Source organism: Uloborus diversus, chromosome 4 (assembly GCF_026930045.1).
Source record: "Uloborus diversus isolate 005 chromosome 4, Udiv.v.3.1, whole genome shotgun sequence".
Lineage (NCBI taxonomy): Eukaryota > Metazoa > Arthropoda > Arachnida > Araneae > Uloboridae > Uloborus > Uloborus diversus.
The window spans coordinates 179,322,449-179,394,537 of record NC_072734.1 but is presented as its reverse complement, the minus strand read 5'-3'; the positions used below and the strand labels follow the sequence as shown (position 1 = coordinate 179,394,537).

Here is a 72,089-nt window from a genome sequence, read left to right as displayed (position 1 = left end):
AGCATTACTTTCAACTACCCCAATTTTATTTCTGATTTGGGTTGTTGCATCTTTTGGTATAATACATAAGAAAAACTCTTCAAGTATTTCACAGTTTCATACTTTTGAAACGTTGCTTTAAGGAAATATATTGACTTTTTACAGCAGAAAAACATTTTACGTAAATCCGCCTTTTCTGAAGAAAGGCTGGAAACTTTTGTGAGAATGCAATTTCGCATTTGTATTTTAATGTAGTTTTATTACATTTGAGCTCTCTGAAAATTTTGACAGACTTTAACACTAAAAAGGGATGGAGGGGGAGGGGAAGCACTATATTTGTAGTTAAGACACATTGTTGGAAACAGTTTTAGTAGGGGAATGTGGGGCAATGTGAAATGGTTAAGATGACTGAGTTTTTTCAAAATGAATAAATCAGAAATTTGTTTTAAAAATTACAGTACATAAAGAAAGAACATTGTATCTATATATCCACTATAATATTAAAATCTGTTCGCATCCGTCTGTCTGTCTGTCTGAAGATCTATCTTCTCTAGAACCACTGCGAATCGGGAGTCAAATGAGATACCGATCAATTTGGAATTTTCCTAAGAAAACAATAGGACCAATCTCGTAATTGTGCGACTTTAATTAGCAGATATATTAATTAAACCGTTAATTAACATAACGTTATTCAGGAATTTTTATTTCTTTCCTGTTGCCATTTTGCATATGCGCGAGCAAGTAAAATTCTAATAATTGTTTTAAAAGAGATTTTTTAGCTGCTGTCCAAATCTTAAAACAACGTTTCCATCTAGAATTTCATTTTAAATTAGTTTAAAATTGGTTGCCCTATTCAGACATTGCCTTTATTTTATCGTCTGTCCTTTTTTTATTTTTTACATTCAACGTTCTTAACTCTTTTCAGCATATGAAAGTTGTTTCTTTAGCTATGATTATTGATTGTAATGTAAGTTTATTATTCACCGACCTCATATTTTGGTACATTTAGGATGTGCGACTAATTATGTTTATTTTGTTGGACTTTTTCCCGTCACATGGGTGAGTTTTCGAATGGTAATAACTCTCTTTTTCCTTCCTGTTTCTATTTTTGAAATACAGTTTGTATCGTTAAAAGAACATGTTAAATTACGATTGTTTGAATTTCTTTAAGTGAAACAGAGTTGAACAAAAATATTGTTTTTAAGGATTTTAACTAAAGCTTAATTCGAATCTGATGACTTGGTATTAAATTAATGCTAATTGGTATTTATTAAGTCTTGGTGCTTTAGTTTCACGTAAGCAACCAAAAAGTATGTGTCATTTTATGTAAAAAGCTGATCGTAATTGTACATACAAATGTTTCAGATATAGTCTATCAGATTTAATTCAGTTTAAAGTGAGCACAGATTATAATTGATAATGCATGTATTTTTATCTTTTGTGCTAATTGAAAATACGCATAACTTGCATTATTGATAACTATGATTAACTTTAAAGAGATTTTTGCCAAAAATATGCTCTACTGGTGTTTTGCAAACCTTGCATTACGCGTATTTATTTACTCCTTAGCGCTTTAGAAACTGATGTCAGAGTAATGCAAAAACATCAATTGGACATCTCTTTCGTTTTTTACGTAGCCCGTGCAACGCCGGGCATGCAGCTAGTATGTAAGAAAAACTTAAAGTTTTGTACAGTTTCATACTTTTGAAACGTTGCTTTAAGGAAATATATTGACTTTTTGCATCGGAAAAAACATTTTACGTAAATCCTCCTGTTTCCTGAAGAAATACTAAAAACTTTTGTGAGAATGCAATTTCGCATTTGTATTTTAATGCAGTTTTATTACATTTGAGCTCTCTAAAATTTTGAGAGACTTTAACACTAAAAAGAGATGGAGGGGGATGGGAAACACCATCTTTGTAGTAAAGACACATCGTTGGAAACAGTTTTAGTAGGGGAATGTGGGGCAATGTGAAATGGTTAAAATGACTGAGTTTTTTCAAAATGAATAATTCAGAAATTTGTTTTGAAAATTACAGTACATAAAGAAAGAACATTGTATTTTACAATAAAACTTGCGTTGAAACAGCACTTTTTATTTTTGGCAGTAAATTTGAGTCTTCAAAAAAAAAAAAAAAAGTGGATTTTTTTTTATGGGGCAAAGTGAAAAATAAAATATTTTTCTATTGAAATATTTTCTATTCGATTATAAAACATATTTTTGATCAAAAGAATTAGTAAGTAAAAGGTTGAGTGAATAATTGGAAAGATAATGAAACAAAAAACGAATAATTAAATGAATAAATCAATTAATATATGAAGAAAAACAAATGATCGAGTAAAAGAAATGAATAAATAGGTGAATCACTAAAAGAAGGAATGTAAATGAATTAATTAATAAATGAAAGCGTAAGTGATTTATATTCATGATTAAGTGAGTAAATGAAATAACTATTTCACTTTGTCCCATCCACTTTGCCCCGTATGTGCTAGACGAATTGTGCAATTTATTTAAAATACAAAAAAGCTTAATATTAACTAAATCAATACTGAATTGAATATTACAAGGTCTCAATAAATATTTAAAATGTTAATAACAAGAACTTTATCATTTTATTGCGACAAAAATAGTTTCTGATTTATAACAAAATATTACAATATGACTATCAATTTTTTAAAAATTGCCTCTATTACCAAATGTTTTAATCTTCGGCGATGTTTTTTTCCTGACTGGAATAGACTACACATGGTACTACATAGTTAAAATAATACCAAATTGGTAAAGCTAAAAGCGGATTAAATATTTCACCATTTCACTTTGCCCCGCTATTTCACTTGCCCCATGTTTCCCTATTTCTCTAACTTTATACGTTTTGTAAGGAAATGGGAGGACCACATTTGGACGTTCACAATTCCACAAAATATTGTTGATTAAAGAGACACGTTGAGTTACTCACATGGTGGGCAGTCATCCGCTGGGATACACTCTGCGTTGTCGTCCCGTTTAAAGCCTTCTGGGCAGTCGCAACCTTCATTGCAACTGGTGAATGTGCAGTTAGTGCAGCCTCTGAATATACTGCAAGTGTTGCATGGATCTAAGCATATTACTGCCTGCTCCTTCTTTTCACATGTAGCTAAGAAAATAGACAGAATTAGTGGTAACAATGACCAGCCTCAGTAGGGTGGTTCAAAAATACATGTAAAAAAGAAAAAAAAAAAAAAAGAAAGTTTCTCTTAGACACTGTAAAAACGATTCAGAAACGTTCCCGGAAAACAATAGGCAGCTGATGTGTCCAGCGCCGTGTCCAAAGGGAGGGTTTTAGGGGTTAAACCCCTGCCTTGGGGGAAAAAATAAGCAAAATGAAGAAAATGTATATTTGACTTAAATTTACTTTAATGAGAAAGTTTGCGTTCAGCGTTTTTATTTTATTTTAATTTTCTCTCTGAAGTTTTTTGCGATTTACAACTGCTAAAGCCTTACAAACTGATGTAATATTTCGGAAAAAGTATGGCGGACGAACCGCTGAATGATCTACGAATGCAGAGAAAGATTATTGCTTATTGTAAGGAGCTTATGGTGAATTTTGCATATGTTACATCTATGAAGATGCATTAGTGATTGTGTTTGGCTATGTAATTTGCATCTGCAAAGAGCTTTTTCTTGTTTAGTTTATTAAGCATTATTTCAGAACATAATAACCTGATATACATTCTACATTATAAAAGAATTTGTGAAGAGTTTTTAATACTCATTGCAATATACTACATAGTAAACAGATTTAATTAAAAAGAAGCAAGCAAAGTTTGATTAAAGCGAATCTGTGAAACGAAGGAATACTTTGGTAACTTGTACAGCTAGAGGTATCCTTCAAGAATACAGCAATCCTTACATATGAATAAACGCCATACTGGGATCGGCAATTTGTCGTAAAACTAAAAGCTGTAATGGGGTTGAATTCTCCCCCCCCCCTACTGGTAAGATTAAAACCCCTCCCTTTATGAAAATCTGGACACGGGCCTGGATGTGCCCAATTTCTTCCAGTAACATATCTTGGAAAAATCAGGAACTTTTCCAATAAAAGTCAGTAACCTTTCTGAAATTAACCTTGAAAATTTCTGAAGAAGTGCGAAATCTCCCCTGTTAAAGCCACTCATGTCTCTAGAACCTTCTAGAAAAAATATGTAGGTTTAGTGTTATTGATTAGAACCTTCCTGATTTACTAAGAAGATTCCATAAGAATCAGAGTGAACACGGCCAAAGCTATGCAAGAAGGAACCTAGCATATCTCTTGCCTGCAATTCCTGCCTTGCAAAGCTGTAGCTATTCATTGACTTTTTTGCTCTCAGTGGCAGCTTAGTCAATCTGGACAGGCCGTAAGCAACCTTAGGGCCGATACAATTAATAAACACATTCTTTCAATCTTTAAACTGGTTGCTAAAAGTATTTTCCACAACAGTGAAAAGTCTGCACGCGTACAACTTGTAGAAATTCAGGAAACTTTTTTGTGAAGATACTTGTTTTTACGGGGAAATAGGTGAAAACGTGTGAAATCCCGAGATGCTCCACGGAAATAACCAGTAACGTTTCGGAATTTTTTTACAGTGGATAACGGGACACCTCTCAATTATTTTTTAGACTTGTGATGGTAATATACTGAAAGAATTTTAGCTTCCTATTTCAACTGAAAGAGGGTGCTCAATCAACTCCCCCAAACTTCATAAGTATGGGGAAGGGTGGTGGGGAATTTATGAACTGAAAAACAATGCTACATATAATAATACACACGAGTAATATGCATATGTACATTGCAATAAAACAATTATTTACAAAAAAAAAAAAAAAAAACAGCTGGAAAATGAAATGTTTCTAAATTTCTGTGATATTTTCTATGCTACGGCTTATGTTAAATGAAGGGTCGTTGAGCACTCTCTTAAAATTTGAGTAAGACTTTTACAGCATAATACTATTAGTAAATCTAAAAAAATAGGGGGTGTCCTGGACTCTAGATGAAAAAAAAGTTTTTTTGAACCACCCTAAGCCTTACTTAAAAATCGATTTTATATTTTATTTTTAAGCATTGACGAGTCAGATAAGTTTGAGAAATTATTTATTGTCAGCATCGATTTGGTCACTGAAAGTCACTCTTTCTGCCCATTGTGACACTAGGAAAGGAACGGACAGAGACTAATATTCAGGCTCGTTTCTCATTGATCAATTACGGAAGATTGCCGAAGCATGAGTTCTAGTCTTGAGCAAAGAATAGTAAGAGGGGACATCATCCAGCTACTTAAGTTTATTGAAATAAGTTTGATAAATTAATTATTTTTCGCATTAATAAGTGTATTAATCACTGAAAGAGACCAGGTCCACTTTGTGTATCAGGAAAATAATGAACAGAGACCACTTTAGACTTGTTTTGCATTGACCAATCGCAGAAGATTCCCGGAACATGAAATATAGTCTTGAGCAATGAATATCAAGAGTGGACATGATCCACTTATTTTAGTTTACTAAAACGGAGGACGTTTAAGGGCTGCATTTCTGCACAGATGGCAAAACCAGAGGTCATTGTTGTATGCTTTCCAAATCCCAAGCTAAGCTTGAAATCAGGAAAAATTAATGCTATAAGAGGGTTGTTGGAATTTGGAACATAGTTTACCATAAGCAGAGAGAGAGAGAGCTGTTACTTGCAATGGAGTGAATAGTTTTAAGAGGACTCTTGATCTTCATTGGCGATTGACAAGCTGACTAGGACCAGCCTAACTGGGCTCATAACCTGTTGCTGGTTGTCACTTTTGTATTTGTATCTGTATTGGGTTGTGCAAAAGCTCAAGATGTAAATCTAAGTTGGAGCGTTAATGATAATAATTTGTAAGAAAATGTTCGCATTCATAAAATTTATTAATCGTATAGTAGACTGGAATAAATTATAACAGATGGTGTTATTTACATAAAAATGTTTTGAATTTATTTGGAACTAGTTTTTTTCTGATGTTTTAGGCGTTTTTTAACCCCTCTATTTCTTGAAATATTTTTTACACCTTTTTCATCATACGAATGTAAAAAAGAATGTAATAAAACGGAAACAGGGGGGGGGGAGAGAATTTGCCAAAAAACTAATCAATGCTACACATTATAACTGTGTAAAATTTATATATATTACCCAAACTTTTAATATTGAGATATTAAAAAAAAATCATCACTTATTGGTTACTAAAAGATATCTAAATAAAAAATGCGAAATACCAAACAAATTTGATAAGCAGCTAAGTGGGACATCCTTTCTTTTAACTGAGCACTATTTTGGTTTACGCATTTTAAAACAAAGATATTTATTATAGGGTTCAAAAATGCTTTTAAAAATGTAAAGTTAAAGAAGATTTTAGATTTGAATAGAACAAAATAAATCGGTTTTGGAAAGAAATTATGATTTTTGAATACAATCAAAGTAGATATTAATAGGAATGATATTTCGGAACAGTGCTCCTGTGCGCTTCGGCCCCAATACATCCCTGGTCTTATGGAAAGCCCTGTATACCACACTACATACAGGGCTTTAGTCTCATAAAGCTACTTACGCGTCGGGCAGTCTTCTGGTTCCAAACATTCATCTGATTCTTCGTCTTTAACTAGGCCTTCTTTGCAGAAGCAGCCTGACACACAGTCTTTATCTTTCTTTGTCATCAATCTGGCTACGTTGTAGCAAGTGTTTCTTACTTTGGGCATGCATACCCAATACTCTTCGTCATCGTTACAGGAAGCTAAAAGAGTAAAAGTAGAAGTTAAAGTCATGCGGAATCATGTATTTACTCGAATCTGAGGAAATTCCACTCAGTCAGAAGAAAGTCAGCACTAATACTGGTTTAGTAAATGCTGGTGGCATTTGTAATTAGCAATATTTTTTACGACTACCTTATTAAAAGAAATGTCAAAATTTACTCAGCATTAATTTTAAAGTTTTTGTTACACACGTTTCTCAACCTTTTTTGAGCCACGAACCGGCAAGAGAATTTGAAAAAAATCGCAGAAGTGGTGATGATTTTTCTTCTTCTTTCTTTTCTTTTCTTTTTTTTCTGTTTCTGTTTATTTAAAAAAAAACTTTCAGTTTGCAGACTCTGGAAAACATACCATTTTTTTTACAGATCGTTGAGATTTTCTTCTAATTTTTCCCTTTTTCGTTCTTTTTTTTTTTTTTTTTGGAAAAAGAAAAAAAAAAAAAAAAACTTTTGACTCCAGGACTGTCGAAACTTGCGAAAAATTTTGTGAACTGCTGAGGATACATTTCTTTTTAATAATAATAATAATAATATGAATAAATAAATATGTAAACAAAATTTTACTTGATTTTAAAGAACTGTTACAAAAAATATTTAAATGTTAAGAATATGGTTAGTTAGAATTATAATTACTATTTTATTCCTTTACTTTGGTAGAGGATTTTCCAGAGTTCTTTCATAGATCTATTAGCAATTCGTATGGAAATTTTTTTTTATTAAATTATGTAATTCTTAAATAAACGGCGAAAAAAAGAAACAAAAAAAAAAAAAACTTTTCGCCTACACGCTGTACCTTTTAGTTAATACTTTAGGATTCCAAAATTTTTGCGGGCCACAATTGTAGCGACATAGATGATATTTTCGCAAGTGTTAACTACATGTTCTTAAAATTGCTCACAAGCAAGTACTCACATATAGTACACTTGATACGATAACAACAAGTACTCATAGGATGAAAAATTTATAATCGTGGGGAATAGCATAACGAGCACACATAAAACTGCACAAAATTTTTTGGAAAATGTATACTGGTGGTAAATGTAAGCCATTATCAAATTTAAAAAAATTGAACTATCTCTCTTGTTAAAATTAATTTACATAACGGGGTAGTACTGGTATTACTAGCCCTAAAATAACAATGTAATTATAATCAAACGCAATTATTCTCGAAACGTGGTGCGCTCATCTTTGATATTCCGCAGAGTTATCAAGATACGGAAATCAATGTGTTAAAAGAGATTATCCCCAAAACTGATTGTGTATGCCAAAATCCTCTCAAAAGTGAATTTTACTTTTTTTGCTCATTTTTTACTTTTTCAACCCCCCCCCCCTAAAAACCCGCTGTTTATCTCAGCAGTCTTCTGTATTTTTCAGATGATTTATTTCTCGAAAGATAACAAGGTCTTTCAAGCTTTTACAAGTACAAACGCATAGAATTTAAATATATTTAAGCTTGGCATTTCAGTAATCCTCGTACATTTTCTGACACCGCATCATTGCGTATGTAGATTAATATTTCTGTAGACAGAATCCGACGTCATAAGTTGCGTTCAAAGAAATATGCTAGCGATTTGATCTATTATAGAAAAGATAACAGCATTGAAGCAAATTGACTTAGTCCTATTCATGCAGCATTCATTACAAAAAAATTACGATTCAGAAGCTGAACCATTAGAAATGTAAACAGGGGCTCAAACACATGCCTCAACCGAATGTTATGTATTTCAAAATAATCGCTGATAAACATCTAAGAATAATCAAACGTTTTTATATAATAAAATGTTACTTTTCGTTTGGTAAAGTGTTCAGAAATATTTGTATGTTGAGTCTCAACAGAAACACCCAAAGGCCAGTGCTAGAGAAAGTGCTATGAAAGATAGAAAGCATAAATTACAGAATCTGTAATGAATCTTTATATGCTAGCTTGTTCATACACAAAAATTAAAATGCAGTATGAACAAACGTATAATAAGTTAGCATTAAAAAGATTACTATGAGAAAAATTCATTTGCAACATTCTAAGACAAAGAACATAAGAAATACAGTAGAAATGACATAAAGAAAATCAGTAAAAGTGTGTGTTAACTTGTGTAATCAAGTTGAGGATGGTTGATCTAATAAGCGAGTTTTGAAAATAAATTTATAATTATTATTTTCATATGATTGCACATTTATTGAGAGACTAGCTTTAAAATTAAAACTGATCACATGAAACCTTATAATAATCATGTGTTTTAACGAAAGCAATGAACAATTTTTTTGCTATTTGAAGTTGGAAGTCAATGTTATAAGCACTGAAAAGATAAAAATATACTTATTTCTTGAGTTATAATAAATGTTTAAAAATGACATTGAGATAGTTATAAATGATTCCAAAAGAAAAATATTGAATGTAAGGCAGATAAATCATACAAACATAATATTTTGCAAAGATTATCATGTATTGTAGGTCAATTTGTTTTTACACGTATAATACAACAGTAAAAACGTATAATGCAATGTAACACATATGTTACAAATATAAGCATTAATATATTACAAATATATTTAATGCTTATACCATACTTAACTAAGTGATGTTCCAGATTTCAAGAACGCCAAGTTCAATAAAACCAGATTTAACTTACATTAAAATGCAAAAGGTTTAAAATAGGTTTGTTAATTTTATCTGTCCCAATTAATAGAGGATCCAAATTTATTGAGAGAAGTGGTGGAAGAGGTAAATAATCTACTCAAAAGTGAGACACAGGACGCGAGGCATTTGCTCTTCATGCGCAGACTAGTAGTTTGATAAAAAAAACGATCTTTATAGAGAATGTGGCTAAGGTATTTTAAGTGACTATTACATCACTGAACTTGACAACTTAATGAAGAAATAACCCACTGAGTTTCAAATGACAACTCAAAAATTCATAAAAGGATTATTTAAAATGTTGCTCACTGATGGTGCAATATCCATTGTGGTTACCAATCCTATAGCAATGAAGAAATTGGCAGTAAAATATATAGTTAGTTCGTGATGGATTTCAAGATATTTATCATTGAGATGATATGCATAATCTACCTCATTTTTTTCACGATTTGTTGCGATGAATTTCGAGCTACCTGATGTTTTTCTACACAATATACTCGTGGCCTCAATAACTCCGAATCTATTGCATTAGCAATTTATAAAAACAAAGCATGTGATCAATTACGAAGATAAAAATGCACTTAGCTGCACAAAAAGTCAAGTTTGGTTTCAGAGTTCTAAAGGTAAAGGACTGAATTATGTAAGATATCCATCAAAATGTGGTTGCAAAAGCAATTCAATTCGAAACAGTCAGCACTATTAGAAAACAGTTCAAAATAAAACTTAAACTAATATCTTCACATGTCAATAGAGCAGACATTTTTTGATGCTATACTTTATAATAAAGGTTTGTAGAAGAAAAAAAAAAGGCACTTAATTGAACAATTTTCCATAATCTAGCCACTTAACTAACCGGCAACAGTATACGAGTATGCTATCTATCTTAAAAGGGGGAAAAAAAGGCAGCGACAATATCATGAGAGAGAGAGAGAGAGAGATTGCGAAGGAAAATGTGCGCAACAGAAAAGGAAAGCATTGAGGAAAAGCTAGCAAAAGGATCCTGTAGTAAAAAAAGTAAATAAAAAAAAAAAAAAATACAACTTGTAATTTTTGAGATTCTTACTGGTAATATGACGGTGTTAAGTTTGATACGCTGATTATCTACAATATTTACTCATATTCAACGTGTACAATCATATCTTTGAAAACGGATTAGCAGGTTTGTATGAAATGTAAAACTTAAAAACCTTGATCAGTTATTATACTACTCCTACTTCAATTCACCACGATTGCTCTATCTTTTTTAGCAACAAAAGAAAGGTTTCCAGCGTAGCAACTAAAATAATGCAAGCAGTGACCATTAGGAAGCTTGTTGAACGTATTTCACAGAATTAATCATCTATTAACTGTTGACTAATCCTTATTTTATGCGCGATTACTTTCGGGATTTAAAAAAAAAGGTTGAATTAAATAACGAAATATTATATTTAAGGTTATAATATAACTTAAAGTGTTTAAGTACATAAAATCTGTTTTTGGCATTTTACATTTAATAATTGATTAGAACTGCGAAGTAAAATGTTTGCAGGTTCACTTAGAGATATTTTCAGAGTTAAGTTTTTCAAGTACATTTCAAATTCTGTCATAGAAACTTCACCAACTCACAGAAAATGTCATTTGGATCTTCAGTGCATTGCTCCTTTGGAATGCATTTTCCGTTTTCATCAACCACAAGTCCCTCGTTACAGAAGCAACCTGGCTCACAAAAGCAAGGGCAAGGGAAATCGCTGTTGAAGTTGAAGCAAGTGTGTCGACAGTGAGGAACGCATTTGTAGTAACTTTCGTTTTGCAGACACGTCACTCCTGAATTCAATTTAGTTTCATTAAGAATATTTTTAGGATAAAAGTTTCACTTTTGACCAAAAGCTGGGAGCCATTAAGCTCTTTTTAAATTCGCAAATTTGAATTAATTTTCATATAATAGTTATTTTGATCAAGGAATTGATTTCAAAGTGATTTCCAGAATTTTTTTCAGATACTAATATCATTGTTAAAGAGCATTCGATAAAAATTCCATAAAAGTTCATCTTCTGTTGTATGAATGAAAGAATAATTGTTGGGGTAAAATAAGCGAACGCATCTACTCTTATTGTGCTATTCTTACCATTGCAGAAATAGAAAAACTTCATTGAAATTCGTATTTGCTTGCTAAGACATTACAATACTTTTCAGCAAGAAAGTTTGACAAACTCTCTTTTTAGCTCTTTTCTCTATACGAGTGAAATTTTTTGATAAACTAGTAACTATTAAAGTCTCAACTGATAATTATATGCTGCTAATTAAATGTAAAATCTAGAAATACGGAAGACATTGTTCATTGTAATAGGATATTTGATATATGTTTTCAATGTTACTGCTAATTTTTTTAGGTTCGTCTTTGAAATGACTGAGACTAAATGAGAAAGCATTGCGAAAAATGTAGTTAAGCGATAACTGCCAGAGGATACCTAACTTTACCATACTTTTGAGAGATATTTTAAATATTGATAAATGCCCACAAGTTCAGAAATGAGGAATACGTACTGACACATTTTATACACGATTGTAGTAAAGAACTTTTTTAGATAGCCTTTGTTTTTAAATTTCCAAAAAAATCAAGCAATTGTTCCTTTGTTTAAGATGTTTAGGAATAGAGTTAATTATTTAAAAAATCTTTTCAGAGGCATTTCATTTAATTTTTAATGAAGTTATTTTATTAATGGGGCTGTTTCTTTTCTTTTTTCCTTTTTCTGAAACATATTTATTTAATTTTACCACAGAGACGTTCTTAATTTTACATTAATAAAATCTATTTATCATTATATTTAATCAAACATGTATTTTGCAGTACATAAATACGACTGAATTTCTGGCATATGCATTAACAAAAGCATTTTATCTGCCGTTTTTTCACCCAAAGTAAAAGCTGAAAACAAATGCTGTTTAGTTTCGTTCCTAATGAAAATATAGTTATGATTTTTAAAGATCCTCAACTGTTGTTTTGACCTTCACTGTTGTTGCACGGAAAAGTGTGTTCATCAGTTATGGGGCGTTCAATTCGTAATCAAAGCATCATGTTGAAAACATAATATAAAGGAATTCTGTATGAAAGTAAATCTCTTACTTATTTACCATTTGAAGTACTTTAAAGTTAATTTATATATAAATCTAAAACTTATCAAAAGCATGAATATTAATACAGCATTCTCGCCTTTTACCCAAAACCATTTCGTAATTTTCATATATTACTTTAGACACCTTATCCCTTATTTTGTTACGGGCATGTATTTTTTTTCTCTCAAATTTTTACTCTCAGTAAAATTTTTTGATGTAATAAACTTCTAACACAAAGTAAGAAATTAAACTCAGTTATTTACGAACGAAAAATAATAAAAAGAAAGAAAATGTATAACATGTGAGTGGACCATGTTCGGTTATTCCTTGATAGAAAAATTGAATTTTTGCTGTTTTCGTCAATACCAGTTACGACAGAGTAGAAATATTTTGAATATTTTTAGTTTTTGCCTTCAAACTGGAAAATAATTATGGTTATGTACGAATAATAAAAGTAATAAAGCTATATAAAACCCTGAAAATTGTGAAAGTGCTTTTCAGGAAAACAAAAAGCAGTTGCCTTTTCAGGAAACATTGAAAAAACCATTTCCATACCAGAAACAAAACTCTCACAGTGGAATAAAATCAGAAAAAGTTCAAAATAAAATACAAAACTTAATAAAGTTTAAAAACCACTTATTATTTCATAAATGGTTAATTTTGTATTGTAGGACCTTAAATAAGTGGATCTTGAAACCAGTTAGCAACGCATCGTGGGAAAATAATGGTTAACCTTCCCATAATGTTCCTCCTTAGATGCTGTTCGCATAATATTAAGGGACACGTAATAAAAAAGCGTTGGTAAGTTACGAATGAAATCTTCTTTATTTAAAGCAAGTAGAGATCAACTCAAAATTATGATACATTTTAAGCTCGGTAAGTTTAGGTACTGAAGCTCAGTGGCTTAATAGCTTCGCGCTCCCACGCCGCAGGCCCGGGTTCTATTCCCGGGTAGGACATGGTCGGTTCAGCCGTTCATCTCTTCAGTGGATCCATAAAATGAATACCAAGCGTGCTCGGGAACTACACCCTGGGGGTTCCGCGTTCGGCTGACCACCTAATCGGAACATCTGCCTAGCACCCCAGAGCTCTTGAGGACTTAGATAGGCACAGTAGGCCTTGGTCTCCATTGACTGTCGTACCACTGGGTTTGGTTTGGTTTAAACTTAGGTACTGATGAAACTTTTGTAATAGCAAAATTTACAAAGCGTTTGCATTAACTAATTGATGCCTACAATTCCAACTATTGGTTTTAAACCTCGTAAGTTACATTTCGTAAAATGGCTTCACTCTAAAACTGTTGCAAATAATGGAAGGCCTTCTCTCATAACTCGTCGTTTCTAATATTCAATTATATCTCAGTAAAATATTCTTATTTCGATAGTGGGAAATTCGCAAAATTTATTCTTGCTCTGAAACATTTTATGGGCTGTAAGTTAAAAAAAAAAAAATCTGTTGATCGTTTACTATTTCCCTGACTAAAAATTAATGTAAAAATGTGGTTACTTATAACAATTTAGATGAAAGATTTAAGACATAAAAATAAAATGAGATAGTTTTGTACACAAAAGAAATAACAGAGTTAAAATGTAATAATAATGTTTTAAAACGCAGTAATAAAATTAACAAAACGTAATAATAATATGTGGACGAAACTTTGCAAAGATTTAAAGTATAACGACTTTTAACCAAAATCGTGATAGTTGTAACAAACTTCATTTCATACCGTACGTATCTAACGCCGCTTAAATATTAGCCTTTATAATAAAATACAACATTGGTTTTAAAATAAAGCCGCGTATTACGCTGCAGATACGAATATAAAGAGATTCACGCTCCCAGCTGATCGTCAAACAAATATCAAACTACAAAGCATTGAGGTTAAAATGATAATCTAGAGAACTTCCGAAAATAAAACTCATACCAAACATAAAAATAAAAATTTAAGCACACCTAACAATTTTAAGGAAAGATATATTTACAAAAAATGCAACATCTATAATGAAAAATTTGTCATTGAACGTTGTTAGTTAAAAGATAATCAAGTAGAAAACTCTTCTCTTAAACAAGAGAAATTTCATATATTTCAAATTTATCAATCCTATTGTATTATAATGTTATCAATTATTTTAGATTTTTTAAAAATAGTTTTTAGCTTTATATATAAAATGGTTTGAATTACACTAATCCCATTTATACTAAACAAAAAATCAATTATATGACTATTTTTTTTAATCAAAAATTTTATTTTTCAGAAATTAATAGTGATTTTTCAATAGTTTTTCTTGTAAATAGTTCCAGCATAAGTTTCAAGAATGTAAAACTGTGTGTTTATAATGTTATTTTTTAAGAAATTGATGAACAATTTATATTTTGAAAGTTCAATTGGCTTAGACATAAAAGTATGAAAGTTTAGATAAATATTTGAAAATAATAATAATAATAATAATAATAATGCAATCCTTTCTAAAGGTAATGATTCAAACTGAAGTTAACCAACGATGAACTTGTTTAAAGTACTTTTTGTTTAGCAGTGCGAAAATTTGAAAAAGAAAAAAAAAGAAAGAAGAAATTGGCATCAAATTTTAAAACGCTTTGAAAGAGTAAAAAATATTTCAATGAAACAGTTTTTAATTAAAAAACAAATGAGTAAAAAAAATCAGAAAAATGTTTTAGAATTTAATAAACTGAATATGAGATTAATGATTGTGTCTAATATTATCTTATAATATCGTACTGAGAAACAATCGAATCATAATTGAGAAAAAATAAAAATATAATTAGATATGAAAAAGTCGAACCATTTCCTAACTACATAGAAAAGAAAAAAAAGTGTGCTGTAAGAAAGTCATACAAAAAGCTGAACAAGTTGTTGAATTTGTAAGCTTTGCGTGTATACATTACTCGCAATATTTTCAATTAAATATATGGTAACAATAATTTCTTCCGTAGCTTTCTTTTAAAAAGCTAAAACTATAATAGCTGTATGAGTTAAATGAACAACTACATTTAAAATGAGATTGAGCATAGTAATATGAAAGTACAGACAGGAGATTATAGAATGTTGCAAAATACATTTTTCTCATTAATCATCAATTTAATTGCTAACTTATGAAAAAAGCACTGACCTTCTGGTGGGGTTATTGTTGTATAATCATTAGTGCAGTTTTCAGTCGACGCCATGGTAAAAGGAAATTCATCTGGAATACTTTCGGACGTTGTATAAGTTTCCGAAGATTTAAACATATCCTTGTCTTCATGTGTCTGTGCATTAGTTAATGTGCTGCTCTCTTGTGAGTTTTCAAATGTTTTATTTTCTTCAGCTGTAACTTCATGTACGTCACTGCTGCTGATGGATGCAGTTGCTGCTTCTCCCGTTGGTTCATTTAATTTAGTTGTTTCACTTTCTTTGGTAGTTAGTTCCTTTACCTTCGTTGTTGTGTCTTGATTTTCTTCAGTCATTGAGGCCACTTCCTCCTTCGTAACTTCTTGAGTTGCTTCCTTTGATTCATCGGTTGCTTGATTTGAGTTAGGTACCGTTTCGTTTGATTCAGTTGCTGTTCTCTTTGTGTGAGCGGTTGATTCCTCGGGTTCTACTTCTGCTTCTTGTGATTCAGTTGTACTTTTTTGCGATACAACAGTTTCTTTTTGTGATTCAGTCGTTTCATATTGTGATTCTGTTGTTGCTTTTTGTAGTTCAACTGATGTTTCTCGTGGTGTTGTTGTTGATTTTTGTGGTTCAGCAGTTGTTTCTTGTGTCTCACCTCCTATTTCCTTAGTGGTCTCATTTATTTCAGTAGTTGTACCACTTTTTTCCGTTGTTATTTCATTTGCCTCGTTAGCTGTTTTTGTCACTTCTTCGGTTGTTTTATCAGTTTGTTGTAATGTCGTATACTTAACTGCTGATGAAATTGTTGTTTCTGATGACATAGCATTCGTTTTTGTTTCTGATGATTCTGACGATTTGTTAATGTCAAGTTGGATAGTTTCCTGCATCGTCTCATTTACGTCTGTCCCTTCATTTGCTTCTGTATAAGTCTCCTTCATTGTAGTTTCATTTTCGGGTGACGGATTTATTTCTGTTTTTTCTTCTGAAAAGGCAAGTAAATTTAAAAACTTAAACCAACGAAATAATCGTTCACCCCAATAAATTCAAGAGAACAAACCTACTTTAGTTCAAGGTGCTATCTTAATACAAAAAAAAAAAAAAAAAAAAAAACGAAAAACGAAAAAGGAAAAAAAGTAATGACAGATTAAAAGAAGATCTTTCATATTTGGGGATCAAGTTTTTAAAACTCGAACTCAAATTTTGACTGTGATTATTTTCACAAAGTGATTTCGCTACGAAATATTGAAGCTAATAAAAGTATATTAATAATTTAAAGCTAAAATAATTTTCCAGAAGTTTTCAAATATTTCAGTTACGAATTCAAATCAAATATTCACTTCGCTTATCACATTGAATACTTTGGTATGTAATGAATAACAGAATATATGTTTTTGTTCATTAAGTGCAAACTTTATCTAAATTCAGAATAGATCACGACGCGGCATTTATTTTTGAACTTAACTTTATGTAAAAGAAGATAAATTTAAATTTAATTATGAATCAAATGCAATTTTTGGTGTCAAATTATGAGGGAAAAAAATCAAAACTTTCAAAAAAAAAAAAAACGTAGAAATATAAAAGTTAATTATTTATTATGAATTGTGTTCAATTTCTTTTTTGCATATAATGCCCAGTGAAAGTTCTGAGTAATAGTTCTATGTTTGTAAATCTAAAACTAAGAGTTTTACGACTTACGACTGAAAAATAAAAGGAACTTGGATAAATAAAAAACTGCAAATCTTATCAACGTTTTGATAGCTTTGGTATTTTAGGTGGCTGCAGTGAAGAACTTGCTCCTGTCTTTGCCTTTGACAGTGAATTAAAGTCTGAAAGATGTTTGCCTTAGAATAAATTCCAACTGTATGGAAACTATACCTTCGTAAATAAGGCTAAAACCAAGACTATAGAGAAAGCTCGATAGTTGTAAATAAGGTACTAATGATTAACTACAATACAAAGTTTAATGTAGAAGTATTTTTTAGGAATCAAAAGGACATTGCGATAAAAACCGAATTACTGTCAAATATCTGAAAAAAAAATTAAATTAATAATGGAAAATATAAGTGGTTTTAGAGTAGATATCCAACGATCTTAGAAGTATCCAAGCCAGCAGTGAAAAAATAAGTACTTAAAGGCAAATTTTCGTACGCAAATAGTTTGGATGCGTGCAGGTTTTAGGAACTTTCTAATAAAATAATATTTTTAAAATTTAGAATGGTGTTCTGAATTCAGTACTTGTAAAAAATATTTTTACGTAACCTAGTGCTGAAGTAAGAGCTAAAAATGATTTTAAATAATTGAATTACTGAATGGGAAATGTTATCTCACGCGTTGTTTTTGGCATGGATTCAGTTGTAGACGCCATTGTTGTGGCGGGTATGGCTTCTGTTGAGGATTCAGGCTCTGATGTTATTTCCACAATTCTCGTTGTACCTGTTCCAGATGATGTCGTTTCAGCTGATGCAGAAGAGGATTCTGTAGTTTCTTTTTGAGTTGAACTCTCTTGTGCAGCAGTTGATTCCATTGTTGGAGGTATTAGTGAGGGTGGTGCGACAAGAGGTACTGCAGATCTCGCAACTTCTGTAGAAAGTGAAGTTGACATAGAATCTACGTTTGAAGTAGATGCATCCATACATTCCGTGGTTGTTCCAACTTTTGCTGACGAACTTTGATTTCCAGCTGCCGAATTTGCTTCTGCATCTCTTTCGGAATTAGTTGCAGAACCGTCACCTACAAAAATTACATTGAAGGGCATAATGTGTCAATTCAAACAATAAAATGCTTAAATGAGCAGGGTTACTTCAAAAGAATTATCCGTTATGTTATGAAAAATATTTAACAAAATCACTTCAGATAAATTTTATTTCACCTCAATAAATATAAGTTAAAAGTGCTCACTTATATTCACCACTGTATTCACGGCATATCATACTTGAAATGAAAAAAAAAAAAAAATCTCAAAACAGATAATTTTCAATGGATTTGACTGAGAAATTTTCAAAATTTTGAAATGTTCACTCTGGCTCTCTTCGCTTTTCTTTTGGCTAATTTTTGAAAAATACTGTTGGTAAAAAGACTCTAGTAAGTGACTAGAGTGCACATTTTCTGGCACTTCCATAAAACGTAATTCTTGAGATGTGCCCCTATCATTTGAACCGGTGCGATATGTTTTTAACGATAGTTACTTTCGTTTGATCTGCGTGGACGGCGAAGGAACCCTTTTCACGAACGATCCACGGTTTTAAATTGTTGTATCTCATCTTCTATTGTTCGTCGCATTACTAAGTTCAGCAGTAGAATATTTGAGCCGAAATCAAGCAGAAAAGTTGTTACAAAAAAAAAAAAAAAAAAAAATCAAGAAGCGAGAATAGACATAGCGTCAGCGCTAATTGGCGGCAACTACTTGAAACTCGTGATTTTTCTTTTATCGGTATACATAATTTGATCAAAAAGGATTACAGTCTGAATATTTATTATTTTTTGAAATTGTTTGAATGGTAAATTGTTATGTTTTTCTCCAAACAGAAAATATTCCTTTTGTGGAAAAGGCATAAAATTATTGGAATATTCAATTTTCAATCAGCGCAAACAGCATCATTTTAAAATATCAAAATAAAACTGCTTAGTGTTATATTTTTGTGTCTGTTTATTGCAGTTGCTTCCTTAAATAAACAGGTTCACTCATACTCTAAAGTAACATCGTTTTGACATGATGATCGATTTTTTTCCCATCATGGAGAAAAATGAGTCAATGCTTTTATGGCTATTTCTTGTTTTGTAACTTCCGAAATGCTTCTTGAAATCGCTCGAATACTTTTAGGATGAATTTAATGTCAAAATTTGATTAAACAAAAACATGAAAATGTAATATTTTTGTTGTTTTAAGGTTTTAAATGCTGAAATAGGTCAAAAGTGATCCTTTTTACCCCAACCTAACCGATTGATTTCGTGTAACAAATGTTTCGCTATTCTAAATTTAGTGAAAAACGCTTACCTGTTCTTGTATCCTTACTGTTATAGTTTGTATCGTGCACAGTATTTTCAGAGTTAGAATGCGGTCTCGAATGATGATCTTTGCCACTTTTTGAAGAATGGGGATGGTTGCCTTTACCAGAATGGTGATGGTGTGTTCCATGATGCGATTTCTCATTAGTTTCGGAGTGTGTGTTGTTTACGTCTGATCCGTAATGCTCTAAAACTACGTACTCTATTTTTGGCTCTTTATCCTCATTATCGTCTAATTTATCGCCATGATCTAACACAAAAAATTCTTCTTTTTGTTCAGGTTTATGATGTTTTGGTTTTCCTTTGTGCTGTTGATGTGCAGTGTGATGTCCATTGTGATGTCCAGTATGATGTCCATTGTGATGTCCAGTGTGATGTCCACTTCCTGTCTGAGTTTCGGTTTTTGTATCAAAATGTGTAGATTTTTCTTGTGTTGTCATAGTTTCAACCAATACAGTAGTTTCCGTTGGTGCCACAGTTTCAGGTAACTCTTTATTTTCATTTGTTGTCTCCGTTTCAGGCGTAGTTTCCGTGGGAGTAAGTTCTGCAGGATGTTCAGTGTTCTCCTCGTTATCATCACGATTTTCATTATTGATATCTTCATCACCATTATTATCATGTTCATCTAAACCATCGACATGCTCTAACATCACAAATTCTTCTTTCTTTTGAGGTTTATGATGATGTGGTTTCGTTTTTTGGTGCCGATGCGAGGCATGATGTCCAGCACCTTCACCATTATTATTATTGTCATCTAAACTGTCGCCATTCTCTAACATCGTAAACTCTTCTTTTCCCCCATGCTTATGATGCATTGGTTTTGTTTTTGGTTGCCGATGCGAGGCATGATGTCCATTCCCTTCCCTTTTTTTATTATCGTTATCTAAACTATCACCATGCTCCAACATCAGAAATTCTTCTTTTTGTTCAGATTTATGATGCTTCGGTTGTCCATCAGACGCATGATGTTCACTCCCTGGTTTCGTTACAGCTTTTGATGTAGATTGAGAAAGAGTTTCTGGTGGTGTAGAAGTTTCAATCACTACTGCGGTTGTTGTTGGAACTGCTGTTTCAGTTGTTTTAACCTCTGTCGTACTTTCAGTAGGAATCGAACTCCTTTCTAAAGAGGCTGTTGTAGCTTTCTCATCATGCGTTTTCACATGTTTGTGGCCTTTGTGATGATGTTCTGAGTGTGGTTTTGCTGGTTTTTTAGTGATCTGGGAGTGATTTGATGGAGAGGTATTCCGAATATTGTCATTTTTATTTGTTGCAGTTACTGAGGAATGGTCTCCATCTGTACTTGATACGATACTTGTTGCATTATCATCATATAAATCACTGGGTGTAGTATCTTTTGTTACCATTTCGGTTGTTTTCTTTGTACTAGTTCCTTGTAAGTGCTTCTGTTTGGAGCCGTTTGTTTTTTTAGGAGAGGTTTGTGACTTTGCTTTGTGTTTAGGTTTCTGAGTCTTCTTGTGATGCTTTTTATGACTTTGTCTGTTAAATCTCTTTGATTTTCGTGACTTTGCAGTTGTAGAACTTTTTGAAGTGGACTTTTGTGAAGAAGGTGTATTTTGAGAAGTAAGAGAGCTTAGTGTGGTGGAGTCACTTTTCATTCCATCATCCGTACTTTGAGCATAACTTGAACTAAGTGAATCCTCAGAACTCATGGTTTTCGAGTTTTTACCTTCATCAGTACTCATAATTAAATCTCTTAATGGTATCATTGTTGAAGTAGCAAGAGACGAATCACTAATAGTAGTTGATTCATCATACGACGTTGTTGCTCTTGTCATCATGTCAGTTGTTTTCATTGCATTATTTCTTTCTACGTGTGTCTGTTTGGAGCCATTTGTCTTTTTATTGGGAGAATGTGACTTTCTATTGTGCACAGGTTTACGTGCGTTGTTGTGATGGTTTTTCCGGTTTTGTCTGTTGGAATGTTTTGTTTTTCGTGCATTATTTCCTGGTATTTGTGTCTGTGTGGAACCATTCATTTTTTTACGAGAGGTTTGTGACCTTCCCTTGTGGTGAGGTTTATGGTTTTTCTTGTGATGCTTTTTCCGATTTTGTCTGTTGGAACTCTTTGTTTTTTTGTGACTTCGTTGTAGCAGAACTGTCGGAACTGGACTTTTGGGAAGAAGGTGTGCTTTGAGATGTGAGGTAGCTAACAGTGGTGGAATCCCAATTATTCGTTACATCATCAGCACTTGGTACGTAGCTTGAACCATTTGAATCTTCGGAACGCATGGTTTTTGTGTATTCACCATCACTAGTACTCATAAATAGATCTTCTAATGGTATCATTGTGGAAGTAGCAATAGACGAATCACTGATGGTAGTTGATTCATCATACGAGTTACTCGACGTTGTTGCTCTTGCCATCATGTCGGTTGTTTTCATTGTATTATTTTGTTCTACTTGTATCAGTTTGGAGTCATTTGTCTTTTTACTGGGAGAATGTGGCTTTCTATTGTGCACAGGTTTACGTGCGTTGTTGTGATGGTTTTTCCGGTTTTGTCTGTTGGAATTTTTTGTTTTTCTTGTATTTTTTCCTGATATTTGTGTCTGTGTGGAGCCATTCGTTTTTTTACGAGAGGTTTGTGACCTTCCCTTGTGGTGAGGTTTATGGTTTTTCTTGTGATGCTTTTTCCGATTTTGTCTATTGGAATTCTTTGTTTTTTGTGACTTCGCTGCAGCAGAACTATTTGAACTGACTGAACTGGACTTTTGGGAAGAAGGTGGGTTTTGGGATGTAAAGAAACTAACAGTTGTGGAGTCCCCATTATTCGTTCCATCATCAGTACTTGGAACGTAACTTGAGCCATTTGAATCTTCGGAACTCATGGTTTTTGAGTTTTTACCATCACTAGTACTCATAAATAAATCTTCTAATGGTATCATTGTGGAAGTAGCAATAGACGAATCACTGATGGTAGTTGATTCATCATACGAGTAACTCGACGTTGTTGCTCTTGCCATCATGTCGGTTGTTTTCATTGTATTATTTTGTTCTACTTGTGACTGTTCGGAGTCATTTGTCTTTTTACTGGGAGAATGTGACTTTCTATTGTGCACAGGTTTACGTGCGTTGTTGTGATGGTTTTTCCGGTTTTGTCTGTTGGAATTTTTTGTTTTTCTTGTATTTTTTCCTGATATTTGTGTCTGTGTGGAGCCATTCGTTTTTTTACGAGAGATTTGTGACCTTCCCTTGTGGTGAGGTTTATGGTTTTTCTTGTGATGCTTTTTCCGATTTTGTCTATTGGAATTCTTTGTTTTTTGTGACTTCGCTGTAGCAGAACTATTTAAACTGACTGAACTGGACTTTTGGGAAGAAGGTGGGTTATGGGATGTAAAGAAACTAACAGTAGTGGAGTCCCCATTATTCGTTCCATCATCAGTACTTGGAACGTAACTTGAGCCATTTGAATCTTCGGAACTCATGGTTTTTGAGTTTTTACCATCACTAGTACTCATAAATAAATCTTCTAATGGTATCATTGTGGAAGTAGCAATAGACGAATCACTGATGGTAGTTGATTCATCATACGAGTAACTCGACGTTGTTGCTCTTGCCATCATGTCGGTTGTTTTCATTGTATTATTTTGTTCTACTTGTGACTGTTTGGAGTCATTTGTCTTTTTACTGGGAGAATGTGACTTTCTGTTGTGCATAGGTTTACGTGCGTTGTTGTGATGGTTTTTCCGGTTTTGTCTGTTGGAATTTTTTGTTTTTCTTGTATTTTTTCCTGATATTTGTGTCTGTGTGGAGCCATTCGTTTTTTTACGAGAGGTTTGTGACCTTCCCTTGAGGTGAGGTTTATGGTTTTTCTTGTCATGCGTTTTCCGACTTTGTCTATTGGAACTCTTTGTTTTTTGTGACTTCGCTGTACCAGAACTGTCTGAACTGGACTTTTGGGAAGAAGGTGGGTTTTGGGATGTAAAGTAACTAACAGTAGTAGAATCCCCATTATTAGTTCCATCATCAGTACTTGGAACGTAACTTGAGCCATTTGAAACTTCAGAACTCATGGTTTTTGAGTTTTCAGCTTGATCAGTACTCATAATTAAGTCGCTCTTTGGAACCATTGTTGAAGTATTAATATAAGAACCACTGAAAGTGGTTGAATCATTATCTGAATCGCTCGGTGTTGTTGCTCTTGTCATCGTTTCGGTTTTTTTCCTTGCATTATTTCCTTGTAAGTGTTTCTGTTTAGAGTCGTTTGAATTTTTACGAGAGGTTTGTGACTTTCCTTTGTGGTTAGGTTGATGATTTTTCTTGTGATGCTTTCTATGACTTTGTCTGCTGGAACTCTTTGTTTTTTGTGACTTCGCTGGAGCAGAACTATCTGAACTAGACGTTTGGGAAGAAGGTGTTTTTTGAGAAGTGAGGTAAGTAACAGTGGTGGAATCCCAACTCATTCCATCATCTGTACTTGGAACGTAGCTTGAACGAGTTGATTCTTCAGAGCTCATGGCTTTTGAGTTTTCCCCTTCATCTGTACTCCTAAATAAATCTTTTAATGGTATCATTGTTGAAGTAGAAACAGACGAATCACTGATAGTAGTTGATTCATCATGCGAGTAACTCGACGTTGTTGCTGTTGCCATCATGTTGGTCTTTGTATCATTTCCTTCTTCTTGTGTCCGTTTGAAGACATTCGTCTTTTTACTAGGGGTATGTGACATTGTAGTGTGCGTAGGTTTACGAGCGTTATTGTGATGGTTTTTCAGACTTTGTCTATTGGATTTTTTTGATTTTCGTTCATTATATCCTCTGTCGTGTGTCTGCGTGGAGTCATTTGTAATTTTACGAGAGGTTTGCGATCTTCCCTTGTGGTTTGGTTTGTGATTTTTCTTGTGATGCTTTTTACGACTTTGTGTGTTAAAACTCTTCTTTTTTTGTGGCTTCGCTGCTGCTGAACTGTCTGCAGTGGACTTTTGGGAAGAAGGTGTGTTTTGAGAAGTGAGGTAATTAACAGTGGTGGAATCCGAACTCATTCCATCGGCTGTATTTGGAATGTTGCTTGATCCATTAGAATCTTCAGAACTCATGGTATTCGAGTTCTCACCTTCATCAGTACTCATAAGTAAATCATTTAGTGGTGCCATTGTTGAAGTAGCAACAGACGAATCTCTGACAGTAGTTGATTCATCTTGCGAGTAACTCGACGTTGTTGCTGTTGCCATCATGTCGGTTGTTTTCATTGTATTATTTCCTTTTACTTGTGTTTGTTTAGAGACTTTTGTCATTTTACTAGGGGTGTGGGACATTCTAGTGTGCGTAGGTTTACGAGAGCTATTGTGACTATTTTTCCGACTTTGTCTGTTGGAATTTTTTGATTTTCTTGCATTATATCCTCTGTCGTGTGTCTGTGTGGAGCCATTTGTTTTTTTACGAGAGGTTTGTGACCTTCCCTTGTGGTGAGGTTTATGGTTTTTCTTGTGATGCTTTTTCCGACTTTGTCTATTGGAACTCTTTGTTTTTTGTGACTTTGCTGTTGCAGAACTGTCTGAAGTGGACTTTTGGGAAGAAGGTATGTCTTGAGAAGTGAGGTAACTAACAGTGGTAGAATCCGAACTCATCCCATTATCTGTACTTGGAACGTAACTTGAACCGTTTGAATTTTCAGCGCTCATGGTTTTTGAGTTTTCAACTTCATCAGTACCCCTAGTTAAATCTCCTACTGGTATCTTTGTTGAAGTATCAACAGACGAACCACGGAAAGTTGTTGAATCATTATCTGAATCGCTTGGAGTTGTTGCCCTTGTCATCATTCCGGTTTTTTTCCTTGTACTATTTCCTTGTAAATGTTTCTGTTTGGAGCCATTTGAATTTTTACGAGACGTTTGTGACTTTCCTTTGCGGTTAGGTTTATGATTTTTCTTGTGATGATTTCGATTATGATGGTGCTTTTTACGATTACGAATTTTCTGCTCTTGTTTTTTATTAGTATTCGTTTCAGAGCTACTAGATTTTTTCTGCTCCATTCCAAATAGATCATCTGTGCGAGACATATCTGGAAAAAATAGTTCTAATGAATAAATTATTTCATTTCATCTTCAAGTTATATGTTTTAAATCGTAAAATCTATTTGAAATGAAAGTTGTTTATTGCGAGTTTAAAAAACAGTTTACGTTGAAGATCTAAGTTCGTAAAAAAATATATCGGTTGCCATAAATACACTCTGTCACACAAAATACTTGCACCCAGAAGGAAACGGGCTATCATCATGAAACTTTAGATGTATAAAGTGTATAAGGAAATGTTAATAAGTGTTAGTGATAGTGTTTTTAAATGTTTATTTTCAATTTGTTGGGCCGTTGGGCCCTTTAATGACGTACCCACTCCCCGGTCTGTGGGTACGCAGATCCGGGCCTGGCGGCATGGTATCGAGACAAGTAGGTCACCTATGACCAGAACATGATGCCATTATCTTTGCATTTAGGCAGTTAACTCACCAGTAATCTTGGAGGGCTGAGATTGGTTTCCAATCAGGACTCAATCGTGCTCTATGAGTGAAACGTCTAGTGACCTAACAAGATACGGGAGCACTTTATTTCCTTAACGACATTGTCGACCGAGTTGCGAAATATGTGTACGACCGCTGTCTAGCTGATAAATGTCACTTCTGGGACTTAATCGCATAGGAAGCACAACCGCCCTTAAAATGAAATTCTCGTAACTGCGAGTCGGCATAGTGCCTAGAAGGAGTACAAAAGACTATCGTGTGTCCAGACAAATCGTTCCCCAACTGTTACAAATTGTGTAATCTCCTTATGTCGCTCAATAAAAAGGGCCAGATATGACCACTGACAAGGAAGCTCTCACATGTGTATTCGTAGGCCATTGGCACTGAAGCTCAATAGGAATTCATTGCCAAAGATTACACGCCTCTAGTTAATTGCAGTTCAGATTGCCTGAGTTCGAAAAAAATCCAATGGACGCTGTTCATGATGTGGGGTCAATGTTAGGTATCGTAATGGACGCTACTTTGTATATCAGCGTCAGCTCGACATCTCTGAATGGTTTTCATTGATACCACCGGATGCATGGAAGGTGATAAAGGGTGTCGAATCGATGCTAGTGACATTGTTGGTGTTGAAGCTGCCACTATCTTGGTTGCTCAATCCTGTCTCTAATTTCTGTTCCTGGGACGCCATAACTCTCTGCAATGGTGGACTGCACCTACTTAGGTACAATGTCGCTGCCACCGAGCAACTACCAGATCTTTCCGCCCGAAACGGAGGTCAATGCGCATATCTAATCAACTGGTTTTCTGATACCTACAGTACGCCCATCGAACCACTTGTGTGAATCATTTTAAAGCATAAGCAATCATGCTTACAAACTCTCCCTGCTTCATATCAGATAGGCTCTTAGCGTGCTTGCCTCCTTGGCGTCGAAATTTAAATCATTTGCATGTCTCTTACCAAACTGCACTCCTGACGAGTTGTTTCTTTTATTTTTTTTGCAGCTCATTTTCTTCTAGGTGAATTTATTTTCTTGAGACGGAGTGTTTATTGTATCTTAATAACAGTTTAGGGCGTTTAAAATTTGAATCTGTTTAGTTTTTCAAAGGCGTGGAAATTTTAACTGGAATTTATGAGAACTTAAATCATTACTTTGTTATAATAGCATTTAACATGTTTTACTAGATGTGAGACAACTTAAGACAGTTTAAAACTAATATTTATATCTTTGTTATTTGAACTTTGAAATCAGCTAAAATACAACTGCAAGCATAAAATACATTTGAACGTCCTGGTCACTTCAGAAATCTGAAAAATGTGCAACTTATTGTGGTAAATTTGCGGCATATAACTCAGTTGCGCAACAGTCTAGGAAGACCAAGGTCTACTATTCCCATTTCAGTTTTTGTGACCGAGGACACTGGGGGGGGGGGGGGTAAAGGCAGATGTCCCGGTTAGGTAGTCAACCGAATCTTGATCCCCCAGGCAAGCTTGGTTCTATTCTTATTGAACCACTGAAGGGATGAAAGTTTGAATTGACAGTGTCCATCCCGGGAATCAAGCTCGGGTCTGCGGCATGAAAGTGCGTAAATACGAAGTGCTACCACTAAGCCGCTGGACCTCATTTTGGGTATATGGGGGTTATATTTGGAGGTACTAAGAAAAATACTTAATGTCTTTTATCATACTTTTATGCTTTCAAAAAGTTTTGAGTTTTATTACGTGTCACAAAGTCAACTTTCTAAAATAGTTTTGACTGAAAAAAAGAGCGATAAAACAATGCAGAATAGGATGCCAAGCAAAGTGATAATATTATTAATGAATTTTCAGGGAGAGCGGTGACTTCGAAAAAATGGGCCCATGAACTAAAGAATGATTTATGTATATATTATGACCCAAAATATACCTACCAGGAACGAAATTTTATCTCTTTTTACTAGTAAATGTAGCATAGATAGAATAAACCTGTGTTGGTTTACTATGCGTGAAAGGTTTTATTTACGAATTAGTATTTAAAATCCGAAACAATTCGCCTGAATTGATGATACTGGTAATAGGAGATGATCAACATCGTGAAGCTGTTCCTAGTCTTCCTTAGTGCTGGCTATCACACAGAACCGGTTTGCTGGAATTCGTTTTCAGTAGTGTCTCTTCTTGTGTGTCAGGCTGAACTTTTACTCCAGTTTTTCCGTTGTAAGAAGTTCTGAACCTCAGCTGATTCCTCAACTGCGGAAAACTCAGCATTATTTGGTGTAAACAATCACGAGGAAAAAATTTGTAATGCATCGGCATATTTAAGGAAATACTGCTAATTATATCCCCTAAAATCACATCATTAAATGATTTTCTATTTTGATAAATGTTTTGGAACACTCAATACGTGCATATACTACAAACAGAGTGCACAACGTGTTGCATGGAAGATTGATAACAAGTAAATAGGAAAATTAGAAAGGGTCAAATAATAAACTAGGGAATTGACGGACATCGAGGGAAAATAACAAACGCACTAACGATCACTTTTAGCTTCTTGTGAGGGGCTGACTGCAGAACAAGTTTATAATCGTTTGAATGATTTGAATGACGCCGAATTTCTGCGTGAATGTGCGTACAGAAAATCCTATAGATGGCATCTAAGGAGCTGAAACTAGATCAATTTGAAAGCAAGTAGAAGAGTCACTATTGGTGGGTTAAACCAAACCTGGTGGCGTCGTAAAGCTGTGATTATTATCTGCGTAGCCGTTAGAATGCTGCCAGGCTAGATGTTCCCCTACTATAGTGGGTTTAGATGTTTGGAGTCCATTTTGCATTGCGTCAAGAACTTAGATAATAATTAAACCAAAGTGACAAAGATCACAGATTTAATCCTCTAAAGTAAATGTAAACTTTCGATGCATTTGGAACATTTATACAACGATATCTTCAATATGATCATATTCTTTTTCGGAGCAAAGTTCCTTTTCACTGCAGAGGCATCTGATGACAAGAGCAAATGTTTCGAGCAATGTGGAAAGTGACTCATATACTATTCCAGTTTTTTTTCTTTATTTCTTCAGAAACCTTTTCTCTAGCACTTTTCTACTTAGTGCATCAACATCATGACAGGATTTTACGTTCAAGGCTGCTTGTGTGCAACGAATGATCCCTGTTGTTGTTCAATAAGGGAGAAGGTACAGATGGTATACCATACAAGAACCGCAGTACTTATTAAAAGTTCTGAAGGACGCCACTACCGTGAACAAGAGGATCCAGAAATACAGTATTTTTTCTGCTGACCAATTCTGAGGAAATCTAACTTTTTTGGAAACTTTTTTTCCGTAGAACAATTAAGACAAATCTAAATCCATCAGCGATTGAGTTGATTGCTCCTCATGAACGAGGCTCTCAAAATGAAATTTAGATAATTTGAACGAATTCGATTTGAGAATGAACCCGAAATCTTTGTTCTTATATCATTGAAAGTTACTAGTTTTGACGATTTTAGAGTTCTCCTATTACGAAGTACTACATTTTTCTCCAGTTCTCCTAACAATTTCAGGCATTTGTTTCCTATGGTTCGTTTTCTTCACCTGCTATTTCTGATTGTTGAAAATTTTGTGTTACATTTTGTGTCACTTTAAAATGTTAATGGAAGATATTTAAAAAATACATCTTTCTTAGTTTGGTGGAGTACTTAAATTTTGCGGAATGACGTTTCGACAAAGTGTTTGTCACTGATGGTACGATTTGTTTGGCTAGTCAACGTGTTTTGAATATACAACCATTTGAACTCATTTTATGTTAAATTATTTTTAAAAATGTTGAAAATGTGTGTTTAGGGGTAATTATCGTCCTTTCTATTTCTTTTGTGCCCTGGACAGACATTTTTTGAAATTTATACTAAGTAATTAAAAGCGATCAATACAACTTATAAATTGCCTTGAATTTAGATGAATAAATACCGGCTTTGGAAAAAGTATTGAGATACAGAGAAAAATAAAATGAAGGCAGAGTAAAAGAAACTTAATTTTGTTGATGAATTTACGAGAAATATTTGAAGAGTCAAAATAAAATATATGATCTTGTTGCTTTGTTTTGTAAAAAAAACTCAACATTATGAGAAAAAATTTCCTTTTTTCAATCCTTAATATAAATACATATTCTTTGAAGTTTGTTTTTAGTATATTTTGAATGCATCAATTTGTTTCTAAACAAGTAATTAAATGGCTGGTCTGGTGACTTAAAAAATCTTTTTTTTTCGAGTTCGATACTTGTCTAGGAAGCTGACCTAAGTGTTCAAGCAAAAACTTTTGAAAAAGTGTTGTTATTCATTAACAAAAGTTAATACTACTAATTAAGTTCATTAAAATATCAACTGGGAACACGTAAAAAATTTTTAAATACCATTTTCTACATCTATACCTAAACAAAGGCGTGTGTTCGGAAAGTAATTAGTTCTAGTAAGCTATGTAAAGTGTCACTTGGAAATAACCCCTTCTAAACCGTGCGGGCAATAAAACTGAATGAAGAGTTTGCGAGTAAAAATACCGACCCACATCCCCCAATTGAATTTGCTTCTTGCTTTCATAGAAACAAATGTACCAGCAATGCTTTTGCTGTCAGTATCTTTAGAAGTAGTGTTCTCTATATATTACATTTCAAAATCAGTTCGGTAGTCTTGAAAAAAATTTGAAAAGATAACTTTTCTTATCGCCTGCAAGGCAACGGAATACTTTTAGGAAAACATTTGAAATCGACAATGGTAGAAATATTTTTCCGATTGGGATGAGGTCCGATGTTTTTGCCAATAAGCTAATGCTAAAGGTTATTTGCTTATCAGTACGTTATACACTGCTTTTGGACATTCATATTTCTTCATGCTTTCTTCATCCAAGATACTAGGAAAAAAATCTTGTCTCAATCTCTCTCTTTTTATCCAAAAACCTTTAGAAAAATTATGTACGTATTTAAGTTCAATACACATGAACGCTGTATTATTATCATTAAAATACATATTACAAACATTTTCCAAGTGACTTCTTGAAAGTAACTATTATTCAATAGAAAATAAATTATGAACAAGAATAAATACCTGATGATTGTTTTCTTTTCTGTTCTCAAATTTAGAAATGTCTTTCGTAAAATGGAAAATTTCACTCTTCTTCTAGCAAACTTCAGACATTTTTTTTTAGATTCATTGAGTTCAATTTGGTATCTTTTTCTTTCCTCATTTTTAAGCTTTCATACTCTTTACTGTCTTTTAGCAGATGTTGATAGTTTTTTAATATGCTTGAAATTGAACAAAACTCTCTAGGTACGTCAAATAAATATTGTTTCAAGTATTCAAGCAGGTCTTCTGCCGTTTTTGAATCTTATTCTTAATTTTTGAAATTTGCAACTTCGCTCTATTACCGAGTAATATATTTCAAAAGGACGTCAAAACAGTTATATCATAGGAGGTCATTTTATATTTTATCCGGAAAACTTGGGAAATAATCGTTTTGGATGCCCGTGAAGCTTTTCCTCTTGTAGCGGGTATCAGAATACCGTGGCTTTTCAGTTCTAGTTGACTGATCTCAACAAAAGAAAAAAAGAGGCAAAGTTATACTTCAGTTATAGTTTACTGCTGGTATACTCCGTATAGTGCTATTATACTGCAGTTATGTTGCTCAAGGCCACCGCTGGTACATGATAGTTCCAAGACTAGACTCAGTTCCAAGACCAGTGCTTTTGCTTGAAGACTTACACGCCAGTAGTATTTGAAGTATTTTAATGGCACTTGCTTTTAGTAAGCTTTCCATCCAACCTTGTATTTAAAAACATTTTTAGAAGACTTTCGAGGCAGCATTAAATGATTAATCGTGATGAAAAGAAATATATAGATAAAACTTTCAACTTCCTGCAAATTGATTCATCGTGCTTCAAGTGATGGAAAATGAATGTCAATCGGTCCATAGGAGTAGCATCTCGCATGAAGTCCGTCAGCTGTTTATTTTCAGAATTTGACATTTGTGGAAAATAATAGACAACACTCGTTTTATAGGAGGTCACTTTATGTATATTGCCTGAATTACTTGTGGAAGAATTTTTTTTGGATTTCTTTGAATCTTTTTTTTTCTTGTAGTGTAAATCAGCGTACAGTGTCCTATTAGTTCCAGTTGACCGCGTCTAACTGATTTTAGTCAATATTTTAAGGGAAGGTAAAATGTTTATCTGGGATTTGAAAGAATTAAAAATGAGTGAAACTTCTGAGTGAAAGTTGAATCAGTCAAAACTTCAAAACTGGTTAAAAAGCTAGTTGCAATTCAATTTTCGTCTAACTGTAATGCAAATCATTATCGAATGAGACTCTTTCTAAATGAAGCACATCCTTTGTACTGCTTGTGTTCACAATTCGCAAAATTTGGAAGCAAGCTAAAAGCATGATTTTAAAAATAAACCTTTTCTGTGTATTACCAGAAGAAGCAGCTTCATTGTGGCTTCTGAGTGGAAGTCATAATTGTACCAGTAATTATTTAATATGTTTTATAGCTTCTGCTTTGGAATTTTTTTTTTTCTTTTCTTCACCTGGGCCATCAACTTTCCTTTTTAATTTACTACAATGCCATCAACCAAGGCAGTCAAGAGACATTTTGAGGCTTCGTGGACACTGTCTACCATCACTTGTATCAAAGGACTTGAAATTTCCACAATCTAATTAATATAGGTTTGTTTTTAAGACCAGGAATGCTATAAATGTTTTAAGATCAATTACTGCAAACTGCTATTGAAGATATTTTCTTTTATTTGCATTTTCTCTTCTTCCGCTTTGCAGCAAACATTGGTAATGGCGTTACATGATTTGCATTAATAGCAGTTTTTTGAACAAAAATCAACAAAATATGTTGCAGTTCAAATGGTTTAATTAATATCAATGCCCAGTAAACATTTAAGGAAGAGATAAGTTCAAGCTCGAATTAAAACAGGATTCACTGCCAAACGAAGCAACGTTTGGCAACTATCCATGGATCTGGTAATCTGAGCAAAACTGGGGAAGCAAGAGTTTCATGAGTGTATATGAGTTTGCTTGTGATTGTTAGCGAAGAGCAGCAAAAGGGAAAACAACCGAATGACTGAATGTTTATTTTCTTGTAACTTTTCATGGTGGGTGGTGGTGGTGGGACTAATCCCCATCTGTGTGTGGTCTAGTGAAACTAGACCAGATCCATGAATCCAAAGATGTGCAAGAAGTCCAAGAAAAGTAGTGGATTGACCCCAGCCTCTTCTCTGGAATAACCCAGGCATTGGAGGATGTGATAGTCAGAAAAGGGGGCGGCGTTGCATTTGGGGCAAGTAGGGTAATTCTTTACGCCATCCTCAAGAACCAAGCATCTAAGGTGGCCCGTGGAAAATCTCGAGAAAGTCTGATACACTCTGGATCTCTTGGATGTTAATGAGTCATGATGAATAACTTCTCATGAGCTTACAACATAAATTTTTAGAAGACATTTGCAATTCTATAAATCATCTCCGTTACATTACTCATTCCCTCATTCTCGGAATGGAGTGTCGGTTCAAGTAAATATTATAAACTGCAATCCATAGTTTATAAAAAGAAACACAAAGTTTATTACTGTTAAAAGAGACGAATGAACATCCTGTGATTATATGATTACCTGTTTAAGCATATCTATATAGGAGAACATGGGGCAAAGTGAAATAGCGGGGCAAAGTGAAATAGCGGGGCAAAGTGAAATGGTGGAATATTTACTCTGCTTTTAGCTTCTCCTATCTAGTATTATTTCAACTGTATAGTACCATATGTAGTCTATTCCAGTCAGGAAAAAATACCATCGAAGATTAAAGCAGTTGGTAATGTAGGCAATTTAAAAAAAATTGGTACTCATATTGTAATCTTTTGTTGCAAGTCAAAAATTATTTTTGATACTATAAAATGATAAAGTTTTTGTTATTAACATTTTAAGTATTAATTGAGACCTCCTAATATTCAGTGCAGCATTAATTTAGTTAATATTAAGCTTATTTGTATTTCAAATAAATTGTTCAATTAGTCAAGTACATGCGGGGCAAACTGGATGGGGCAAAGTAAAATAGCTTGTTTCATTTGCTCACTTAATGATTTAATATAAAGCACTGACGTTTTTATTTATGAATTAATTCATTTACATTTTTTCATTTAGTAATTCACTTATTTATTAATTCATTCACTTATTTTCTTATTCATTCATTCTTTTACTCGCTCATTTATTTTTCTTCATATATTCATTGATTTATTAATTTATTACTTCATTATCTTCCCATTTATTCAGTCAATCCTTTATTTACTGATTCTTTTAATGAAAAATATCTTTTATAATCGAATAGGAAATATTTCATTAGAAAAATCTTTTATTTTTCACCTTGCCCCATGGGAAAAAAAAGAAAGTTTTCCACTTTTTTTTAAGACTCAAATTTACTGCCAAAAATAAAAAATAATGTTTCAATACAAGTTGTATTATAAAATAAAATATTTTTTCTTTGTGTACTGTAATTTTCAAAACAAATCTCGGATTTGGTCATTTTGAAAAAAAATCAGTTATCTTAACCATTTCACTTTGTCCCACATTCCCCTACTTTTCTGCTCTTCGAGAACAAGCTTTGTCAAAGAACTTAGTTAATATCCCCGTAAAAACTTTTTAAAGAAGTAAAATTATGGTTTTCGTTTGATGAGTTTGTAGTGTTAATGCAGCAAGCTCTTATTATTTTTCAAACTACCGTGTGAGACAATATTCTTACTGATCCTTTTGTGTCCAAACATTCTTCCTTAGAAGCCTTAGAATGTGTAATAATTTTGCAACTCACTGAGATTGCTTTCTGAAAACACCATGGAAACTCTTTAATTTTCTTCTTCAGTGTTTCATTTAATATTACAGAGAAATTCATTCGCTCTATACAACTCTTAAATTAGTCGACATTTGAATTTTATTCAAAGCTCCAAACTAAAAATTCGGAATAGTTACCACTCGCTTACCAGATTAAAAAAAAATGGCAGCCACTTTTGACTTTTGGTAGCTATTCTTCTTACAAAGATGCTCTGCGCAAAAAATAAATAACCTTAAGGAAGTTTACTCTGAATTACGTTGCCAAGTTGGAGTTGACTGATGCGCTGAACATCTGAGGATCGGAAGCGTGTTGTCGTAGCACGATGCACGATATGGTCTTTAATAAATTAAGAAACTAATGGTTGCTGTTTTTTGGCGACTATGATTTTACTTTTTGGAAGCCATTTTAAATGAAATGGTCGCCCGTTGGCGACGGGGGATTATCTCTTTCTTCATTCTTCTTCCTCTTAGTTTTATTTTGTATAACAAAGAAGTTCATTCGATCTGTGTAGTTCTTAAATTATTCGACATATGACTTGATGACTTTATGACGATATCATTTCAAATGAAATGATTGCCCGTTGACGACTGGGGATATTATCTCTTTCTTCATTCTTCTTCTTAGTTTCATTTTGTATAACAAAGAAGTTCATTCGCTATGTGTAATTCTAAAATTAATCGACATATGACTTTTATTCCACTATTCATGCAAAATCTATTTATATCTTTATATGCATCATATAATCTCTTCAAGCACAAATGCTTGACAGTTGCATGTTTAACAAATGCAAATAAGTTTCTGAAATCTAACTCTGAAATTTTCTTGAGATTTTAGAAGAACACGTTCCTGAACTGTAGCTATTCGAAGTTGAACTGCAGCGGGCAGAATGTATGTTTTACTGCTCCTAATTCAAAATTTCTAATGAACACTCCTAATGAACGTGTTCAGAGAAGGAAGAATCGTCAAAACGGTTTATATTTTTTTCATACAGCTTAGTATGTAACCAGTAATATCTCGGATGAAACACATTTCAAAAAAATAAGACCCATCTTCAGTTCAAATTCTGAAATGTTGATAAGAATTCTTGGATGAGTCACTTTTTTTTTTCTTGACTTGTGTGTTCATGACTATTTTTTTTTTTGTACATTTTTTAGCTAAGATATAAGAATATCTGTTCCAATCTGTTTATAATAGAAACTATTGATGAGTTTTCTGGAAGTCATTTAATTTTATTAAAATAGAGAGTTTCTTCACAATTTTTTATTTCTATTTTTGATTAACAAAGCATTGAATTGTTACAGTACTGAACTTGATCTTAGATCAATTTTTATTTAAAATTGAGCTTTCAGCAAATATAAGCATAAAGCTCTTATAAAAGCAATAAACTGATTTCTATCCATATTGTAATAAATGGTATTAAATTAATGTCAATAAAATGTTAAGGTCAAAGAGTCATCACTTGAAATATAAGATTCAATTAATGCGTTTAGAATTGTTAAAGCACGCATTTGCTACTGTTATAGCTGTTATACGAATAATACTCCACTAACTGTAACACGTTAGAACATTTGGATTCGAAAATTCTTGAAAATAGTTGAAACATCATGCTTAAAAAATGCTTAAATATAATGGTCCTTGACGTAAATTATCTAAAATTCCATTTTTGACAATGGATAGCATAACAAAAATATCGATAATTTAGAGCACTTTTTAATACTAACTAAAGCAAGTGCCATATATCCTTTAATTAAAAGTATTCTTTTAAAAATTGTGATTTTTTTAAAAGGAAATTCTATAGAAAAATGTTCATTTAGCTTAAAATTTTTGATAAATTTATCGATTTGAAAAGGATAGTAGAAATATCACGCAAAAAATGTGCATTCGAAAAGACTACCAAATCGGTATTTCACAATTAATTAAACTGTTACTGTTAAACTGTAACTGCAAGTCTATGATTAGGGTACTAGTGTAAAGTGACATATTTTGAAAATGGATTAAGCCTAGGAAATGAACTAGCTGACCAAGAACACATAACGGCTGCTCTCATGCTTTCTTAAAAATTTAACTTACACAATGCCTAGATTTCAGAACTAATAAATAATACATTTGTATTTTAATTCAACCCCAAGCTTTGAAAATGCTCTGGGGAAAAATTACCTATAGCCCTTAGCAAATGTGTGCTCCAAGCCATTATTTTTCCTTCTTTTATCATGTTCTGATTAACTAATATTAAATGAAAACTAATTTGTTTTGTATATGGTTGTGAGCTATAAATTTGCTTGCTTAAAACCTCGCTATGAAAAAGAAAATAATTTTTAGGCGAAAGAAAAGCAGTTTTTCGAGATTGATGGAAAAAGGGGCCATGTGCCAACTTTGTTAGTTCGAAAGAATACAAAATTCTAGGCAATGTAGCTGAATAGGTATAAGCTGCGACTCAATAAACCGCATTGCCGTCTAAAGGCTCGGATTTTAATATTATACCTACTTCAACTTCTGCAATGCAGGACATCTGTACGTCATATACTGTGTAGTGTGTAGTGCGCATGTTCCAGTATTGACGCCAAAGCGTGTGTCGCCAAATCGAATATGACATTCTCTAAAATCTAAGACTTGATATATTAAAATGCACTTACATATTATACGAGGTAGTTACTATTATTTTAGAGAAGGTACCCTTGACTTTAGTGTCAACGTATTGTTTTTCAATGCATACACAAACTTCTTAAAAAACGAGCTGATGTGTGCATCATATGACTTCCTTTTACTCCCATTTAATGTCATTTTCTCATTATTGGCAGTTTTAATATTATTCAATAGTTTACTCTCCAAATCTCACCAACAATGGCCAAATTGAAACCAGATTTTAAAAAAAAAATCGCCAAATTTATCACCAAGTTGGCGACAAAACCAAAAGACTGGCGATATATCGCCAAGTGTCCGCCAAATTATAACACCATTTGAGTTTACATTGAAATTAACACTGATTTCCCCCCAAACAGGGGCAAAAGACCCTCTTTGGAGCATCCGAATGCAACCAAAAAGGAAGGTGCATTTCTAGATCCCACTAGAAGTCTACGTACCAAATTTCAACTTTCTTGGACATTCCGTTCTTGAATTATACGAGAAACATACACATATACGCACATACATACGTACATACAGACGTCACGAGAAAACTCGTTGTAATTAACTCGGGGATCGTCAAAATGGATATTTCGGGTGTCTGTACCGTTTCTAGGTACATATCCACGTGTGGTCGGCTTGAAAAAAAAACTCAACATTCATTCGGGGGTGAGCAAAATGGAAATTAAGGGTGATTTTTGGGTGAAAATTTTTTCGCGAATACAATACTTCCTTTTTTGTAAAAGGAAGTAAAAAGAGTTGTAATCATGCCTTAATTGGAACCTAGTTTTACAATATGATCAATAACTGTGATGCTAACAATAAAATTTTGAAACTTTCTTTCAGATCACTGGGCGTGCAGCTTTAAGGCAATGACTAAAATGTACCACCACGTTAGGTTTCAGTAAAAATTATAAAAATTATAATAAATGTTATTGAAAAGCAAATGCATGCGTTTTATTTAATTCTTGATTACAGAAGAAGTTTTAATAACTTCTGCTTTGATATTTACTGAAAAATGTCATGAATTGTTTTCATTAATACGCATTATTAAAAGTTATTTCCCCCCTATTCCGCAAATCTTGTATCAAATTTTTAACTTTTAAGAAATAATGAAAGAAAATGAAATGCTACAAGGCATGAAAAAAGGATAATTTGGTGTATTGAAATAAAAATTTGCTTGTCATTAGGGAAAGTATCAATTTAAAAAAAAATCTAGCTTTTCCTTACGCAAGTGCTTGCATCTGGTGGAAAATTGGGTGTCAAAATGGGGTCGCTTCCCAAATTTTAAAAGTATTTTTTTTTTCTGAATGAGCATGCTTAAAAAACATAGGATGTGACCATTTTTTAAGTAATTTGTTTAAGTTTAATATTTAAAAAAAAATTACTTTAATCGTTGAGCTTTCATTGTTTACATTTCTTGGCGATGACATCACAAATGATGAAATGTTATTCTGTGTTGCCATTCACAGAGCAAAATATTTAATTCGCATCTTTACTCACGTGTATTGGCAACGATATGGTTGTTAGCAAGCATTGAGCGCCATTTTAATTCGCTTCTTGACTATCATAACGTGGAAACGCGGTACAAAGATGCGCCAAAGAGCATCATTTGTAACGTCACCAAGACCACGCCTTGTTTTCAAAATCGGACATTTAAAAAAATTAATTAAAAAATAACTGTTGGGAAAATGAAAGAATTTCCTGGGTCCATGTTATTGAGCAATCACGATTGCTTATTGTTCTCATTTGATTGTTTTGGCGTGCTATCATTTTATTTCCCCACCAGCACTCTCTGCCAGCACCACCGTCGACCAGCTCCTCACGATGCTGTTCCTATATCGAAAACCGTCTCCAGGTTGCATCCATATCCTATACACACACGCATACACACACGCGCATACAAACTCACACACCTACACACACACACTCCTGCACACACATACACACACACACGAACGCCTACACGCACGCGCGTACACACACAGCACTGCATACACAACAGGCACACACATGCATACTTACACACACGCACACGAACGCCTACACACAGAGCACTGCATACACAACATGCACACACATGCATACATACACACACACGTACACAATATGCACACACATGCTTACATACACACACACACACGCACGCACTCACACACATATGCGGCTACACAAACACACACGCGCATACATACATACATACACGCGCTCGTGATTGCGAAAAACATAATTTGAATTCAAGATGCCAAAAATTCAAATTATTATTTTTATTTTTTTATTTATTTTTTCTTATTCTATCAATTTCAGTGACTAAAAGTAGCACTTTTGACTGAAGGAAACAACCCCATTCTCCCATTATTGCATCCGCCAATACTGGTGAAATATGAAAGAATGAATACTATATCGGGGGATCGCACTAGGTCTGTAAAATGTAGCACCTCTAACACAGCCGCATTAGAAAGACACCAGAGCTGCTCCATACTGCAGTTGCTATACAGTAGACCCTCGTTTTACGCGGGTTTATTTTACGCGTTTTCGATTGTACGCGGTTTAAAATTTGACACCTTTATTTTATTTCACGCGGATGAGTTTCAGTTTTACGCTGATGCACGGCAATGCAAACAGATAAAATTTTCCCCTCTTTCAAAATCCAAACTCCTAAAGATTGCATGTTACGCGTAATCAACTGCATGTTGGCGTGCTAATAATCGAACTTGGGCCACTGGAGAGATTTTATGCGATTGGTTCCAGAGCTCTTTCCAGAAGTAAAGTTATTAAACTCACACAGTTCAGAACTCACTGGAAGGAGAGCTTTTAGGAGTGACAAAGAGGACAAAAGCAACGAGTATATCGACATCAATGACGCACAACCAAAAACGTTCACATTGAGCATTTTGAGCCATTCGTAGACAATAGAAATGATCTTTCTGATTTGTTAGTGAAGGAAGATTTTATCATGGAAATGACGCAAGTGATCATGGATGCGTTAATGCCCTGCAAAGAATTACAGAGAAAAATTCTTGATGACTGCCAAAAGACTATCACAGCCAGCTCCTCCTTATAAACAGAACAAACACGAAATTAATTTCTGTTTTCTTTATACATGTTGTGCATAAAAGTCGATATAAGTACGAATTGAACTTATTATACAATTAGTCATCACTAGAATGAAGTATTTTGTTATCTACGGAACCAAACCCCTATTTTAACACAATTATTAGGTCTCAATTTACGCGGTTTCGATTTACGTGGCATTTCCGTGGAACGTAACCCTCGCGTAAAACGAGGATCTACTGTATATATGGGTGAATGTGGAGTAAAGTAAAATGGTCAAGATGATTGAGCTTTTTCAAAATGAACAAATCAGAAATTTGATTTGAAAATTGCGGTACACCAATGAAGAGCATTGTATTTTATAATAAAATTTGCATTGAAACATTATTATTTATTTTTGGCAAAAAAATTGTTTCTTCGAAAAAAAAAAAATAATTTGAATTTTGACATCTTGAATTGAATTATGTATTTCGCAATCACGAGTGTGTGTATGTAGGTGTGTTTGTGTGTGTGTGTGGGTGGGGGGGTATGTGTGCTTGTTTGTAGGGGTATGTGTATGTGTGTGTAGGGGGTATGTATTTGTGTGTGTAGGCATGTGTGTTTGTGTCTGTGGGCTGGCATAAGTGTGTATGAATGTGTGTGTGGGGGGGGGAGGTATGTGTATGTGTGTGCAGGCATATGTGTTTGTGTCTGTGTGCAGGCATGACTGTGTAGGTAGTTGTGTGTATGTTTGTGTGTGTGTGTATGTGTAGGTGTCTGCATGTATGCGTGTGTGTATGTGTTTGTGTATGTGTGTGTATGTATACGTGTGTGTGTAGTTGTGTATGTATGCGCGTGTGTGTATGACATGGATGCAACCTGGAGACGGCTTTCGCTATAGGAGCAACATCGTGAGGAGCCCGTCGACGGTGATGGTGCGGAGGGTGGCGGTGGGAAAAATCAAAGGAACGTCAAAAACAGTCAAGTGAGAACAATAAGCAATCGTGATTGCTCAAAAAAAGTGAAAAATTTACACTTTGTTTTTTTATGGGGCAAAGTGAAAAATAAATATTTATCGTAATAAATATATATTTTTTTCAATTGTGAAAAATATATTTGAACAAATAAATGAGCAAGTAAAACAATGAATGAAAAGATAACGAAATGTTGTTGTTGTCGAGTGCCAGCTAGACTGGCAATTTGGGGTGCGCTGCTTCACTTTTCCAACTGTACCGTAATTTGGTGTGAAGTCCGACTTCCACAGTACACACATGCCATAAGGACCCGTTTATAAGGTAGGCAACCATTCACAGCATAACAACACATTCACACAAAGACAGGGGAGACAAAGAATGTCCATGACCGATCCGGGATTTGAACCCGGACCTTCCTGTCGCAATCAGACTTCTCTGACCACTAGACAAGGCAGGCGGCAATGAAACATTAAACTATTAAATAAATAAATTAATTGACTAATACACGAGGAAAAATAAATGAGTGAATGAATGAAGTAATATAAGAGTATTAATTCAATGAAGGAATGTAAATGAATTAGTTAATAAATGAATACTTAAGTGATTTTGTAAGTTATTGAATGAGTAACCGAAATAAATTAATTTCACTTTGCCCCACATGTACTTGACTAATTGTGACAAACATTACAAATACAAATAAGCTAAGTATTGACTAAATGAATATTGAACCGAATATTAGAAGGTCCCAATTGATATTTAAAATGTTAATAACAAGAACTTTATCATTTGATAATATTAAAATAAACTTTGACTTACAACAAAATATTACAATTTGAGTACCAATTTTTGAAAATTAATTGTATTAACATATGCTTTGATTTTCAGAGTTACTTTTTTCTTGACTGGAATAGACAACATATTTTAAACATATTTAAAATATTACTAGGTAGGTAGTAAAAGCGGAATAAATATTTCACCATTTCACTTTGCCCCGCTAGCTCACTTTGCCCCATATTCCCCTACTTATGTTTAAATATTATTTGGAAATATAAATGGACAATTTTACCAAGATTTTCTTTTCTAAATAACGGAATTCATATTTTATTTTCTTTTTCATAGAATGACATTAGCGGTTTAATTTCTTGATCCCACTTATATTTTCATAAGCATTTATTCATCTTTTGGTGTTAAAATTTTTTCCGAGTGTTTTGTAAAATAATTTTAAAAGTAGCAAAAAATATGCGCGGAATATTAAAACTAGGACTCCTATTAAGAGAATGAGCGTTTTAGCATGCAAATGTAAACTTTAACATGACGAACCTGAGGCACTTCTGGAGCTTTCACTAGATGAAGAATTGCTGTCAACTGACTGCTCCTTATTTTCATTTGAAGTTGAGCTGCTGTCAGTCATTTGCTGATTGTCATCGCTGGAGGAGTTTTCATCTGCCTGTTGCTTTTCCTCGTTTTCAGATCTGCTTTCATCTGCTTGTTGATTTTGTTCGTTTTCAGAAGATCTGCTTTCATCTGCTTGTAGATCACTGTCGCCTGAAATAGACAATCTGTCAATTGATGAAGCAATGCTCTCAGGTGGTTGTTGTGTGGTTTCTCTTAACGTTGACTTACTTGGAGTACGACTTAGGTCTGCATTTTTAGCAGTGCTTGACTGTGATCTATTTCGGTTTCTTCCATTTCCTCTATTATTTTTTCTGCTCGTACTGGCTCTTGACCGGCTTCTTGATGAAGGTTTCTTGGACGGTCGTTGACTGCTCCCTTTTTTTTGACCGTTATTCGAACCATTTGCAGTGGTGTTTGATTCTGTGCTTGAAGTATCACTAGTCTCAGGTGATACTGTTGTAGAACTTTGGTCATTAGGAGGTGTACTCATGCTAGTTGGTTTGCCTCCAGCTAGATCGCTTGACGTGGTAGATTCTGGCTGGTCGTTGTTTTCACTGGAAGTTAAGCTGTTTTCAGTCGATTGTTGTTCATTTTCGCTTGAAGCGACAGTGCTTTCAGTTGAGAGTGACTCGTTTTTGGTTAAAGAAGAGCTGTTTTCAGAGGAAGAAGAACTGCTTTCAGCTGGTGATTGATTGTTTTCTTCCGTAGTTGAGATACTTGGAGTAGAACTTAGATCTTCATTTTTAGCAGTGCTTGACTGTGATCTATTTCGTTTTTTTCCACTTCCTCTATTATTTTTTCTGCTCGTACTGGCTCTTGACCGGCTTCTTGATGAAGGTTTCTTGGATGGTCGTTGACTGCTCCCCTTTTTTGAATCGTCACTCGAACGTTTTGGAGTGGTGTTTGATCCTGTGCTTGAAGTATCACTAGTCACAGGTGATACTGTTGTAGAGCTTTGGTCATTAGGAGGTGTACTCACGCTAGTTATACTGCCTCCAGCTAGATCGCTTGAAGTGGTAGATTCTGGTTGGTCACTGTTTTTACTGGAAGTTAAGCTGTTTTCAGTCGATTGTTGTTCGTTTTCGCTTGAAGCTACAGTGCTTTCAGTTGAGAGTTGCTCGTTTTTGGTTGAAGAAGAGCTGTTTCCAGAGGAAGAAGAGCTGCTTTCAGCTGGCGATTGATTGTTTTCTTCCGTAGTTGAGATACCTGGAGTAGAACTTAGATCTTCATTTTTAGCAGTACTTGACTGTGATCTATTTCGGTTTTTTCCACTTCCTCTATTATTTATTCTGTTTGCACTGGATCTTGATCGACTTTTTGCTTTAGATTTCTTGGATGGTCGTTGACTGCTCCCCCTTTTTTGGACCGTTACTCGAACGTTTTGGAGTGGTGTTTGATTCTGTGCTTGAAGTATCACTAGTCTCAGGTGATACTGTTGAAGAGCTTTGGTCATTAGGAGGTGTACTCACGCTAGTTATACTGCCTCCAGCTAGATTGCTTGGAGTGGTAGATTCTGGTTGGTCACTGCTTTCACTGGAAGTTAAGCTTTTTTCAGTCGATTGTTGTTCGTTTTCGCTTGCAGCTACAGTGCTTTCAGTTGAGAGTTGCTCGTTTTTGGTTGAAGAAGAGCTGTTTTCAGAGGAAGAAGAACTGCTTTCAGCTGGTGGTTGATTGTTTTCTTCCGAAGTTGAGGTACTTTGAGTAGAGTTGTGGCTGTCATTACTTGATCTATTTGAGCCCGTTTTCCCTCTTTTAGTCCCACTTCCTTTATGATTGTTTTTACGCTTAGGTTTCGATGGTTTGTTTCTTTTAGGGTGTTTTTTCTTCGGTCGTTGAGTACTTCCCGTTTTTTGGTCATTTTTTGAAATTTTTGGAGTGGTTTTGGATTCTATATTTGAAACATTAAGATCATCAGGTACTGTAGTGGAAATGCTTTGATCATTAAAGGATGGTTTCATACTTGTTTTATCGTTGCCATTATTATCACTTTGAATTGTGGATGATGAATCATCTCTATTATCTGACTCATCAGTAGTGCCTTCATCAGAGTTAGATTGTGATGTTTTGCCGTTTACAGCATCTTCAGTCACTTGAGTGGTAATTTCAGCTTTTGTGGTACCTCCACTTGCTTCAGCCGGTTGACTTGTAGTTTGTAACACGTCTGTTGTTCCAGATTCTTGTGCTGAACTTTCTGCTCGTTGTGTAGTACCCTCACTTGCGTCTGACGAGATTTCAGGGCTCTGGGTAGTACTTATACCTCCTTGTGTTTCACTTCCACCTAAATCAGTACTTCTGGAAGTCTCAGCTTTTGGAACATTAGTAGTCATTGCCATTATATATTCAGGTATAGTTGTGGTATTGAACAAGGCTGTAGAAGGATTAGGCTCGGAAGTAGATTTCTTTTTCTTATTTCCGTGTTTTGGTTTTGAACTACCCGAATTTCTATGATTCTTGTGGAGTTTCTTCTTGTGGTTTGAGTGATTTTTTTTCTTATGATTTGCATGGGAATGCTTTCGTCCATTTCGGTTATTGTGAGGTTTTTTTGGCTTGCTGTTTGATTTCGCCTTGCTATTTGATTTTGCCTTTGACCCTGCAAAAAACGAAGTTTATCAAAAAACTTTAATTATTACTAATAAAAAATTATCACTCATAAATTACGATTCAATCAGAAATATAGTATGATATTTATTTTCATGTCTTTATCTAATAAATAATTGATATTTCATAAAGTTTTCGCAATTAGTTGCTCTCATACCTGATTGAAATTTGCTTCAAAAAGCAAAATATTTAACAAATTACGAAGCAATAGTTGTGAGCGTAGAAGTGCTTCATAAAATTTTTGTTCACATTAAATTGAAAAAAAAAAAAAAAAACATTCATATGTTACTGGAGTTTACCAGGAAAAAAAAAGAAATCATTACAAAATTCAGTCAATCAAATGTCGAGTAACTGAAAAGATTGGTGAATTCAAAAGCAAACGCACAGCTATTGCGCATCAATGAATTATGAAACGCGCAGTGTTCTGCATAACTTCCTGTTAATAATGATTTTCTGTATTTTATAGTTATAGTCCCAATATAAAGAATTTGCAAATAACTGTTTTACTATTTATTTACTCTCAAAACTACTTTCTTCACGAAAGAAATTTTCTACTTATCTGTATTATCTGCTTATTTCGTAAAATATTATAGGTCTTCGTGTATTAAAGAAATAGCATCGTGGCAGGTCTGGCGAACAGAAGTTATGCTACCATTGAATAACATAGACTTATAAAGTAAAAGTTGATAATGTTGAATTGACAAATTTCACTGCATTGACTGAAACTTATTTGGTTTGTTGCTACAAAATACAGAAGAACCTTGTTTATCCGACCTCCGTTTATCAGGATCTCCCGTTTATTCCAATCAAATTGGTAGACTTAAAGAAATTATATTTATTTGAATAATAATTTTAGATTATGATTGCGAAGAACGGAACTATAAATATGCCTAAGATTCGATTTTTGGTTTGATTAAACTAACAATTGGGTTGTTTCCGAAATTTTAAAACTATTTTTTCTGAAAGCGCATGCTTAGAAACATAGGTTTTAACCGTGCTTTAAATTATTTGATAAAGTTTAGTATTTAAAAAAACATTTCAATCTGTGCGCAGATTCAATTTCATTTTTTACGCTTCTGCCCATGACATCCCAAGTGATAAAATGCCATTCAATGATGCCATCAGCGCTAAGCGCAATATGTTTGCATTAGATAACGATATTATAGCGCAATAATGCTAATGAATTTCATGTTTGCTTCAGAAAAGTCTTCATTCAAAAATCTCATCATGATTTCAATTAATATTACTGTTTAATGGATACCTTTTTTTAAAAAAACAATTCGTAAACATTCAGCGCGCCAATGGATTAGTGTGCCAAAACTAAACTAAACTTTTGGAAACTAAACTGCTGGTGAGTAAAGACTAGGTAACGTATAGAAGATATTCTCAAAGTTATCATTGCTTGCTGATGATGATGCGAAAAAGTTGTTCTTTAAAGTTTAGTGGTCTTATATTTTCTTCAGTAGCAGGCCTACAAATGCGAAGTAACGGGTTTCAACTAGTTTTTACTTGTCATGTGAAAGGTTACTAAAAACAACTTATGAAGCTGGGTGTGTCTTTAAGCAGAGTCATTCATTCACTAAGTTGGCGCCCTTTTTTTCATTTCAACCTTCTGAAGCACATAATTTATAACCATAAAAGTTCTCTCAAATTTTCAAAAGCACTAATAAAATATATCAGCTAAAGTATTTTTAGTCTCATTTGCCAAAGCTACAGTTTTTAACGATGTTTTGTTTTTTTGAAAATTAAATTTCGCTTAAGCCTACCTATTCACTGGTCGGTCTACCCTATGCTAAAAGAGAGAGAGAGAGGCAGGCTAGAAAGAGATAGAGAGAAGTTGGAGAAAGGCACAGGCTAGAGAGAGAGAGAGGCTGGAGAGGGAGAGACAGACTGGAGAGATAGCGAGAGAGAGAGAGAGAGAGGACAGAGGGAGAGAAGATAGAAGGAGATAGAGACTAGAGAGAGAGAGAAAGAACTGAGGGAGAGAAGATAGAAGGAGATAGAGACTAGAGAGAGAGAGAGAGGACAGAGGGAGAGAAGATAGAAGGAGATAGAGACTAGAGACAGAGGGACTAGAGAGAAAGAGAGAGAGACTAGAGACAGAGGGGCTAGAGAGAGAGAGAGAGAGAGAGAGAGACTAGAGACAGAGGGGATAGAGAGAGAGAGAGACTAGAGAGAGAGAGAGACTAGAGAGAGAGAGAGAGACTAGAGAGAGAGAGAGAGACTAGAGAGAGAGAGAGACTAGAGAGAGAGAGGGGCTAGAGAGAGAGGGGCTAGAGAGAGAGAGAGAGGGGCTAGAGAGAGAGAGAGAGAGGGTAGAGAGAGAGTGGAGAGAGAGAGGGTAGAGAGAGAGAGAATGGAGAGAGAGAGGGTAGAGAGAGAGAGAGTGGAGATAGAGAGGGTAGAGAGAGGGAGGATAGAGAGAGAGGGGGTAGAGAGAGAGAGTATAGAGAGATAGGGTAGAGAGAGAGAGAGAGAGGTTGTACTTAAAGATAAAATCAACGATGTGAATAAGTGATCTAAAACGAATAATATTGAGAAACATTTCATCGAACATTCAAAGACTTTTTCCCTTGAGAATGGGGACTTGAGAGAAAATTATATTTTCGGATAGAGTCCAGAAACCATGAAGTTCAGAAAGTCTAAGTAATTAGAAAATAACATGACATAAAACAAAGAAGACTTTATCATTAATGCAATCATGGTATGAAATGAAAAATGAAAATCCCACACCGTCAGACTGACTTACCGTTTGCATGACTGGCAGAAGTTACTGAACTTTCTGATGGAGAGGAATCGGAGGAACTTCCTTCAGCTTCACTCGCATCACCATTGCTACTATAATCAGCAATGCCACTATCTCCATTGCTACTATAATCAGCATTACCACTATCTCCATTGCTGCCATAATCAGCATTACCACTATCTTCATCGCTACTGTAGGCTTGACCGCTGTACTGGTATTCACTCTGCTGCGAGTTCCCATTTCCTTGTGGATAATCATTACCAGAGCTTTGACCGTGATCGTTGTCACCTCCATTTTGTTGGCCGTTATTTTGACTTTGAGCTGCTTGTGCAGCGGCATCTTGCCGAGCTATAGTCGCTTGTATCGCTTCCCGCCAAAGTATATCCGCCATGCGTTGACCGACAAGGGGAGGTACATATCCCTGTTGAAGGCCGCTTGGATTATTATTGTTTCCATTAGATCCTTGTCTTGAAGCTAAATAAAACGAAAAGTATTTATCAATTTTTATAAAATTAGTTGCACAATCAACATTTGTTGCAATTATAATAGAAATTAATCTTTGATACTTAAATCAGATGTAAGCTGTGCGATTATGAATTAGTTTCGGCTGTTTTCAAATATTAATTGAGGACAATAGGTAACAATTTTCATCAAAAATTTTGAACACTTTTCATTTTATTTCGAGTAACTGCTGGTATAAGCTTAAACATTTTCTCAAAGAATTAGTTCTGAGAATTGATACAGATATATATATATATATATATATATATATATATATATATATATATATATATATATATATATATATATATATATATATATATATATATATATATATATATATATATATATATATATATATATATATATATATATATATATATATATAACACAAATTTTTTTTTTTGCTAAAAAATGAAACAAAAAAATTCCTCCGTATAGTTAAAGATAAAGATGCGTAAGTGATCTCTTATGATAAATATTAAATAGGGAAAAATAATTTGCTCAAGAAGAACATGAATTAATAAATGTAACAATGCGTAGTTAAATAGTGATCATTTTTATTAAAATGAGAAATTTTTAGAAAGGGTATTAATCGCATATTTAAATGAATAGAGGTAGAAAATATTTAAATTTAAGAGATTGAAAAAAAAAATACAGACATAACAACTTACATATATTATATAGAAGTTTGTTATCTCAATTTAAAATATTCTAGTCGAGAGGGGATTTGTTAAAAGAGGAAGCATAATCTTTGATCACTTCCACATTTCAAATGATGCTACTGTTTGATGAGAGCACTCAAAATGATTTTTTCATGGGAAAATAGGGTACAATGTACATGTACAGTACACGCTTGATATGTTCACGTGGTTGCAAGAAATATACATTCTTATACGTAACATGGGTAACATGGAATACAATAACGGCAAAGCGATCACCGAAAATATTTACTAATAATAAAGCTGAAACTCTCTCTGTCCGGATCTCTGTGACGCGCATAGCGCCTAGACCGTTCGACCGATTTTCATGAAATTTGGCACAAAGTTAGTTTGTAGCATGGGGGTGTGCACCTTGAAGCGATTTTTCGAAAATTCGATGTGGTTCTTTTTCTATTCCAATTTTAAGAACAAAATTATCATCAGACGGACGAGTAAATTACGAAATTATCATAACGTGGAACCGTAACATGAGCACAAGCCAATTGGCGCGAAAATTCACCATACATTATTTGTAAATATACAGGCGAACCAAAAGACCTTTTTATTTTTCTATTACGGGCAAAGCCCTGCGGGTACCACTAGTTTGTAATAAAATATAACATGCCTGCAGAAACCATCAAATTGTTATTTTATTGCATTTTATATAAATTTTTGCAATTACCATAACGTTGCTTCGTTATTAAGATTTTTTAAACGCTTTATAAGCGCGTTATGTATCACGTTAAACGCTTATATATTTACAGCGTTAAACGTGATAACTTAGTGCGTACACTTTTCAAAATTACTTTTCACTTTAAAAAAATTTTTTTTTCTCCACTATCAATCTACTAAACAATAGCTCATTTGAAAATGCATAATGAGCCGTCATGAAACGTGAGGAAAGAGATTTTATCTTGACTTTCAGAAAATTGTTTAGTGAAGGGAATAAATCTCCGTTGACATATTGGAAACAGTATATCTAATGTATCACACTATTATATATGTATTAGAAATTAAGGTTTTGAACAGATATTTCAAGAAACTATGGCAAAGGATGCTGTACGTTTCTAGCCCTCAATATCTCCTTGAATCAACTTAAAAGTTTTCTTGTTCATCTGCGTAATTGACATTTATCTACTAAGAAGACACTTAAATTTATCAAAGCTTTGCTCCAATGAATGCTTAAAAATTTAATAAAAACTACAGTTCATATTCTCAGTTCCATTTTTGTTTTTCACAAATCATAGAAAAAAAAATTATTTGAATTTTGACATCTTGAATTCAAATTATGTTTTTCGCAATCACGAGTGTGTGTGTTTGTGTGTGTGGGTAGTTGTGTGCATGTGTGTTTGTGTGGGGGTATGTGTATGTGTGTTGGCATGTGTGTTTGTGTGTGTATGTTTCTGTATGTATGCGTGTGTAGGTGTATGTGTGTGTGTAGGTGTATGTGCAAGTGTAGGCAAGTAAGTGACGCAACCTGGAGACGGTTTTTGGTAGAGGAGAAGCATCGTGAGGTGGCCGGCCGACGGACGGTGGTGCTGGTGGGAAAATAAAATCATAGGAATTCAAAACTGTCAAGTGAGAACAATAAGCAATCGTGATTGCTCCAAAAAAAAAAAAAAAAAAACAGTGGAAAGGCATTATTATCCAATGACTGCGTTTCTATTTAAATATTATTATTTTTTGCGCATGAAATGACGTTACTTTAAAAAAAAATTCATATCTTAATGACTATCTTTTGCAGACATATTTAACTCATACAACTTCTGTTTATAATGTTGTATTGTAGAATTGAAAGAAAGAATACACAAATTAAGTCAAAGTATTGAATCTTATTGAAATTTAAAACAATAAAATTAATACAACTGTTTGTTCAAATTTCTTAGCCCTTACTCTTTGTTTTATTTACTGATTAAATTACGTAAATTATTTCTGAAACTCAATAATAAACCAGAAGTTTGATTTTGAGGTAATGTATGTGTAACAAATTCGTTTTGCACAGTTCGTAAAGAAGCAAATGGGCCATTTCCCGAAAAATCCGTCATTTTGTCCCGTACTTGTCAGCTTATTGAAAACCCATAAAAAAGTATTGGACAAAAATGTTTTCTGAATAAACACACATAGTACGTTCGTGAATTCTGAAGCAACAAAATTTTACTCATTACTTACTTAAAATATTTTTTTAAATAAAATATGTAAGCTGTTAGTGCTGGAAAAATAGGGGCGACTGGGGATACTTGATCCCCTTTGTAGTTTTCAATTTTTTTTCTCGGCTGCAGATTATCAGTTTTTTTTTTTTTGAATAATCACGTTTGCTTATTGCTCTCATTTGACTTTTTTGGCGTCCTACCATTTTATTTCCCCCCCCCCCCCCCGCTTCCCTCTGCAGCACCACCGACGACCGGCCTCACGATGCTGCTCCTCTAGCGAAAACCGTCTCCAGGTTGCGCCCATATCCTACACTCTCACGCATACATACACACACCTGCAACCACACATACATGCATACACCTGCAAACACACATACATACACACACCTGAACACACATACATACACACACACACACACACTCATGCCTGCACACACACACACACACACTCATGCCTAAACACACACACACACTCATGCCTGCACACAGACACAACACACACGCACACACCTACACACATGCATACATACCCACACACACACACACCTACACGCACACTCATGCCTGCATACAGACACAAACACATACGCATACATACAAATTCCTATACACACACATACCCACACACTCATGTCTGGGTACAAACACACACCCCTACATACATACACACACACACACACACACTCGTGATTGCGAAAAACATAATTTGAATTCAAAAAGCCAAAATTCAAATTAATTTATCTTTTTTTTTTAAGTACGTGAAGAAAGATAATTTTTCTCTCTATCTGACAGTATTTTTTAAGTTGAAACTAAACATATAGTTTTGACAAAATAATTTTTTTCATTAATTTCATAAAGGGATCATGTATCCCCATACAAGGGATGCATGATCCCTTCATGGGGGATACTTGATCCCACTGAGAAAATACACTGACTTTTCATTAAACCAGCAGTTTGTTTACGAATTTTAGTTTTCTACATAATGTTTGTAAAAAATAACACTATTTCTAATTTTCTTTATTAAATTATAATAAAGTGAACACAAAATAACACTGTTTTAAATTCCAGTAGGACATTTGTAAAAAAAATTTACACAACTTTAATGAACTTATGATGTTTTTAATCAGCAACTTATTCTCTAATACAGTTGTGAACAATATGTTTCATAAATAAAGCTAACATTTTTTAAAAGTAGCATAATGACACTCAAATTACAACAAATAAAAAAATAAAAAAAAACGACAAGCACAAAAATCAACTTCTTGTCTTGCAACCGTGAAAAATTAAGAGTTCTATCAATTGAATTAATTTTAAAAAAGAAGGATGAAAAATGTATGAAAAATGTAAGTAGCAGCATACTTATAGAAAAGAATCGAAAGCCTAGCACATATTTTCAAAACTTGAAAAGTCAAATGCGAACAATTCGTTTGTTGTAGTTCTTAAAGTTTAGCTCAACCCATCTGGATGTGTGCAACTTAACATATTTATTCTCATTTACTACTCCTTTGTCAATTTTTCAGGAAAAATATATTGATTAGGCATGTTACCTTTTCGCTTTAGAAAACTTATTTCAAACTCTAGAAATTCAACTTAGCATTATATCCGCTAATGGGTCTACATAATATGCAACTAACCTTTTTTGATGTAAATCTAACGATAGCAAAATCATTTTTTTTCCATTCAAACAAAGATTTGACATCTATTTCAATTTGGTCAAACTCATTGGCTGATCAAAACATAACTCATCAGCAGAGTTAGTTTATGTTTAGATGTTTGAGGTGTTATATGGGTTAAAAGTGGGAACTGATATTTTTATTGTTTAGCATATTTACTGCAGTGATTACGTAAATCTATCACTCATACTATGATAAATTTTATTATGTTAATATGGTCTTGAATGTTTAAAGTGAATTTCAACTAAGTAAACAACAGTTATATTGTTTTCATTGTGTTTATATTGTCATATGGATACTTGATCGATGTGATCATGTATCCCTCAAAACGAAGGGATCAAGTATCCCTAATATGCGATTTTTACAAATATGCTTGTTACATTATTAACAATCAGTGGCAATTTACTAAAAATATGTTTCAATTATAAAAGACTGTCTATACTTTAACATTACAGTTCAGTTTAATTTTTAAGTTGTATATCTTGGATAATGTATACTTCAGAATGCTTTCCTAAAAAAATGTTTCCCTTGATACATTCAGACAATCATTTCTTGAGCTAAAACAAAATGGCTGAAAAAAACAAAGTGTTGCCAGATTTTACGTACGAGTATAACTTTAACATTATTATCAGGTTTCAAATCTATATTTAATGATTTTGGTACATTTTTGGCTATGAGATCATGTATCCCCAGGGGTCAAAATCCCCAGTCTCCCCTACGTTTTCCCACAAAATGACCCAAATGGCTTTTTTTCGTGAATTTCATACTCTTTTAAATTTATTGGTTTTAAGTTTAATGGTGTTTGAAAAACTTAGAGAAATTTTAAACATACAAAATGATCGGCGTAAGACACGTTTGTGTACAACTCAAAAGAGACACTTTTTTTTAAAGCAGGAAATTACTTCAAAAGATGTGCAGTTTTATGATTTTTAATTAAACATTTTCAGTTAGATTCAAAATATGTCGCAGAAAGAAAAGATTTAGTTACTCGTTCAATACTAAAGGAAACAATCATATTCTACCTGTTAATTGTGATAGGCATACTTCGCTATTCTACCATAGTTATGTTTTTATATGAAATTAAGAAAATGAAACATTTTATTTATTGAGAATAATTTTAATAATTTTTTTAAATAATTTAAAGACTTACGTTGATTTTGAGGCCAAGGGTACGGTTCTGGAAAGAAAATAATGGGCGATTAGATACAACTAAACGTAACGTTCACATCAGTCATGAATTCTATTGTTGCAATGCCTGTTATGAAAACAGCATTGAAAACACAAGAAAATAGAAATTAATAATAAGCAAATAAAAGATAATATGGTCAATCCGAGAAAATACACGACCTTTTTTTTCAACTGATTTTTTTTTTTTTTTTTGATGTTGCAAATAAAAAAAAATATAAAAATAAAAGCTAAAATAAAATAAATCATGCTTTATTATTTAACAGGGTTTCACAGATATATATCAGTCGATACATATATATCATGATATATACCTCGATGCATATCCGATATTTATTTAGATAATATCATGATATTCTGACATTTTCGATGTTTATATTTTCAGCTACGATATTTTCAATTTTTAAAATTATATTAATCATAGTAATATTGTTAATTTATTTTTTAAAATAACCAAAAAGTCATGTACTATATTTTTATGATGTATTAATATAACAAAGAAATATAGTATTCCTTTTTTATTTTATATTCATAAAATTATTAGCAATGTAACAATTTTAATTCAGATTCAAAGTGCCTAATTTAATATTAAACATTGGTCCGAAAAAAAAGAAAGAAAAAAAATGTCTTATGACTGTGCACCAACTAATACATATTTTTATATTTCTGAATCATATAACTGTGTAAAACTAGCTAACAGAAGAAAAATGAGTAAAACAGTTAATGCTAAATTAAGGCGATAATGGGCTTTCAGATGAGCAAAAATTGGTCAAACAACATTTTTCATTGATTATATTTCTAAAACCTAAAACCTTAGCTGAACCGTTTAAAAAAGAAAGAATTGAGTCGGTGACACCTTTTGTGGGAGCTTGCCCCTTTTATTTTACTAAAAAATGCATATAAAATGCATATAAAAATGCATGAGTAAAAATGCAAATAAAGTTTTAATTTTTAAAACTAATATCATTTCAAATGTATCATAAGATCATATTTGGGGTGAAATTTATTAAAAATTAAATGGGGGTTTATTCAATAATGAAATTTGCAATAGTAAAATAGAAAATGTTGATTTTTTCAAAACTTAATTTCCGATCTAACTACAAAATTCAAACTATTCCTTGCAAAATTATTATTTAAATCTGCTGAAAATTTTATGCCAAGTAATAAAGTGGTTTCTTAACATTTTGTTGTGAAAGATTTTTCTGTTTGCTTAGTTTTGTGGAATATGTTTGCTATATTTTATTAAAATATGATCATATTTTAACGAAAATGTCTAGTTTTTGGCTTTTTTCCCCACTATTTATCTTTATCACAAAATTTTGAAAAAATAATTCAATATTCTATTTTTGGTGGCTTTACGTATCATATTTAGCTAGTATTTCATAATTTTGATGAAATTTCATTCGCAAGGAGTAATATATGACGAAAGCGTTATAAAATCAAAATTTAAATAAAAAAAAATAAATTCAAAATTATTTTAATGAAATTTTATATTTGAGTTGTTATTAGCATCCTGTAACTATGCTGAAAATTAATTTAAAAAAACATTGAAAATTACTTTACAAAAAATTGAAACCCCCGTATCGCCTTAGTTCTATTAAAATTGATTAAAATGTGAAATGAAATGTTAGATATAAGTAATAAAAGAAACCTTAATTTTAAGACTACATTTTGTAATAACAATATAAGGAAATAAAGAATGTTTTGAAGCTGCATTTACTATTTTGAAGATGTGAGTTTGTGCTGATTGAAAATATCGGATACACATCAAAATATCTGATATATATGTCAAAATATCGGATAAATTCGAAAATATCATGATTTTTTCGAGCCCTGCTATTTAATGATATATGTAACATTTGTAATGCAAAAAAAAAAAAAAGAAAAGTAATTTATATTTTAAACAATTTTTTTTCTGAAAAATTAAGCCCACGCACTTGTGCAGGACTTATGGTACGCCTCATATAGAAACGGGGGAAAAAATTTTAATTTAAATTTTTAAAAGTAAACTATTATTTACCAAGTAATTCAAGAAAAAACTAAATAGTTTGAGGACACTTCACACTGTTTGAACATTCATTGATTTCTCTTGTTTCATCGTGAGATCCTCATATGATTGAAAATAAAATTTTCACTTTGTAGTTTCGTCATTTTATCTTGTATTAGGGGCATTCCACGGTAATTTGGACATTTATGTAGAGTCCGTAACGTGATCTTTTTTGCCATAACTTTTTAATTTACTGTTTGATTAGCATATTATTCTATTTTGATCTTTTCCTACCAACACACCAGCTCAAATTAAAATAATTCGCAAATCAAACGGTAAATTAAAAAGTTATGGCAAAAAAAGGTCACGTTACGGACTCTACATAATGTCAAAAATACCGTGGAATGCCCCATTAATAATTTTTATCAATATATTTTTCAACATTTTGGAACTGATTTTCTTCGTTTGATTTACGTGTACTCCTGCAATCAATGACAGCGAAGAGTACTGCTGTTTTGTTAGTTATGTGATTTGCTGTCAACTTGCTAAGTCTCGGAATAAGAGAGGGCTGCAGCTGTCCCGGATTAAGCCCAATTCTTTTTGATTTTATGTATTATAAACATAATCAGGAAAAAACATAGTCACTAAGTATAATGTAATATAACCAACAAGAAAACAACAATAACAAAAACAACAACAACAATAATAATAATACTAATCTTAAAAATTTTGACAGAGCTGTCATGGTAAGGTTGATTTAAATTTGCATATGATTTGATGCAGCAAGAAGCAAAAGGCGTAAACGTACCAAAACTGAAAATGTGGCGATAACTGGTTCGATTTCTCACCTTATTTTCTAGTAATTCGGTCACGAAAGAGTTCAAAGGGGGCTACAGAAGGTTGAAAACAAGCTGTGCAATATATTGCATCAAGTTAAAAATTCAAAACGTCTTCTAACCCGAAAGCCGTAAAGATGAAATATGAAATACATGTAGAGGAATGTTAAACAAAGTAAAAAGGTGAAATATTTACCCTGTTTTTAGCACCACCTATCTGATAATGTTTTTACTATGTGATATCACCATTAGGCTACTCCAGTCAGTAAAAAGCTATCGCTGAAGATCAAAGCATATGATACCTAATACAGTGAAACCTGTGTAAGTTGACCACTTGCGGTGCAGTACTTAGGTGGTCAACTTAGACAGGTGGTCAACTTATAGAGGGTAGTAACGAAAACGTTTTTTTTTTTTTTTTTGTCATTTCTTGCCCCATGCATTTATTTTTTAACTAATTGGAATACTTTAAACTCAATTTCATTGTTTAACATTGCTTTAAAACAATGAGTAAAAAGATTTAAAATATCTTTAGAGATTATTTGCCAGAATGACGCGTAAATTATCATACAAATTTAAAATGTCTGTAAATCGATCGAAGGAAAAAAAAATGTCTCATTGCTTATGAAAAACTACTTACTTGACATTAACAATTCCTAAAAATTCATAATAAGACAAAAGTGACTTAAAATTGTTTGATTTTTTTTCTTGTACATTTGTAACAATGGTAATCTACTTTTAAACAAAATAACTCCTTAATGAAGTTTGGGGCATTTTCTAGGATTTAACATAAGCCCAATGTTTTTAGATAGAAACATAAATATTCACTGGTGTTTTTAAAAATGTCTGGTTGCTTATTTGGTGCATAACTGATTAAACTTTTAGTACAATCTAATGCTTTTGCCAAGTGGTCAACTTACAAAGGGTTTTTTACAATACTCCAAACCAAAGCTGGTGTGTATTAGTGGTCAAGATAGACAGGTGGTCAATATAGAGAAGTGGTCAAGTTACAGAGGTTTTCCTTCATTATATAAGATAGGATTAATTCCGTTCATGACAAAAGCGGTCAACTTAGACAGGTGGTCAACTTACAAAGGTGGTCAACTTTACAGGTTTTACTGTACAAGCAATTTTTAGACATTGACGCTCATACTGTAATATTTTATTGTAAGTCAAAAAAAAAATTTTTGCCCTTACAAACTGATAAAGTTCGTGTTGTCGGCATTTTAAATATTTATTGGGACATGCTAACATTCGATGCAGTTCTTATTTATTCAATAGTACACTGTAAAAAAATTCCGAAACGTTACTGGTTATTTCCGTGGAACGTTTCGGGATTACAGAATTTTTGCCACCAGTTTAAATATTGACGGAGCGTGTTTACTAAATGTATCGGCTTTAGATTGTTTATGGCCTGTCCGGATTGACTAAGCTTCCAATGGGAGCAAATAAGTCACTGAATAGCTACAGCTTTGCGAGGCAGGAATTGCAGGCAATGAATATGCTTGGTTCTTGCTTGCAATTTTCGCGTAGCTTGGCCGTGGTTGCTCTAATATTTCTGGCGGTTACTTGGTAAATCAGGACGGTTCTAATCACATAAATTAAACCTATTTAATTTTTCTAGAAAGTTCACGACTGACTTTAATAGGGGAGATTTCTTAACATTTCTGTAAGGTTACTGACTTTTATGGAAACAACGTTCCTGGTTTTTGTAAGATTTTATTTCCCAGGAACGTTTCTGAATCGTTTTTACAGTGTAAGCTTACTTTTAATTTAAGTGTTCTGTACAATAAGTCAAGAGCAAGTGGGGCAAAGTGACAATAGTTCATTATGTTTACTTATTCAATCATTTATTAAATCACCTACGCATTCATTTACTACTTTATTTACATTCCTTCATACACTGTAAGAACGATTCAGAAACGTTCCTGGAAAATAATAGGCAGCTGATGTGCACAATTTCTTCCAGTAACATATTTTACAAAAACCAAGAACGTTTTCTGCTAAAATTCAGTAACCTTCCTGAAATATTCAGAAATCTTCCTGTTTTAACCCAGGCATGTCTCTGGAACTTTAGAGTAAACTTAGGTAGGTAAAATATCATAGTTTAGCACCTTCCTGCATTTCCATGAAAGCTCCTAAAGCAGTATTGCTTAGGTGGCCACAGCTAAGACAGAATTGCAAGTAATTACAGAGAATGTTTCTCCCCCGCGATTCTTGAAAAGCTATGTAGTCCGATTTGATTTGCGCCCTCTGCACGCCTTATCAGTGCAAACAGGCCACGATCGAAGTAAAGCCGATACATTTTATAAATACGCTCAGTTAATCTTTAAAATGGTAGCTAAAAATAATTTTCACACCAGTGAGAAGTCTGCATTCGTGCGACTTGAAGCAATTCAGGAAACTTTTTGACAAGAAAACTTGATTTTTCCAGGAAGTGGTTAAAAATCATTGAAATTTCGCAACGTTACACGGAAATACTCAGTAACGTTTAGGATTTTTTTTTTCAGTGTATAACAATTCATTTAGTTATTCATTCATTCACTTATTTTCTTATTCATTACTACCAGGGTGGACATATTATACTCTTAATCCTAATAAAATTATTACGACTTTTATGAACTAGTACGAATACATTATTTCGTCTAATATAGTTACAAATTATCAAAGTGGATACCTTTAGCCTTAATATGGACCACAACTCGCTTACTGATATTTTATCCCACTCCTTGCTTAAGGATTTCTTTAGGGATGCTAATGTTTTATGAGGTCTAGCACACATAACGTACACATGAAGTCCTCAGCATTATATTTCTGTTTTTTAGAGCAGTGTAAATCTACTGAATGTTGAAATAGAATATGGCTATATTTATCACATTAAATATAATTCCATTCTTTTTAAAAATTAGTTTTAATCTATTCCATGCTACAATATATCGCAAACGAACCTCTTAATGGGAGTAGTTTTTGCTGATTTATTATTCTGTTTAAATTATACTAATACTATTTTTACAAAGAACCTGAATTCAAATATTTCTCTGTTTTATGAAGGATTCATTGAAAAAATAGCCTTTAAAAAATCATATGGGTCATACTCAAAGCATGTCAGTCACAAAATTCGATATTTAAAAGATATGTATCCTTTATTCTATGAACTTAATTTTATTTGTCCGAAAACTATTTTTCGGACAAAAATTTTTCTTAGCTAATAAATAACTAAATGTAATTACAGCTAAGCCCGCTTAATGGAATATCGGATAATAGAATATCCCGCTTAATGTAATAAAATTCCCATGTACTAAACCGTTGATGTGTGTTATTTTTATCCCGGATAATGGAATATCCCGCTTATTAGAATAATTTTTCCTGGAAAATTGCCTATTCCAATAAGCGGGCTCGACTGTAACTGATTTTTTGGAAAGGACTTTGCCTACTCTGTTACCACTCATTATTTCCATGCATATTGTGTTGAAAAACTTTTTCTTATACATGTAATTGATAATTGTTACTAAACTTTCAATATTCTTTAAATGAATAAAATTGTCCAAACCGAAACTCGATTATTGCTTAAAACGTCTTTAAAATTTATCTGCTGTGTCACTAAACTAAGGGTACAAAACCCAGTGGCGTCGCTACGGGGGGGGGGGGGGGGGGACGATTCATCCCGGGTGTCACACGTCTGGGGGGGGGGGTGTCATCCAAAGATGAACTGCAATTTTGAGAAAAATATGCAGCTAAAATGCATTTTCAAGACTACAAATTTGAAAATTTCCGGGGAAGGAGGGGGAACCCTGGGATCTCATATCAGGGAGTGAATATTATATTCAGGATTAGATTCATATTTTCAATACTTAGGGGCCATTTATTAAGTACGTAAGGATGATTTTGGGAATTTTTGACCCCCCTCCCCCTATGTAAGGGTAAGTTTTAACACCCCCTCCAATCTTACGTAAGATTCCATTCCGTTTTTCAAAATAATAAAATAAGGATCCTTACATCACTGGAATATTTATTAACTTTACTATTATTGAATATTTTAAAAATGTTTTTTGCAAACAATTATTTAGTAAAAGGAATCTAGACTTAATGTTTTTTCGACAAATATTTTTTGTATATGATGCGATACTAGTTAAAAAAAAGACATGCCATACATAGTGCAATTCTTTTATAAAATTTTACACTATTCATTATTTGAAAACCGAAATATGATTCCTGCCAAACCACTTGACAGCGCTATTTCTAATATAAAATATCGATTTGGAAAATATTACGTAAGAATGGGTCTACCCCCCCCCTAAAGTAAGGGTATGTAGAGATTTTTCAAACCACCTCCCCCTCGGGACCATTACGCAATTAATGAATGACCCCTTAGACATAGTAGTAACTTCCTCTTAAACCAAAAAACTGAACCCCATTATTTTTCCTAATGATTAAAATACGTTTGAACATCGAGAGCCATCAATTTCGTACACCTCCTTACTTTTTTTTCTGACCTCTCGACGTCCTGCACATTTGCGTCTAGGGCAAGTTATATAAGAAGCGTTCAGTTTTTATTTCTCTTTTGTACATTATCCCACTTAAAACTTCGTAAAACACAAATGCAGTTGCTTCTGAAAATTGTATGAATTTCATGTTTTTATGTTTACATAGAACATTCAAACCTTCTTTTTTCGTTAGTTGTGGGGGGGGGGGTGACACCTTAAATTACCGGCCCGGGTGTCACCCATGCTGGTACGCCATTTCAAAATAGACATATGAAGTGAATAAATATTTCTGTGTAACACAGTAGCAGCTGTAAACAACATAGACAAATACAAATTAACCATTGATTGCAAATACGTATTTCCCGGGTTTCAAGGAACATCTTTTAAAATGCAAAGAAGTGTGAGATTGTGGATGTAAAGTCATCCGAGATGAGAAACGCAGTGGAACACAAAAGACAGTTTAAGAAGTCAAAAGTGGAGAGTAACGAGAAAAACAAAGCAAAATGAAACTTTGAGCAGAAATTCCGTGGTTCCGGGTGTTCCGTTTTAACCTGCAAGACCTTTATCTTCGCAACCGTTAGTCCTAGATGTATACTTCCGATTGTAAAAATGTTCAAAATCAGATGTAGAGTTAACAAAAAATACAAAATTCAACTTTTTATACGGCCCCTATGTCCCTTAACTAATATTTAGAGAAATAATCTCCATTAAAAACTATTATTGACACAGAAAACTTGACATTTTTGCGACCATAACTCAAGGAGATATTCCATTTCAAAGTTTTAGGGACCATACTGAAGATGAGATTGGAACTTATCGCCCTTTCAGAAGAATGACAGGTCGTCGAAGTAAGAAAAACAAGGTATTTATATTTTTCATTGCTATTCAAAAATAAATGCAAATGTTATGCTGTGATACGCAAAAACACACCACAAAACATCGAACAACTTGAAAAACCATTCTATGCACACACATAACTTTTAACTCTTGTTAACCATTATATTTTCCCCCAAAAGGTGTTATTGACAGCCAGTGAAAAGTGGTGCAAGTCACAAAACGCTGCGTTTCATATCTCGGTTAATATTGGTCGCACTAATTTCAAACTTTTTGTGTTAGAATTGTTTTTTAATGGAAATTATTTCCCTAAATATAAGTTAGGGGACCTGAAGCCTGTATAAAATGTTAAATTTTGTATTTTTTGGCTTATTTTTATTTTCACTTCAAACTTTCAATATTTTAACTCTGCATCTGATTTTGAACATTTTTGCAATTGGAAGTATACATCTAGGACTGACGGTTGCGAAAATAAAGATCTTGCGGGTTAAAACGGAACACCTTGTATATTTCTCATCAGGAAAAAACCACTAAGCGGTTAAGTAATGTATTTCTGAAAAAAAAAAAAAACCTATAAGCAATCAATTTTGTAGCATAATTGAAATGCTTTTAATAATTTTTATTTTAGTTAATGCTTCTTGATAATTAATTTTAATTAATTTAACTTTGTTAAAAAATATTTAACGAAGCAATTGTAACATTTAGAGAAAGGCAGAAAAAATAGAGTGAAAGAAAAACAATTGAAAACAGTTGATTAAAAAAAAACACGCAAACAGGGTATTAAAAAAATAAAAACAAGAAAATGTAAAGACAAATAACAAGAATTAAGAATGACGAAGAGATACTAATTTCATCGACAAGCAGTGAAAAAGAACAAATGATAAAAATGAAAGCCGAACTAAATACAAATACTAAATTGTTGTAATAAAAATGGAACGATTCTTCAGAATGTGGAAAGATTTCAAAAAATCATCTGTCGAATTAGGACATTTTTGATTAATTTCGAGTTGAAATTAAGATAAAGATTTGAACTGCTTATTTGCGCTGTTTTGATTAGTAGACTAATACTGCTTGTTTTGCGCTTACTTATTCTGTTAGTCCTATTTAGGCTTAACATTTATACATCTTACAGAACTGAAAATTATTAACTAATTTCATTGTTAAGTGCTTAAGAGTTAAAAATAAATAAAGTAACATAGCAGGCATTGAATTTCAAGGACAGCTGTTTGTTTTGAAAATGACCCAGAACTTGTTTCATGTTCTCAATTTGAGTTAGTTGGACATAGAGAGTCAATTCAAATAAAAGGTAGAATGAATCTTTGCGACTCCATTAAAGAAATATATTTAAAAAATAATTCGTACCTGTAACTGTAATCAAGTTGCAGAAGATACCCCCTAAAGCCAATACAATGGAGTGATACCTCATCTGCAAGTATCCAAGAATTAGATTTGGGCTCACTAATGCAAGTAATAACACCTGATCATCATGAGCTCCAGCTCACGAGTATTGCACTGAACAAACAAGACGTTCAAGTTTCTACTAGCTAATCCTTACGGCCAAGACGCCTGAATCAATCTGAGAACATCGCCACCTTTTGGAATACATTGAATCCTCCCACAAGAAGGATTTACGTCATTAAAAAGCCGTAAAGAATTTCTTATCCAAGTCCAACTATCTACAAAGGTGACATAAACTGAAATGTGATGAAAATGCGAAGGAAACACTATAATTCTCAGGTCTGTACCAGTTACTTCTCATTAGTGAAACATAACTTCCAAAAGAGGATGCGAGTAAAAAGGAAAATATGTAATGGGCATAGGACACCATTGCTGATGATCACCACTATTTATAGTCATATAATTGGCAATACAATGTTTACGAAACATATTCAAAAAATACGACACTTGAATTTAGCAGATACGCTCACAACACTGTTAAAAATCATCTGTTTAGAAATGAAAACGTTTATCTTCTTATTTTTTCCAAGCAGTTTCGACTTAGAAATAAGTAAATGTCAAACTTAAATTCAAGAAAGTCGACCATCTCAAAAATAACGCATGCGCAGTTAGGAAATCAGGACTTGAATTTCTCACTGCAGACTTCTCACTGTTGAGAAAAATATTTTTAGCTTCCAGTTTAAAGCGTATTTATAAAAATCATCGGCTTCAGTTCGATTACGGCCCGTCGTGGCTGTTTAAACTCCCAAAGGAAGCGAATAAGTCTATGGACTTGCAAGAATTACAGGCGAGCAAAATACCATACTCACGAATGGTACAATATGTGCTTATTTTTGAGACATTCATATTTTCAAACAAATTCGACATATTCCCATTTTTGAAACAGCCCTATTCTCAGAAATGATACCGTTTGTGCTTACATCTGATTAGAGCAGTATTTCAAAAATGAGAGCATGGTGTTGAGAAGAGGGTATATTTTAAAAGTAAGAACTCTTACTTTTTAATTCTGAGCCAAATTGTCTCGGAGCCATTTTGAGTAAGTGATATTCTCAAGAATGAGCGATTTTGTCTCAATTTTAAGAAATCTGTTTTAACAGTGAAAGGTTCACTCAATTTTAAGTATAAATGCAGCCATTAAATGCGTTCTTTTCGGTATATTGTCTCTTAAGAACCAAGCTTATCTAATCTACTATCTAACTTCTCACATAAGCTAGTTTTCTGTAAATTTTTAGTACATTCGCAAATTTGGATTTTTTTTCCCCTTAAGTCATTTTTCTAGCTCTGATTTTTTCTCCCCAGCAAAGTAGGCGGAGATTGAAAGTTTCAATGTAGTAATAGGTTTTTAGTTTTCTGTTTAACAAAACTGATCTTCTAGGGCACAGATATTTCATAATGAAACGCAAAATTGAATTTAAGAAAATGATTTGAGGTTCACTGTTATATTTTTATTTTTATTTATTTATTTTTTATTCTTTGCAAATATAAACGATATTCAGTCAAGATGTCTTCTTGCTTATTTCCTTTACTGTAATCTTGCATATTCTTCCATAGCTTTTGATTCATGCATAAGTTTTACTTGCTGTTTTTGCTCTAGAACGAAAAAAAAATAAATAAACTTAATGCTTGGAGTTACTAGGATTAGGAATGATAATGCAACATATCTGAAGTTTTGAACTGTAAAAAATCAAGCGCACAAAACCAAGCCTACTACAGCAAGATTTTTGTTTTTGTTTTTCAGATAGTGATTTTCGTACCGTTTTTTGTAGTGAGTTCGTTGTACCGTCAATTTCGTACGCTATCAATGTCATTTCATTGAATTGGGCACAATTACTATGACCACATTTATGACAAGGCATTAAATCATGTCATAACTTATTTATTTATTTATTGAGAAAGACATAGAGAAACGATAGTTAGTGTTTTGAGCTCAGGGGTTGGAATTTTAAAGTTTGTTTCAAGATTGAAATATTCGTTTGAAGGATTGCTCAAAAGACATTTAAGTTATTAGAACTAAGATTTTACCAAGTTTAATAAAAGAAAAAATACATTAATATTTACAGTTGTCTCATGATGATAAACTTAAAGTTTTTATCACTACAAATTTGAAAAATATAAAATAGTGTAAGGAATACCTGCTAAACTCTTCAGTCAAACGAAGTTTTGCGGTTATTGTTCTACATGCTCTTTGTCTCTTGTATAAGAACGAATCTGAATTAAGATTAAATGATGCCGGGTTAAACATTTTAGTACAGTATTAATGGCTTTATGTAATTCTTAATCCTTTTCAAATGACCCTTGTATTTGCTTAAAATTGGTGTTTCAAAAATACTACTAAAATAACTAAGCAGAAATTTTGCATTAAAAGGGAAAAAATATTGCCAATTCGGAAAATTACGTCCAATTTCTTTCTCTAATTTGTGGGCTATTACTTCAGGGAATTCAAAGCACAGATCTTTTAAAAAAACATGAAACATTCAAGTGCAATGTTTCGCTCAAATTACACACAAACAGCACTGATACACATACAAAATAAAGTGAAGTATTCAAAATAACGAAACACAAGACAATTTTAAATCGTGATAAAAAGTGCCCGATTACAAAATCAAAAGTTCTTTTTTTTCCAGACATTTAATGACGTCTAGTATGGTATTATATTTTAATTTTGTACATTACTTTTTTAAGGGGACCGTGGACCTTCCAAATAGCTCAAATCGGTCAAAAATATGATTTTTTATTCCGTGGAAGTAACAATATATGAAGTGTGCTGAATCGTATGAAAAAAACCTCTTGTTGATCTGATGTTTTATCGCGAAGTTATATGTGTTTAAAAAAAAGTAAACAAAGCGTATTTTCCATTAAAATGGCTGTAAAACATGTAAACATATTCAAAAACTAAGTAAAACTAAGTGTCAAACTTGTAAACTAAGTTTTAATAAATTCTTACATTGGTATTAATGTCAAATATTTAGTCATCGTGAAAATATCTTTCGGTAGTTGTTAAAATACGAAGAACATGAAATGCAGGTGAAATTAGACTTTAACGTCATTTATCTTGGACGGGAAAATTCGATGCGACACAGATTGAAAAAAGTTCCATGCGACTTAATTTTTGTTCGATATGCTTGAAATTTCAGAATATGATACTTTGGTAGTAATTTGATAAAACTGGGTATGCATTAAGGTTTAAGAGAATTTTATGTTCCTTAAAAATATTAAAGTTTTGATTTTTATGTAATATTCGCAACAAAAACTATTGCTTTACGCGAAAAAAAATACTGTGCAGTTAATAATGAACCAATCCTTAAATGGATACCCAATGTTCTTGGCGATGTTCTGTTCTTTGATAAAATGCAAATTGCTTGAGAAAAGAGCAAAAATTGAGTCGCATAGAGCATTTTAAAATTTTTATTTTAAATTTCAAAATTTTTAATTTTAATTAAATTTTTATATTGTTGCATTTTTTTTTGCTCTATATTTTGCATGCTAATAAACTTACTAACTTTTATGCCCAGTTTCATATTTCAAAATTAATAAACAAAAGAAAAAGCTTTCAAGGTGCACGGTCCCCTTAAACTGCTAAAACAATATTAAGGATTTTAATAGATATTACTGAATAAGAGAGTTTAAATGACTGAAATATAATATGCTTAAGTTTAACACGAAATAAAGTTCCACTTATTGCAAAAAAAAAAAAAAACTTTATTATTATTATTTATTATTATTATTATTATTATTATTATTATTATTATTATTATTATTATTGATGTTTCAGAAACTACCAATATGTACATTTTTTTTTTTTGAGATAAACATCCATTTTTTGGCTTTTTCCAGGTCCAAGTTATAAGAAAACTACGAAAAAAAGATTAAAACATCGTAAAATATGTGCATAAATCAAAAGAAAAAAAATGAATGATTGGTTAAATAAATAAGTAGTGGAATAAAAATGAAATAAAACATTTCAATCCTGGGTTTTGAGACGGAGAAATGCGTGTCTATCGGTTGTTTGACAACAGCTAAATTTATTCAGTTATTTGCTACTGCATGCGAAAGGTAAAAAACAATCCAATTTAAAATTCAGTTTTACGACTTACAAAAGAGATTGTAAGTTTTTTTTTTTTTTTTTAATCTATTTTAGGCGTCCCAAACTTTGTACCACTGGAAGAGATTTAACTGAAGAGCAAATTTAATGGGCTTTCCAACGGTACTGAATAAACTCCAAATGGAGAAAGAGTTTTTATGCCAATTTTTGGTTTGTGAAATTGGACTAAAGAAAACAATAGTCGAACTTTGAGAAAAACGCTTCGAGGTGCGTCAGGATACGGTCCAAGGTATCCAAAATTTCACACTTCTGAACCTTTTCATCTAGCCAAAAGGCTGTATTTATACGGTTGACAATTACTAGCAATAATAAAATGTTATGGATAAGAAATGGTGGATAAAAAAATGGATAAAAAATGGTTATTTTGTATACTAGATACTGGCTTTGAATGAAAAAAAATCTAATGGGTTAATGTATTAGTTAAATATTTTCAAGTGTATGAAATACACCGCCAGCTCAGTCAATTCCAGCCGAAGACCGCAGTTTCGTGCATATTAGCACTCATCAGCCGGGTGATATGTTTTATAAATTATTAAATGAATTTTTAATAATTTAAAAAACATATCACCCGGCATAAGAGTGAAATCAACCCGGCATAGGAGTGACTGAGCTGGAGGTGGAAAATCTCTTAAGGAAGCCACGAGTGCAAAACAAACTGGTAGCTAATACAGAATTAGCACTGATACTATAGGGCGGTAACTTACTGAATATGCCTGCCTTGCCTTCAAAATTCGAGTTGAACCGAACCATTGCTTCGGTCACTCGTCTGGTCACTGCTAATTCTGTATTAGCTAATACCAGTTTGTTTGACACTCTTGGCTTCTTTAAGATGTTTTCCACCTCCAGCTCTGTCACTCCTATGCTGGGCTGATGAGTGCAAATAAGCACGAAACTGCAGTCCTCGGCTGGAATTGACTGAACTGGCGGTGTATTTCATGTATGCCTTAGCCCTGGCTATAGGGTGGTAACTTACTGAATTTTCAAGTGTGATTGACAAAAACGTGCAGCACATGCGAACTCAATTTCGGATAAAAATCTATGTAACACTTTTTGTATTAGTCAGTTGACAAGCAAAAAAATAGTATCAGAAATACGATTTCCGAGCAGTTCATGAAAATAAAATGTGATTATTGCTTTTATAACTTAACCCTTTGAAAAAAATTTAAGTATTTGAGAATGAGTTTTATTGGATGTTCCCGAAGAAAAAATAACAGGAAATTGCGTCATGAATGTGTTAGAAATGCGAAAATATACGCAAGGCGAATAAGAGTCGTATATATTTTTATCTTGTTCGCGTGCTTCCATCATAACAGAACGAAATTATCCATTCAATCAAATACCTTTGGTAATCTTGCGCCAGAGAATCGTGATTTCAGATTACAGTTCAAAGCAGCTGTCCTAACGCTGATTACAAGGTTTTTCTAACAACTGCTTCGAGTTACAGGATATTAATGATATATTCTTCTCCATTACAACGTTTGGCATTTTAGTCTCCCCCTTGTATCAGTTTTTATCAACCTGTTAGAAGTATAGATGGCACCACAAGGAGAGGGTTTGGCTACCGTTTTCTTTTGTTTATTTGTTTGATAAATTGCACTAGGATGCGATGTTATTGCTGCCTCTGAAATTTGAATGTTTTTGGGATATTTTTAGCACGCTGAATCCAATTCAAAGCCAAAAAGATCCTTTGTTGTCCTTTCTTTTTTTAGGGGAAGTAAAGTTAATTCGATACAAAAAAGCATATTTTCGATATTTATTTTGACGACACAGTTAATAGATATATTTGTTTCTATAGCTACTGTATAACAGAGTAACTTATGAGGAATTATCAGTAAAATTTTCATTAGTTTTTATGAAAAAATGAGCTATTTACTGCGACTCTCCATGGATTCATCAAGAGAAAAAATTTAAATATAAATTTGGTCTGATTTTATTTTTGGAAAAATAGACGAGTGCACAAAATCATTAGACTGACACACCCGTTCACAACTATCAGTTTAAACGTTGTGGCAGGCAGATAGCTTGAAAACTAAAATATTCTCTTGTTTTCTTTTTTGTCAGCATCATTTCCTAATAAATGAATTTTTAATAATTTAAAAAACATATCACAATCAAATTATTATGAAATAGGCAGCTACCTGGGTATTACTTGGTTTTTAATTCTAAAATGAGTCACTTTAAAATTTTAGTGATTAGTAAATGTGAGAAGTCATCTTAGTAGCAAAAATAACAAATGCTTGCAAAACGTCGTTTATAAATAAATCAAAAATCAGCATAAAGCAACTATTGCCATCTAAACGGTATAAACTGCACTGGCTGAGGATTTTTTTTCTATGCAGACTTGGCTTAATATTTTTTAACTTCAAAATCATAAAAAAGACAATTGCATTAAATACTTACTTTATTTTTAGAGTAATTTGTTTCAATGTTTTCGAACATTTTAGTAGCAAAATGTATTGTGTTTATAGTAGAAGAGTCGTTAAATTGAATTTCGCCTTGAGGCAAAAATTTATCTGCGCATAATATTTGTTGTCAAGTTGCTCAGTCTCCTATTTTAGTGAAACATTACTTGGTTGATATAAAGTATTTCTTGGATATAGTATATTTTCCTTTTTTCCGTTTTGTTTTCTTCCTAACGATAGAAAAGGAATAAGTGTACACTCGAAAATTGAAATTATCATTTCGAGTTAAACTAAAGATTTATCAGATAGCTGGGACAAGGCAGAAAAAGGTGAAATATGAGGATAAAGTAGTAGAGGAATGTAGGGCAAAGTGAAATGGTGAAATATTTACTCAGCTTTTAGCACCACTTATCTGGGAATATTTTAACTATGTCGTAGCACATGTAGTCTATTCCAGGCATGAAAAAAATACCGCCGAAGATTAAATCATATGATAATACAGGTAATTTTCAAACTCGTATTGTAATATCAAAAATTATATATTAAAATTATATAAACAAAAATTATTTTTATTATTATAAAATGATAAAGTTCATGTCATTAACATTTTAAATATTGATTGAGACCTTCTAACACTCAGTGCAGTAGTTATTATTTAGTTAATATTAAGCTTATTTGTATTTTAAATACTATGAAACCTGTATTAATTGACCTGTGTAAGTTGCGGTGCACTACTTTAGTTGTCAACTTAAGCAGGTGGTCAACTTATAGAGGTTGAAGTATATGATAAGATCTAATTCTGTGCCGGAAAATAGCGATCAACTTAGACAGGTGGTCAACTTACAAGGGTGGTCAACTTCACAGGTTTTATTGTATTTTGTACAATGTACAATTAGTTAAGTTTATGCTGGGCAAAGAGAAATAGTTTATTTTGTTTACTCACTCAATCATTTACTAAATCACTTAAACATTAATTAATGAGTTAATTTATTCACATTCTTCATTTAGTAATTTACTTATGTATTCATTAATTCACTAATTTTCCTATTCATTCTCTATTTTACTCACTCATTAATTTTTCTTCATCTATTAATTAATTTGTTTATTTAAATATTCATTTATTGTTTCAGAATCTTTTCATTAATTCATTCAACCTTTTATTTACTGATTCATTTGATCAAAAACATTTTTTACAGTTGAGTAGGAACTATTTAATTTGAAAAATATTATACTTTTCACTTTGCCTCATGAAAGAAAAGTGAAAACTTTTCCCTTTTTTTTTTTTTTGAAAACGGAAATTTATTGCCAAAAAATAAAAAATGCTGATTCAATACAAGTTTTATCATAAAATACGATTCTCTTTCTTTATAAACTGCATTTTTCAAAACAAATTTCTAATATGTTCATTTTGAAAAAGATCACTGATTTTAACTATTTCACATATTCCCCTACATCTCAATGGCGCAAAAAAGAAGAGAGAGAGAAAAAAAAACCCAGAGAG

General features: G+C 33.0%; 2 protein-coding genes across 2 annotated transcripts; both read right to left on the bottom strand.

Annotated features, from left to right (window-relative positions):
* Positions 1-15,939: 15,939 nt before the first annotated feature.
* Positions 15,940-43,563, bottom strand: LOC129221023 (autotransporter adhesin BpaC-like). Its single transcript, XM_054855459.1, has 5 exons — positions 43,163-43,563; positions 42,860-43,084; positions 17,919-18,320; positions 16,019-16,572; positions 15,940-15,966 (listed from the first exon to the last, which is right to left on the bottom strand). Exons 1-5 carry the CDS (start codon positions 43,422-43,424, stop codon positions 15,940-15,942), a joined length of 1,470 nt encoding a protein of 489 aa, XP_054711434.1. The 5' UTR covers positions 43,425-43,563.
* A 693-nt stretch (positions 43,564-44,256) lies between these two features.
* Positions 44,257-48,669, bottom strand: LOC129221022 (dentin sialophosphoprotein-like). The gene is made up of 2 exons (XM_054855458.1): positions 48,282-48,669; positions 44,257-45,524 (listed from the first exon to the last, which is right to left on the bottom strand). Exons 1-2 carry the CDS (start codon positions 48,667-48,669, stop codon positions 44,257-44,259), a joined length of 1,656 nt encoding a protein of 551 aa, XP_054711433.1.
* Positions 48,670-72,089: the final 23,420 nt, after the last annotated feature.

Bases quoted from the DNA above. Each gene is read 5' to 3' on its own strand.
- LOC129221022 (XM_054855458.1), bottom strand. From the start codon at position 48,669: ATGGCGGATATACTTTGGCGGGAAGCGATACAAGCGACTATAGCTCGG. The intron at 45,525-48,281 runs GTAAGTCAGTCT...CGTTTTTTGCAG, and splicing joins TTCTGCCAGTCATGCAAACG to GGTCAAAGGCAAAATCAAAT.
- LOC129221023 (XM_054855459.1), bottom strand. From the start codon at position 43,424: ATGAGTACACCTCCTAATGACCAAAGTTCTACAACAGTATCACCTGAG. The intron at 43,085-43,162 runs GTAAGTCAACGT...TGTCTATTTCAG, and splicing joins AGACCTAAGTCGTACTCCAA to GCGACAGTGATCTACAAGCA. The intron at 18,321-42,859 runs GTTCGTCATGTT...TAATTTTTGTAG, and splicing joins AAGCTCCAGAAGTGCCTCAG to GTGACGGTTCTGCAACTAAT.